Genomic DNA, 62,841 nt, shown 5'->3' with positions numbered 1-62,841 from the left:
ACACTTATTTATGGGTCTTACTAGGCAAATATTGAAAATACAACAGAGGGATTAAAAACATATCAACATAATGAATAAATGAAGGAGAAAAACACAAACAATTGCAGCAGCACAATTCATTTGCCTCACCTATCATCATGCTTCGGTACTAGAATGGCATGTAAACCAAATTCACATGGTTTTTTTGGTTATTTTGAGTAATATATTTATATAATCGACTCTGTATGACAAGGTTTCTTGCCACAGGCGAGAAGCTCGGATTTCTCATTAAAGAAATGGAAAGGACACACCAACATAATTCTGACTGTTATCTGACTGTCTTGACAACCTACTGCTGTGTGGCTATGGCAGGTCTGACTAAATCTGGGCTTGGCCCTCCAGGGTCCCACACAGCTGAACTGTTCAGAAAGCATGCAGTTGCCTACCATGGTTCTCCTGAGGAATCACAGGCCCATTTTCGGATGTGGGGGGAGGAATACTTAGAGCAAGTATCCCAAAGCAGTTGTCACATAATTCAGTTGGTGTAAGATACTGATGGTGGCTTGCAGCTCTACTTCAACCATGCCTTTTTTAAGAGTGATGAAGCATTACAAAAGCCCTTTGTTCCAACTAAGTAGACAGAAAAGAAGTCAGCAGTCCTGTCCTACTTCATCAACGCACTCAGCTTTGTTAAATCTTGGTTTAGCTCATGGATCAGCAGTCACACCTTGCAGGGCATTTGAGGTGCCTTTTCTTACTACTACATGATTAAGCAGCGTGCTTTCTAAGACAAAGACTATAGTCATCTGAGCACAGTGCTTGTATTTTAGGTAGTACGAAGAAATATCCTCCTGAGAACTGAGGAAAAAAATCTTTGTGATTTGTGTGTCCGATAGGCTGTTTCTCAGGAGGAGTAAAAAACCTCTAATAATTAGCTTGAATTGATCAATTAATTTAATACAAAATATAATAAACATAAAAAGAAAAAATGAAAAATTAATGTACAATGTTTTTGGCAGATAGGATTTTTCAGGCTTCTTGGGGAACTTACCACAGTTTCGTTGCTGATTTAGACTGTCTCAACATCTTCTGTCTTCTCATGTAATCCCAGTCTGTGTCCATGATACTGAGATCAGCAACTATCCATACCATCTGTTGCAGGACGCCTTGTTCTTCTTGTCACTGTAGTTCCTTAAGATTCTGGCTGTATGTTTTTTAGTTGTTATTGTGCTGCATAATTCATTTGAATAGATTAGATGTCTCCCTGATGGTACAGTGGTAAAACTAAGTCAATATGTGAAATGCCTCGAACACTTACACTGCCATACTATAATCTACTGGCTCTGTTTTGGTGGAAAAGATTTGTCACAAGTGTAGCCACCAACTCACTGTACATTCTCATTTATGTATTTAACATTATTTATTTATTTATTTTAGCTTAGCAGAGTGCACTTTTGTCCACACTGCAGTGTCATAAGAAGCTACTAACCAGATAAGGAGCATTTTGCAGATGCCATACGTTTTCCTCTAGCACCTCCATTAGGTGGTCATTTGTAGTTTTAAGTGAAAAATATTCATAGATTTCAATCACATTATCAGCATGAGATCCTTAGAGCAAAACTGCAGCAATAACATGCTGACCTAAACTGGACACACCATATCCTGTCACTGCAGCAACCAAAACCATCCAGTTTAAACTACAAATATTTAGAAAAAGATATGAAGCGACAGTATGGAGCTCTTACAGTCCATATATAGCACATGCTACAATTCAGTAACAGGGCTGGACTTACACACCATATTATATACAGCATGTATCTTGTGGATAATACCACCTTTTCCACTGCTACAATGATGAAAACCAGCACATGCCTGTATTTTGAAAATGACAATGGTCATTTGGAGGGTGAAAGACAAAAGAAATTTATGTAATTTTGCCTCTGTACAGTGGATTTGAAATCAGACAGGATGTGACTGTGCTGTGTGATATGAAGTGTAGACTTTCAGCTCTTTTTGCATTAACTGCTAAAAAATTGCTGCCACAACACTTCTGCCAATCAACAAGGTTTTGACAATGAAAATATGATTACTTATAAACAGTGTTGGTCAAGTTACTTGAAAAAAGTAATCAGTAACTAATTTCTGATTTCTTCCCCCAAAAAGTAATCCTGTTACTTTACTGATTACTTATTTTCAAAAGTAATTAGTTACTTAGTTACTTTTTTTTAAAAATGATTTACAACCTGAATAGGTAATAAAGCAATAGCTCTTTCAGCCCATTTCACTTTTTTCTGCATAATCCATCATACAAAATGAAAAAGTATTTTTTTTTAAACTAGCTTTATTAGTTTTAATCTTTTAACTTTACGCATGAAGCAAACATTAAATTATATTCAACATTCTCTGACTAGAAGAAATTTGTTTAACATTTAAACCTATCTTCTGCACATTCCAGCACATAAAATTTTTTTTTTTAGTGTTTACACTCACTCTTTCAAATAAATGCACGTAAAACACAGCAGAAAATCAATAAAATCAAAGACTCAGCGGTCCTGTTGCTCTATTTTCACCTGTATAGCAGGAGTGGGGCAGGCGGAGGTTTGCCCTGGTGCAGGTTTGTCGTAGCGGTCAGTGGAAGGATCTGGGAGTTTCACATTCCCGTGGCAGCGTACTGCCGGTGCTTGCTTTAGGGGTAAGGTCAGTACTTCCACGCGTTAAACGCTGCACGGTCATACTCTTTGCCGCACTCGTTATATTATCCATTGTTGATCTGCACACAGCTGTTGCCAACGTCACACTCGCTTAAATCATTGTCATGGGACACTCTCGCAAAAAAATCACGGTTTTAGTAACGCAGTAATGCAGCGTGCTTAGGGGAAAGTAACACTAATCTAATGACCTTTTTTGCTATAGAAATCCCTTACTTTACTCGTTACTTGAAAAAAGTAATCGGATTACAGTAACGCCCGTTTCTGCTTATAAATAACCAATAGACCCACAGGAAATGGGAGCCTCAGCGAAAACAAACAAGAGAATAAGGAGACCATTAAAAGCCACTCACTTAGACGCAGGTTTCCTCTAGTAGTTTATTTTAGCAAACTAACTACTAGAAACAAATAACGGAAACATAGTGCACGTTCTGATGGAGGTGAGGGAGGAAGACACAGAGACTAAGTTGCCTATTCCCAGCCTCCATGCTCTCCCTTCCCTGGGTTTATATTTAATTCAGTTCATTTCACTTTTATTTGTATGGCACCAAATCAACAGAACAAAAGGTAAGTCCAACATTAAGAAACAAAACAGAGAATCTGAAAACAATAAAATGAATTAGTGCCTGACCAGTGTCAGGTGCTTTTAGATCTTTTAGTTCAGCTAAATTCTAATCTGACCTTTCTGTTGTTACCTTGCTGTAATTACATCCACGAAGGTGCCTCCTGAGTGTAGACTTTGCCAGTGATACTCATACAGTATCATGTCAAGACTATCAATAGTGTTCTTGACATTCTAACAATGAATAGGTGACCCTGCTGAATGCCAAATAATACGGGTTTTTTATAGTAGCAATTTGCAGTTTTTGGCCATCTTATTTCATCTAGCTATCTATTTATTTTTGAATAGCATTTTCCACACACAAGTGATGCTATTGCTGATGTCACAGGCAACAAAAGCTAAATGGTAAATGGGCTGGTTCTACTCCGCGAGACAAATGCAAAGCATGAGGTCACAGATTGCTCTGAATGTTCACATAATAGGCAAACAATGAAAGGATTATTTTTTAAAGATCATGCTCACCATATGGTGCTAGTGCTGTTCATGGCTTCCTATCTTTTACAAGCAATACAGCAGTGAAGTCTCTGTTAAAGTCCCTGTGTTTGGATACTTCAGATGTAAAGCAAAGGAGACCATGTTACAGTGGGGCAAAAAAGTATTTAGGCAACCACCTATTGTGCAAGTTCTCCCACTTAAAAAGATGAGAGAGGCCTATAATTTTCATCATAGATATACCTCAGTGACGAGGGACAGAATGAGGAAAAAAACGTCCAGAAAATGACATTGTCTGATTTTTAAAGAATTTATTTGCAAATTATGGTGGAAAATAAGTATTTGGTCACCTACAAACAAGCAAGATTTCTGGCTCTTCTGTAAGAGGTTCCTCTGTCCTCCACTCATTACCTGTATTAATCACGCCTGTTTGAACTCATCAGTATAAAAGACACCTGTCCACAACCTCAACCAAGCTGGGAAGACTGAATCTGCAATAGGTAAACACCTTGGTGTGAAGAAATCAAGGTGGGAGAAATTATTAGAAAATGGAAGACATACAAGACCACTGATAATCTCCCTCAAATTCAAGATCTCACCCTGTAGGGTCAAAATGATCACAAGAACGGTGAGCAAAAACCCCAGAACAGCATGTAGGGTCCTAGTGAATGACCTGCAGAGAGCTGGGACCAAAGTAACAAAGGCTACCATTAGTAAAACACTACGCCGCCAGGGACTCAAGTCCTGCAGTGCTAGATGTGTCCTCCCGCTTAAGCCAGTACATGTCCAGACCCGTCTGAAGTTTGCTAGAGAGCATTTGGATGATCCAGAAGAATATTGGGAGAATATCATATGGTCAGATGAAACCAAAATAGAACTTTTTGATAAAAACTCTTCTTGTCGTGTTTGGAGGAGAAAGAATGCCATACCTACTGTGAAGCATGGGGGTGGAAACATTATGCTTTGGGGCTGTTTTTCTGCAAAGGGACCAGGATGACTGATCCGTGTAAAGGAAAGAATGAATGGGGCCATGTATCGTGAGACTTTGAGTGAAAACCTTCCATCAGCAAAGGCACTGAAGATTAAACGTGGCTGGGTCTTTCAGCATGACAATGGAGTGACACATCAGTGTCCAATGTAGTGGTTTATGCATTAAGGCATGAAGGCATGGACTTACTTGCTGAAGGTCAGTTTAGAAGAAAGGTGATTTAAGTGACTGAAATACTTAGCCCACCAGGCTGGTCTAAGTATTTCAGACACTGCTGATCTACTGGGATTTTCCCACATGGCCATTTCTAGGGCTTGCAGAGAATGGTCTGAAAAAAAAAAGAAAATATTCAGGGAGCGACAGTTTGCGGGAAAAAAAATGCCCTGTTGATGCCAGAGGCCAGAGGAGAATGGCCAGACTGCTTCAAGCTGATAGGAAGGGTAGAGTTCACATGGGCTCACCAAAATTGGACAATAAAACGTCATCTGATCTTATAAGACTCGACCTCTGCTGCGATATTCAGATGGTAGGGTCAGAATTTGGCATAAACAACATGAAAGCATGGATCCATCCTGCCATGTGTCAGCTGTTAAGGCTGGTGCTGGGTGTGTCATAGTGTGGGGATATCTTCATAGCACACTAAGTGAGTATTGTTTCTGACATATATGAGTGGACAGCATTTATTTTTACGTTGTGACTAGCAATCTAATCTTTTTGTTTTTTACAACCTCTGTAATGAAGTTTGTAGAAATTTATAGAACATGAAGATATGAAAATATGGAACAACAAGGTAAACTTTCATAGCCCATCTTTGGGGGGAGTTGTAGCTAATATTACCCAGCAGCCTAGTTTGTGCAGATGGATACTCTGAGCACAGCAGTTTTCTTTTCCCAAAGCTTTATGAAGTCTCCTTCATATCTTGAACTTGATGCTTTCCACTGATGTCAAAGGAAATGATTCGAAAAAGAAATAACAAAGTTGTTGGGGGGAGTTTTTTAGTGACTTTTTGACTGTAACCTTACACCACCTAAGTTAGCTAGTTGATTCACTCAGCATTCAAATGGTTTCCCGGCTCAGAGCGTAGGGGCACCTTCAAACCTGAAAACAATGAGCAGCATTTTTCTCTGTTTTCTGAATTGAAACAGTGTACACCAGTGTGCAACAGTATGCAGTTAGCTTAGAAGCAGGCTTTCACTTCTCTGGCAAGCTTTTCAGCAATGTCATCCAATCCCCAGTAATGTGTACATAAATCTTGCAATATTTAAACGGCAGCGTGCACAGTGAATCAGCTGGCATCTGGGCAACACATGGCTAACATGACACAGTGTTCAATGCACCATGAACATACACATGCACAAAATACACGTAGTATGCAATTTCAATTGGCCTCACCTGCTTGATGAAACTAGATATAATGAAATTAATTAATAATTGCCCTTTGGGGATAAATAAAGTGTATTTTTAAATAATAATAGATTGTATTTTGTATAGCAGTTTTCGAGACCTCAAAGCACTTTACAATTCCACTATTCATTCACACACTGGTGGAGGCAAGCAACAGTTGTAGCCACAGCTGCCGTGGGGCAGACTGACAGAAGCGAGGCTGCCATATCGCACCATCGGCTCTCTGGCCATCACCAGTAGGCGGTAGGTGAAGTGTTTTGCCCAAGGACACAATGACCAAGACAGACCGAGCTAGGGATCAAACCGGCAACCTTCCGGTTACAAGATGAGCTTCCCAACCCCCTGAACCACGGTCGCCCACGCGTATGAATTTGAAGTGTGAATAATACACTAACTGCTCCATAGTTATTTCATGTGTTATCACAAAGCAACTGCTGTTGACATTGTTGATTTTGGACATGATTTGGAGTGTATTCGAAGGAAAACAACTAGATGGTAGCCAAGGTGCTTTGAGAACTGATACTGCACACTTAAATATGTTTAGATTAAGGCCTCAGTTCCCCTGCAAAAATTCCTAACCTTACCTGTAAAAATGACAAACTGAGTATTTACCATACAGAAGGTGGCATTCCCAATCACCAATGTATTCCTGTTGATCTTTCCACAGTTTATCTAATCACAATAAAACACTGTGCCGCTGCAGCACCTCATCTCCTCTATCTCGCCTAGACACCGACACACAGCTTCACACACTACAAACATCTCCTCATCACCTGACTCTGTGTGAGAAGCTAAAACAGCATCCGCTCTCTGGAGAGTCCCATGTCAGCGCAACAAATTTGTATGCGCAGCAAACAGTGAAGAAGACTGTGCCAAATCAATACAAATTATGTGTTTAATAATGTTTCTGTGAGCAAAACACATTAAAATAAATAAACAGCGCTCATTATTATGTTAAAATCAGCTATTGCTTTTAAACCGTGTTATTTATTCAGTATACAATGAATGCGGGAGTGAATGTGAGTGCAAATGGTTGTCTGTCCCTGTGTGTTAGCCCTGCGACAGACTGGCGACCTGTCCAGGCTGTACCCCGCCCCTCGCCCTATGACAGCTGGGATAGGCTCCAGCGCCCCCCGCGACCCTGAAAGGGATAAGCAGAAGCGAATGGATGGATATATATATTTTGTCAAGTTTCTATTAATATCTCTGCGCTCTCCTGGACAGTGACATCACACACTGTACCTGAAGTCCTCTAAGGTCCTTCTCCCAGTTTTGGGGTTAAATTCCATAATGTTCCTTTTAGTTTTGTCTCTCATATAAAGATATTATTTTTTCACATCTGTTCCTGTTGTTCCTTCACTCTACAGCACTTCTCAGTTCTTTTCTGCTTCTTCTCTCAGGGAACTGGCATTATCACATCTATCTGACGTGCCCTTTTCTTATCCTTGTCAACAACTGTTAGCTGGTTAGCCAGCTGCTTGTCTTGAGGTCCCGCAGGATCTTAATTCTCCTGCTGAACTACTTTCAGTGGTGTCTTCCATTGGGACTTAGGGAGTTCTAACCCATATTCCACACAGATGTTCCTGTACACTATCCCAGCAACTCAGTTATGCTTGTCAGTATATGTTTGTGTCCCAGCTTGCATCTTGCATTTAAACATAGAACCCACTTGACTAAGACTCGATTCTAGTAAATCTAAGCACAGAGGCAAGAAAAAACAGTGAACAGAGAGCATAATTTTACTAGAGAAAACTAATACTAGAGAAATACGCTGAAGCTGTACATTTTCTTTCATGTTAAGCAAGGTCACAGGAAATGGTGCATGACTGTCAAGCATGGATGAAGGACTCAGTTCACTGCTTACACAGTTGCAGACACACAATCGCGCCTGTGCTCACTGGCATTCTCTCTAATTCCAAGGACAGGTGCTCTTCTTTCTTCGTACTGCCTCGCTGCAGAAAACAAAAAACATCTTCAGCAGATATGTCACGCTCATGTAGCACACACATAGGCTGTTCTTAGACATGCTCCCACTGTAGTCAGCACCATGCCAGAGGAATTTGGCCTGTTTTTGCTGTTCTGAGGGTTATTCACCGAAACAAAAGTGCACATATCCTGGCATACATTTCTTAGCTGTTATTATATCAGCAGCTTTTGTTTTTGTCTCCGGCTGTGCAGCTGGTATGATTGTTTCAAATGATAGGACTAACAATGACAAAGTCATTGCCGGATAAAATGTGTGAGTAACACTCATATGCTAAGTGCTTTCAGCGTTGTATTCATGTAAATACAAACAGTAATGAATGGTGGACAATAAGGGTCTCGGTTTTAGGTTGGAGACAGCTGCAGATAAACGGACTTATTCATAGAAACAAGCATCTACATGCACAAGAAAAAAAAAATCATAAATGAGACACAAAATTAGAAAAAGCTGTTCTGTAGTTGTCATTACTGCTGTGATCCACAATGTGGTGCTCTTTCATAAGGTAAAGCAGCTCATTACTTCTCTCAGTAGGATCCCCTTGATTTATAAAGGCACTGGCATTGTAATTTTTAAATATATACTCAGTTGTTTTCACAGCTAATGTTAGCTGAAAACAATTTTCTCAGCTAATCATACCTGAAAAAGAAACCCTGCTTATCTCCCGTGATTATGGATATTACTTGTGTACACAAACCATTCACGCCCATCATATTAACATATTAGGAGCAATATGTTTTGGGATGTGGGTCGTTATATATGTCGTTATATAAAAAGACAAATGCCTTTTGGTTTTCATTTTAGTCCTTGTAGATGACTCATTGATTGTACCACTAACTTAATGAGAGGCTGCTATAAATTAAATCATGCTGTGGCCTGTGTGATTTACAGTACCTTGTTTAGTGAGTCACTGTGGATTTTGCTATGATAATGGTTTGCAGTTTATCATAATGATTTGATAAACCATAAAGAAAAAGCAGAAGGATAATGGGAAATATTGTTCCTGTGGGAAGATTCACATCAGCTGTGTTACTTGGATGCTTTAACCTCTGCCATGATGCTTTCACAGTCCCCACCCAGCTATTTATTCTGATCATTAGTCCTCAGTATATATGTTCCCCGATCAAAAATGCAAGCTCATGACAAATTTACTCTCATGGCCTTTGTGGCAACGCTGTGACAACCCTCATCAAACAGAAATGTGTCACATCCACTGAGTTCAAAATGCATCCATCTATGCAGACAAACTGTCAGAGCTAAAAAATGTTCTGCTGATCTTATAAAGACAACAGAATGTTTAATGCGCGCAAACCTTAAGTGATAAAGCGGACTCTATATTGATCATCACTTTGTATTTGACTGTCTTGAGAAACGCTTAATTGAACACTGGGAAACATTAGCCTCCTTACTTCATGCATATGTGACTGCCAATCATCCGTCTTCCTATTATAGTGGTGCATCGTTGCCATTCTTCACACATTCTTAGTCACCATCTGTCAAAAGATGAATATTTGAGCATAATATCTTCTGCTGTTTAACATTTGCTTTACTTGTACACTGACATTCCTTCGAGGGGTTGTCCTTGTGTTTTTTTTATCTGGGCTTTGATACTATTAATGAACCACAATGAGAGGAGCTGGACTGGTGTTGTAAGCAGGTCAGATTTGTGTTCTGTAATGAGCGTTTATGCACTGATTGAACAGTTAGTCCTACTCCTACTCTGCAGCTCTGCACTCATATGTTGGCACATGTCTGTTAACGACATTTTATTCACCAGCATTTACTTAGCAACCTGACTCGTTCTGCTGGGAAAATGGGACTTTCAGATTTATGTCCACTAGCATCATCGCTATTAGCTGCTGATTTCAGCATGTCACTATTTCAGTTTTGTAGAAAATAAACATGAATGTGATGATGAGGAATAACCTAAAACAACAAGATTCTCACAAAAAGTGTCAGGTTTCCTCTTCTGTAATTTCTTATGGCATGTGTTTAAAGATAACGGTGACTTTAATTCCAAGAATTAAAAGTATGTAAGTAGTAAGTAAGTAAATAAAGGTAAGTAATTATTAAAAGTAATTAAAGACATGTAATTAACCCAAGTTCTAAACTGCCCTTTAAAAGAATGTGGGTATCACTTTAAAAATAAGTGTTTTGCCACATCTAACTTATGCTGAAAGATTTTGTTGATGACTAAAAAGCTCTGCATTACAAAACTGACATGATTGATGTGGTATTGGTGCAGAGCTGCTTATTTACACACCATCAAACATGAAACAAGAGTAGCATTCATTCTCATGCACCTGACCACTTAGCAAGTGCTGGCACCGTGTCCACTCTCCTCTAACGTTTTCTGTAGGGTAAGAATGATAGACGTTTACGTCAGCAGGATAAAATATCACCTCGCTAACTATACAGTAAATTAGCTTATCAAAGGTTAATAATGAGTTAAGTATTACCCCAGATTTTTTTTGGCAACCGGTTGAAGGCTTTTAATGGTCACGATGATGAGGATAGGGAAGCTAAATATGCCAAACTCTGACGGGCTCTCATTAAAGCTTGGGAGAAAGTCCTTGATGTTTTCAGACTCAGTCACTTCAGTCAATATTAGAAGTAAATATCCCTCCTGCTGTTTCTATTGGATGCTTCTTGTATATTAATTTGTGCGCACACACACACACACACACACACACACACACAAACACACACACACACACACATATATATAAAAACACAGCTTTAAAGCTGCAAACAGAGGATGCCTGTTTCTTCTCTCAGGCCTCACATTTAACTTCTTGTTCACTGAGGCTCAGCGTTTAACTCATGGCCTACCGCTTCCTAATCATCATTACTGAACATGACATAAATGAGTCAGTGTGACTCTTAAGGCGTTCAGGCCTCCACATATGCGGCGCTGATTGCTAGCAGCAGAAGTCTCTTCACAGCTGACCACTCACGCTCTCTGAATAACTTGGTCCCTCGTTAGGATGTGATAGTTTTCCAGCAGAAGGAAACTTAGGGGCAAGCTGCTGCATGCATTTGGAGACCTTGTTACTTAGGTCTAAAAATGCATCCTCACAGTCGTCATGGTTTGGCATTAAATCCTCACTAATAAGTCTAATTGGAGAAAACTACCCTCAAACACTTTTAACACCAACCGACAGTTATTTTTTATTGCATTACGTTGTTGACTGGAGATGTAATAAAAATGTAGACTAAGTTAAGTCACATTGACCTATTTCCAGTGATTGCTATAAATTTATAAACTACTTCAGCTCTTACAGGATGAAATTGGAAAAAAGAAATCCCCTCCTTCTTCATGTTGAAATCTGTTAACAAGATATTCCTCTTTTATGGCTGCTAAAAAAAGACTGTGTGATATTAATATCAATGCAAATAGCAGCCCGGATTCCCAAAATGTTCCACCACCTAAGTGTTGATGCAATGAAACTTAACTACTCCTCTTAAATGAAACATTAACAACAATCCCAGATTTTTTTTTAAGGCTTTGTGGTATGGCTCAGGAGGAGGCAGTTAACTTGCAATTGGATGAGAAGTAGAAAGAGCCTTCCAGGGTGTATTTTCACCGTGTTTTGTAGATTTACCCATTCAACCGATCATGCATGTGTAATGTACTGACAAGTGCTCTTCTTCACACGTAGCATAGTGTTACAAACAAATTGACAACAAAATGCTGCAGATGTGTGGAACTAGTTTTAAATGCAACTCAAGAATAATGTCTTTCATAAGTATTTTATTAACAAACTGACAATAGCGTCTCTAAGAGCATGTTTATGCAACTATAGTAGCATGAAAGCACAGATTTCATAGATGTATTCAGTGATTCCCTTATTTGCAAAAACACATTATATCATTTTCTTATTGCTGCTGTAGCTTTTATGGTAAAGTCAACTATTTAACATGCTCATGCACAAGCCCCAGAGCCCACAAAGCCTTGGCGCATGTGTTTACAAGCTTGCAGCACAGCGGTTTTGTGTTTCTGCGCAGTATTCACACAGTTTGTGGATTAAATATGCAGGGTTAGAAAGCATCAGCTCATCACTTTGCAACAAGCCCTCAGAGACAGAGCTGAGTCCTGCACTACTGTTGGTATTTTGGCCAAAATGTGAACTGTAGATCATCTAACACCTAGACTAAAGAAAAGAAGGTCAGTGACATTCATTACAAAAGTGAAAATCGCAAAACAGTGTGGGAAAGAAAATCATGATCATCACACCGGTTCAAAAGCTAATCTTTGGACTCACTGATCGCTGAAGTGTTATCCTAAAACAGCATCTGTCCAATCGGCAACCAGAGGCATAGCAGACCTGTACTTACACAAATACTGAAGCAAACGGTGCTTCTTGTAGAAACAGCTTGAAAGGTGGTCTTTTTTCAGGTTTACCAAAAATAAAAGCACCAGAACAAAAGTGTACTATGGCAACACTGGTTAGTCCTCATAGTGCAGAAAAAGCTGTTTCTTTAGTAACACTGAAAGTGAAAGAATACTGTTCACAAGGTATCCAAGCTTCCAAGCTGCTGTTATGTTCATGGATGTTGACTTTTTGCCAGGAACCTGCAGCTTTGCCCTAGTCTTTTAGCACAACATTGTGCATACAGACATCAAACCATGTCAACGCCCCAATTTTACTGGGTTAACAAATTCAGTCAGCTAAAGACCCTATTAAATTAAACAGCTAGCTGAATGTAGCAAATCAAGTCTACCATCAAGGCACTAAACATCCTGACAGTTATTGTCCTCCATTTGAAATAAAGAACCCATTTTTTCTCTGCAAAAATATCAGTTTCAACTGTGCAATCTGCCACGGTTATCACTGTTAACTTAAGGTAACTTAAGGTAAAGCTTGAAAGATGTAGCAGTATTAAGGGTGGGGTTTAAGCAAATGGCCACTGGTTTATCCCTACCCTCCTTGGGGAACCGGCCAGTCTGCCCGGCAACACCACAGACAGACACTAATGCAACTGCAAGCTAAAGGAAAGCAATGGCAACATTTTTTCCTATGAAATTAATGTGCTGCCAACAGACGGTACTACAGCCAAGTAGCTCATACAGTAACTTTGTGTCCTGCACCCCTTTAGAAGGATATTGCATTTATACAGATATTAATTTGTGTACCAGAATCCTCTAATCACACACACAGATCTCTCTCTCTCTCTCTCTCTCTCTCTCTCTCTCTCTCTATATATATATATATATATATATACACACACACACACACAATTATTTTATTGTCTCTCACTAATTATAGGCTGTGAGAAACACAGTTCTTCTGCTAGGAGACAAGAATTCATAGCAGCATTGAATAGAAATGCAGATGTCATCAATCAGCTGTCCAATCTTTTTTTAAGTGGCCATAGTGGGTGTCACACTGATCAAACTATAAAAAAAATGAAATTAATTCACCCTCCCTCCATGTCTGGTGGCTCTTATCCCAGATGTCATCCAAATTTCTTCAGCACCACCTTTCATTTGGTTTTATTTCTTATATGGGACATAAGTCATTTCTTTTAGATTAGCTGCTAGTTGGCAAAATGAGCCATAAATTTATTTTATGTTGTATTGGTGCGGAGTGCGTCGCCTTTTCCAACTGTCTAAATAATTCTCTCTCCCTTCCGTATGCTTTATTGTACGGCCGAGATCTACCACCGTTGGCTGTCTGCAGCTCCGTGTACTGCTGTTTGTCTAACAGATTTAAAGCAAAAGGGAGGTTGAGGCTCTGTTTTGAATCCACCGGCTGGCTAGGGTGGTGTCCTCGTGTGTGCGTGGGCTCTCTTGGGTAATTTGCCTGCTCCCACAGTCCAAAAACATGTTAGGGTTAACTGGTCGTTCTAAATCGGCCATAGGTGTGAACGTGAGTGCGAATCTCTGTGTTAGCACTTGCAACCTGTTCAGGTTGTACAGTGACAGCTAGGATGGGCTCCAGCCTGACCCGAACAGAAAATTCAAGTATTTGAATGGAAACTATATCCTTTTCATACAGAATCAATGTATACAATAAATCATAAGTCTCCTTTTCTAACACTTACAGCATTTGTCACACGGTTCATTCAGTAGGAGCCCTTCATGTCCACCACCACTCCACTAAATCCTGAGCCTTCTAATCTCCCGTAAACACTCCCTGACTGTGGAGCCTCATTGGCACTGCCAGCATGTGTGCTCCAGCTCCATATACCCATTAGCACTGTTAAGCCGCTGCTTCTTACCCCCAACTCTCAGTGCTCACAGCAAAGGTGAGTTTGTCTGATGATTACCTCACTTTGCATTGTGGGTGGCAATAATCCTCGACTTTGGCAAGGAATCCTGAAAACAGAAACTTATCCATCCCTATCCTCAAAAGTCTTAAGTTGCCTGTCATTACAGGAGAGATTTGCATATACTGCTAAAAATGAATTCCTCCTATGTCCCTGTATTTTTTCCCCTCCTCCCCTTCATAACCAAAGCCTTCCTTTCCCCCCTTATTTTCATCCATATTTTTTAAGATACATTTTAACACTTCTCCCTCTCCAGCCTCCTCTTCTGTCACTACTACTCTGAATTTCTGCCTCTCACGCACCACCCCGTAATTCAGTTAACCAGATCATTCCGATCGTTCCATAAATAGGAAAAGTACGGTAAACAAAAATCAAAAGGAGACGCTGCCAGTGCAATCAGAGAACATTTCTCTCCATTTCTTTTCAACTCCCCTCGCTGCCTGTGCTCTGAGCCTCTCATTCTCCCAGAGCACTGCAGCTCCTCCTTCCACCTCTCTCATCAGCTGCCCCTCCCTCTTCCTCTCTGTCTCTGCTAGGTGCAGCATGTATGTGAGCGTGTGTGAGCCAGCAGAGCTGCCTGTGTGTTTACATGTCAGCCTATCAGTGCTGCCGGATTTAGCGCATCTGGAGAGGACGGAGGCATTTTCTCAAATGCCCCTCAGACAAGGGATTCACATCTCGGCATATATCCCTCTTTCCCATTTGAATCTAGCCTGTCTTGAATCCTGCATCCCTGTCTCCATGCTTTTGGAGGCATTTTGAATTTCCTTGGCAACATGGAGCTGCCTGAATTAGAATTCTCTGCATGACAGTCCTGGTAAGTACTCTGTCTCTATGGTGGGCTTTGAGCACTGAGTCATTGGATCAGATTTATTATGGTGCAGTGGTGGGGCCAGAGGATCGCTAGGGAGCAAATTAATGTCAAGAATAAAACTGTGTATCATATGCAAATGTGGTGGGGGATATAAAGAATAAGAATTTTACTCTTAGGAGAACTCCAATTGTTATTTGTGCTTTGTCATTCAGATGGATTTCATTTTGCTGTTTTTCTGTTCAATCTGGGTTTGTACTGAGGGAACACACACACATATGGTGTGTGCTTATAACATCTCACTGTTCAATATGAAGCTCAGATATCTCCCATGGTGTGTGTATATGAATGTGTAGTGCACACTGAACACATTATACTCTGAGAGTTTGGATGGATCCATAAAAAAAACAAAACCCCAAATCCAACTCATATATCCTGGCTTCCTGGCTCTTTAGAGCCCAAATAAAGGTGTGAATCTGAGCAATAGAGTGTGTATTGTGCTCAGCCAGGTTGGTTTCTCGCTGCTTCCTAGTCTGCTCATTTGCATTCGTGTTCCTTCAAATGCCAATAAACTCATCCAGACTGACACTTACACATTCTCGGCAGCAGTTTGCTGTTGGCCATTTCCAGTGGCAAAAGAGGGATCCTATGCAGGTGCTTGATTTGCCACAGGTTACATTCAGCAGATGGATGGCGGGCAGTGTTGATGGAGAGGGTGGGCGTGGGATATGTGTGTGTGCGTATGTGTGTGTGTGTGGGGGGGTGACTTTGTTTGATTATTTATGCAGGTCAAATGAACGATCGCTCAGTTTTAATTTTTATTGCCTGTTATATTTGCATCTTCGTAATCATGGCTGCAACGCTTCAGCAGGCAGATAGCAATGGTATGGGGGGGGGGGGGGGGGGACTCTTCCTCTCTGTTCTCAACAGTGCTAACAACCTCTCCAAGCCACAGACCCCCGACAATCTCTGAGTGATGGGCTGATAGGCTCTGCTCTTCACGTCAACATTTTATGAGCTAGACAAAGCTTTTAATTGGGTCCCTGTAATCAGGTTAGAATGGCTGATTTGACTCTCTACTTTTGAGGTTGGTGTGTGTGTGTGTGTGTGTTGATATTTATGCTTGTCACTGTGTGCACGTCCCCAGCTTCAAAGTATTCAAGCCTAATTTGATGAAGCGAAATAAGCGAGGCACGTTTAGGACTGAGATGTCTGATTATAGCTGGTGAACAGCTGGGTGATTGAATCTGTCACTGCTACTGTTTGCACAGTTATTCAGCAATCCACGCCACATATTGTCAGTATCAGCTTGTTTTGTTTGCCAGAGTATGTAACTCTGTGTGGCTGCGCTGTGAAATACACAGATTGCGTATCATATACGCTTACATTCTATCTGTATAGCAACACAGTATTGTCCTGGATTCCAGTGAAATTAACAGTGATTGACAAATTTGCACATTTCAGAACTTTTTTGTAATACCTCAGTGCCTAAATTGTGAAGCCGAGATATGAAACAGCTGTAACTGTTAACTCCGTAGGCACCTGCGTGTGTCAGACTTGCTATTCAAACCGTCTGAGTAATGGCCCAGGCTTTAATGAGAGACTCAATATTTCAGCCATAAAAAAATGGCAACACGACAAACCAGTGGAAGCCAGTGACACTGAAATAATGTGTGCTTCTTTTCAAATTAGATGCTAGCTAAGCAATCCAAAGCAACAGTTAAAGCAGAAAACAATTAGCTGCTTCCTTCGCTTTGGGAGTCTAAAAAGATAAGGCACCAGAAAGACATTTCCAGACACTTTCCTTACTAAGTGAAAAAAAAAAAGCTTTTATTTACTAGGGTGGTGAAAATGGAAGGACTATGACATGACTAAGAAAACAATACGACTGCAGGCAAACCTCTTTGTAACTAAATAATAAGGATCTGATGTTGGTTGCAAGGGATAATAATGTGACACCAATCCTCAAATCAGTAACTATTTTAAGCATTGTTTACAGTGCAGCTGCCATTAACAGGTTGTATTGATCAGATCAGTCATTTCATTTAGTTGTTCATGTTAACTGTAAACTACATTCCTGTCTCTGAGTGTTAAAGGCAGCGACAGAGTACCTGACAGACGTATGCATGCATATGACATAATAGGTGAAAACACACATAGGCTCTGAGATGCTCGTAGCTCTATCACAGCCACAGGAAACTTGGATTTACTGAGCAGGGTACATTCAGTAGATATTTAAAATGATTGGTATGAGATCAAAAAATGTGGATAGAATTTTTGGATCTTCTGCTCAAACTTGCAATGTTACTCTGTGTATCAATGCATTCACAAAATTGTTATAATTGAAACATGATGCATGCACAAAGAGGACTCTAAACTTGCTTTATGGTGACATCTCAATAAAAACACAATAAAGTGCTACCAAGAAACAATGCTTCTAAAATTCTCCAGCATTATCTGATTTACTTTTAACTGGCAAAATAGCTGGCCGGATTCCTTTCAGGGGCGATGTTTTAGTGAGTGAATGAAGCACTACCACACTGGTCATGCAGAAGGGTTGATAGAGTTGATGGTGGAATCCAACACCTTGACTCCAGGGACCACGGTTTTGATTAGTTTTAGCCAACAAAGGCACTTTGGTTGCAGTGAAGTCAGAGGCAAACAAGCCAAAATAATCATTTAGACCTACAAGTTGGCATATTTTATTGGTAATATGTGTAAATGTTTTCAGGGGAACATGTTACTGATCTGCAGCACCTCCTTAAAATTATGATCTCATACAAGTAAACAGCTTCAAGGGAGAGATATCTTATGTTTGTTTGCGATCCACAACAAATACATGTGTAATGAGCATATTTTCTTCTATTCCGACTATTTCTCCTTCCCAGGCAGCTACTGATATATTAGATTGGGCAGTACTGGCTACCCTTACAACCCATAAAATTGCCTTAATAAAGACAAGAGCAGCACACATGCTACAATCTGCTCCATTCCAAACAAAATATAACCCAATAAGCACAATCAAAGAGACTCTGCTTTTTCACACTGCTTTGTTCCACGTTACCACATGTTTAATAATCTGCGATGTAGTCATGTGTATATAATCCTGAAAACAGCTATTTTTCTGACAGTAAGATCAAGAGCAGATCATCAAAGCTAAGCTGTCTGTTGTGTAGTGAATTTACAGTTTTCCCCATTTCAAATAAAATACCAGAGAAGCTGAGAAAACATATGTAGGATAAAGTTACAATTAAGCTATATTTGCAAGCACATTCGAAAGGGACCATTATGATTAAGTGAATGCCACAAATGGCCTCACACTTAGTGAATGGTTACATTTTTATTTAAAGCCTCTGTATGGTCACTGATGCCTCATTTCTTCCTGATCTTTGATACTGGGTTCAAACGAAAGCCCGTTTCACTACAGCTAAAATCAGGGCACTCCTCCACATAACAGTTCATTTGTGATGTCCCAGAAAACAGCCAGAAAACATCTAGGGTGTTACTATTAAAACATTTTCTAAAGCAAGATCCGTGGTGAATGAAGATGCTGCTGCATAATGGGCGCCATCAGCTACACTGAAAACGAAATTGCAGAAGGGATTGGGGTGAAGACTGTCAGACTACGTGTTTATACAGTGTCTGCTGGATGGAGAGGTGACAGACAAAGGCAGATCTCTCACAGGATAGTCAAATTTGCGTTCTACAAATATATTCAGAAGGTCACAGTTCTGCTGCTCTGCAGCAGCCTTCCTCATTTAAATTTGATAATAACAGCTTTATGCAAAATATGAGCCAGTCAGGGGCTAGTAGGATGGAGAACGGAGGTTGTTTCATCTTCTTGCATATTGGCAGCCTCAAGCCCAAGTATAACATGGCTTACAACGATATGAAGTCGGAATTAATGGAATTGATCACAGAGAAAATCTTTCTCGTCTGAAACCTGTTGTCTTTTTTCCTACATTGTAAACAGGACAGTGGATTACTGATCTATATTTCTGTAATCTTAGAATTGTAAGGACTAGGGCAGTGAAGAGATAAGCCTCTGGAATCTTAAGGCACTCTTAACTTCATATTTGTACTGTATCCACTTGCCCAAGTGATTTTGTGAGAAAATCTCTCAAAATCTCTCATTGTGCCTTCTATGATGGCCTATAAGAGGCTTGTCTGCTGTAAAATGCCTTTAGCATGGCACCTAGCCCTTTCTTTTCAGTTTCATCCCAAACATCGTATATTCCCAAATGGCGGGTAGGGGATAAAGGTTTGTGTAATTTTGAGCTCATGCTACTTGACTTTCAGGATGAATGGGTGTTAATGAAGAAAGAACCTCTTTTGTAGTACTACTGTTAGACTGCCGCTGAACCAAGAAACCCATCTGCATGGCAATACCATGTAATAGGTTAAGTATATTCTAGATTTCCTTCCTGGAAAGGCTCTTTTTTTTAAAATCAGCCTTCGCTGTGGATCTCGCTGATTTTGCTATTAAGCCAGAAAAAGTCAAACAAGATGTGATTAGCTCTTAACGTTATTAAATAATCAGTTGTGAGACCAAAAATGAAATTAGCAATTAAAATAATGTGATAAAAAATATAAGGAAAATGTCTTTAAGTAGCAAATTAAATCTCTCTTAAATGACATTTTCCATATTAGCACAAAATCAAATGACACTGTAAAATGAGAACGAACAGCGCTGTATGCAGCTTTCATTCTCTTTCAGTTAATTGTATTGGTTCATCAGCCTGTCTGCCTGTGTCCCTCTGGCTCTCACTGGCCTGCCCATAAAGCTGTAGGCAGCTGTTCACAGCTCTAAAGCTTCTAGCACAGAAGTTCCCAAACACTGATTTTAAGGTATCTGACCAGAGTATCATTTGGAGAGTAGAGTGCTGGGTAAAGCCAGTCAGACATATAGGTACCCAAAGACACTCATTAAAAAAGGGCAAGCCAACTCCAGAATGAAAGTACGTAATGGACCATTTAGAAGAATCCAGATGCATACAGAATGAGTAAGTAACCATGGGTCAGCCTTGGGCAATGTGGTATCACATTACTCATAGGAACACCAAAGTACTTGAAGGCTCTTGAGTTATGACTTTTTGTTTTCAAGTCTACTTTCTGAATCCAATGGCTGCTTCAGTTAGCAGCTTTATTTTTAACTGATCGTAAACTAGCAATTCTGCAAAACAGTTTTTTTTATTTTGTTTTGTTTTGTTTTTCAAAAAAAGCTAAATTCAAATCAACCCCTCTGGCAATTGCAGTGTTGGAAGTTAATATATTACATTTCCGCCTGGTCTCATGGATATGGAGAAATTAGCTGTTACGTTTTTTGGTGTCAGTGAGCAGGATTTTGTAAGCAATCCATTTCAAAAGGAAATTTCACGACAGGACCATCAACACAGCATCATGAGTCAACAAGCCAACCAAAAATACAAAGTTTTACAAAATGTGACAATTGCTGTATTTTTAGCCCTATTTTATTCTAAAACTAACCACATGGTAATTTTTGATGTCTAACACTAACCAAAACATTTCACAACATGTGAAATGTTTGATTTGAACTTGGAGTCAAGAAAACTTGCTCCTCTATCATCAGCCTTCAGCATGAAAATCCATATTTTTTCTTGCCTTGTAATCAGTACATTCTGCATGAGGGTGGACTGATGAAAAATCATTTTAAAGGACACAATATAATGTAGGAAAATCAATAGATTAAAGGAACTCACAAACTGCTGTGAGACTAGGGTGTACAATAACAGTTGATTACAATTCTGTGTATTTATGATTGCCATCCCGATCTCATGTTTTATGTCTTTAATCAGCTATTTCAAATGAAATTCTAAATCTATATCATGTGTTTCAGCCAAGTCATTTTTTTCCATAAGCGATCATGACCCAGTTATTTTTAGTTTTCCTATAAACAGCCCTGCTCCCTTCTTGTACACACTGTAGTGTAGGAGTTAATGGTAATATTTAAAAGCAAAGTCTGGCACCACTGTTGCAATATCAGTCAGATTAATGCAAACCTTGAGGTTAACAGAAACCAAGACAGTAACATTTAAGCTTTTATTCACACATACCTCAAATAAAAGTCATGCTTGAATAAAAGCATGAAAAAAAGCTTTTATTCAAGCATGACTGACACCCACATGTTTCAGAGTCTTCTTCAGGGTGTGACATGTAGGTGGAGGTTCAGAACTGAGCGCTTCAAATTTTCCCTTTTTGCACATACCTCCAAGCCTGGACTCCAACCAGTATCTCCTAAATGAAAATAAACAGAACTGAACTCTAATCATTAGTGCTTGTTACACCGTGATGTGTCAAAATGTGGTCTGTGGGGGGCTCAATTCATGTAATTTCATGGGTTCAAATCGGCATTAAGCCGAAAGTGGTTTTATATAAAAATTACCTGACTTGATTCATCATCAAGAAAATACTGGTACCAGTAGACAAAATAGTCTTTATCCGTGGGTGTTTAACATAAAGAAAGGGTCCACTGAATAGGGTTCACTAAGATCAAAAGTGATAAGGTTAGTCTCGTCCACTGACCACACAGGAGATGACAGAGCCCTTATAGATGATTACTTCCAGACCTGCAGTGTAGTGGATGAACATTTGCAACGATGCAATTTATGCAAACTTGCTACTGGCCATAACCCTTGGGGTTCCTTTGAGCATAGTGGTGGTCCTGATGAGGTGCTTCAAGGGGCATCCCTTTGCAGCAGTAAAGCATTCATGATCATAAGCACCACGCATCAAAGTGAGCACTGTTAAAAGACTGCATGAATTATTGGTTTATTGTGCTGCAATGGGAAAGGTAAATCTTTGCTTTTAGTTCTAGACTCTCATACTATGTCTGATTTGAGCCAAGTGATGACACAAACAGGATTTAGAAGTGCGTATGTATTAAATATATATTTATTGGCTTGCGACCACCACTACAAGCCACGGTCTGGATAAATTCTGTGTTGGTCAGAGTGTAGTAAAGGTACCCCACAATAGACAGAGTTGGATGGAAAGCCTAGACATCGTTATTTTCTGTTCTATTAGGCACAGTTGCTGGTAGAGAACATGCTGCTGTGATCGCTTTATGTCCCTTGCCATCTTTAAGGCCATTAATCTAAAGTGTCACCTGTCAAACTGAAAATTACTGTATTTGTCATGAATGCTTAAGTGTCAGTCCCTGCTTGAATTTGTTGGAGAAACACATTTAGGTTTTAGACTAGTATAAAGGACCCAGAATATCCAAAATTCCACGAAAGTACTCCACAAAACCAGTTGGCTGAGAAAAAGTTCCAGTTGTTACTGTCATGGATTTTGCAGTTGTTTGACTTCTTATTACTTGTTATGATGGATTATGGGGTAGGTCTGGAGTAGTGTAGGTCCCTTTGGAACTTTAAAGTATCACTGCAAGGACTTTTTGTTTTGGGTTTAGCAAGCAGTGGGTGATTTACTGTGCATTACAAAGACATAAAATTGGCTCAGGTTAATGCATACTCTAAATACACTTTACTTTTTGCATGAACCGTTGCCTGGAAAAGTTTTGTGCATTTTGATGTCATGCTCAGTGATCACTATAATTACCTAAACTCCTCCTGGGACAGTCTTTTACCAAAATTTAGCACAGGGGTGAACATCTTCATTGAAGCAACTTCTGCGGCAGAAATGCCTTTCTGCATGAAAATCTGAGACCCAGAGTACACTTCTGTCAAAAATAGAAAGCTCGAGTTTGCTGACCTAGGTGTGTTTCTGCATGTCAACAAGGGTAGCTCCCATGCACTGAACTATTTTGTCGTTCTTTAAGCATTTTTTCTTGGCATGATGGATAATCAGGCTATGCAGTTTCTTTTTAGGTTTGCAGGGAGTGTTACCTTTGACTTTCCGTGGGGGATTTGTTTTCACAGGATATCTCGTATCTGACTCCTTCTGGAGGATGCTGATTATTTGGCAACATTTACTCTAAAATACTTTTGAGATGTTTATGCTCACCCAGCAAGTATTTCTTCTAATATTATTGCTGGTCAATGAATATAATGTCAGGCTCAGTGCTATCAGCGTATGCTTCCATTTAAACATTCCCATGCTAATCATGAATCACTGAACTTTGGGCTATGTGTAAACTGATTAATTTAAATTAATTGTAATTCATTTTGATTTTGTTATACAATTAATGACAGAAGAACCTTTGGTCTCGATAATTAAAGTATGCAACAGAACACAGAAGGTATCACAAACTGAACTGCGGGTGAAGTTCACACTCCTAAAATACGTCTCTGGATAGTCTAAAAGACATGTCTGCTTTTATCTGCCACAAACACTTCACTTCCACGTAGCCCATAAGGTTATCTTATTTATTTGCTTTTTGGTGTCTAAATGTTTGCTTTCAATTTATTGTCAGTTGAACACAAACGCGCCAGTGGAGGCAATCTTTATTTCTTAATCCTATGTGTTTATTTTATTGCTTCTGAGCTGTAGCTTTTTCCTTTTATTCTTGCTGTTCTTTAAACAGAATAGCAGAATAGCAAAAGTTGTTTGGGATATGTTTGCCATTAAACAAGTTATATATAAAAAGGATGCTAATAAACAGATTGTTCACTGCAGTAATAAGCAGAATCAAAGATACAGGTCACCCAACAGTAAAACACTGTGAAGAACAAAGTCTTTATTTGGCTTAACTAAATACAGTTTTACATGAGTATGGTTTGAATAAAAGTATATCAAACTTTCACAGAAGAGGACATTAACTCTAATTTAATCACAGTTTCAAACACTTCTACAAAAACGGATCAATAAACAGCACTTCTCTGCTATGTTGAAAATATAGACACGTCATCCGTGTCCATAATGCAGGTGCATCAATAAGTGCAAAAAGCAAAATCATCTATTATATTAAGGAATATAGTCTACAAACTCAAGCTGGTGATTCAAGATGGCAGAAAAAAAAGAAAGAAACTCGAGCAGTCCAAGACTGCACACAGATCTTTCTTATAAGCGTATCCTTATGGATAAGTTAAGATAGCAGCGAGCTGGAGATAGCTAACCACCACCAAACCTGCATCCAGGTTAGTTAGAGATATTTTGTTGAGAATATACATACACAGACACACACACTCAGAGCCACTATCCAGGATGAAACGACATAAATCCATGAGTACATCAGTAAGATGGCAACAACCGATCATGTGCTTAGTATCTCAGGCAGCAGAAACCTGAGAAAGAAGAGGAGCAAAAACAGGAACCATCATGCAAGGAGAGGCCCCTACAGAGCATGTACCAGTGGCAGATAGAAGAAGTGGCTGGTGTTAAAAATCCTACCAATAATACCAAAGTTAAAATGAAAGACATCAGAAAGGCACCGATTATGCATCCCAATATCATGGCAAAATGTCTCTCTAAAATGTGAAATGTACACAAATGCAGAAGTTGCAGTAAGCTGAAGTAACAGCAGAGGGAGATATTTTATTTCAAGCTAACAGAAAATATTACAGGATAGCGTTTGAACAGACATTACTAACACATTTACATGTATATACATATTAGCCAACCAGCTTAATCGTTTCTGGCAATTAAGGACACTGGAATGTACTGTCTTTGTGGCTGTAAATATATTATCTCCCCCCATATCATATTCTGCATTCGTGTCCGTTTCACATTTTTAAGAGGCAAACTAGGAACATGGTGGACTGGCATGTCCATTACATAGTTTGCCGTGATACTGGGACAGAAGCATCATGGAAGCACAGAAAGAAGCTCTAGGCACAAGAACGATAGAGGCTGCGGTCTACCACACCAAGCTAAATCTCAGGTGTAGGCTGTGCAAAAATGATCCTGAGACTATCCAGCATAAAACAGCAGGGTTTAAGGTGCTAGCAGGCCGGGCATAGATGGAACACCATGACCAAGTGGTTGGCATAGTATACAGGAAGATCTGTGCCGAGTATGCCCTGGAAGTCCTAGGCCTCCTAGGGTGGTTGAGCATGATCGAGCTAAGAGTTTGTGGGACTTCCAAATAGAGACAAACAGGCGATAGCTAGCTGACCGGACATAGTAGTGCTGAACAAGCAGAGGAAGAAGGCTGTAGTGATAGATGCAGCTCCAGAAGATTGCAGTTCTAGGAACAGCAAAGACACTCCACAGGACCCTCAAGCTCTCGTTGAAGACCCAAGCTTATATACTTAAGGATTAGAAACATGGAAACAAACTAGCAAATCTAGCCAAATACGTTGATGCTACAACTGACAGTATTTTACCCACCTCTAAAGAAGAAAAAAGTAGAACAGCTTTAATAACCTTTCTATCTAAAGCACTGAAGCATCCTTTCAATGTAAATACTACAACAGACCTTCTAACATTATGCCACACAATAGGTACTTAACAATAACTAAAAACAGCTAAAGGGCATGTATGCACTGATGCATATAGGTCATTTTTCTGTATGCTACTTGGAGACATTCAGTGACCCATTAGCAGTGCACACATTTCTCTCAGTTTTCCCTATATCAAACCACACAGCACCACAAGAGAGGAGATGCAGCGATTCAAGGCAACAAGAGACTAATGGTGAGCCCAGACATGCTTTTGAGAGAAGACTGTGACAGGGTGAGAGGTCTGCAGAGAAAAATGCAAGCAGTCATAAAAGGGCAGAAGAGAAAAGGCTTGTCCACTCATATTCTCCTCCTACACAATGCTTTCAAAAAAAGAATGGAAATAATCAGGGTCACGACAAAGACAATGTGAAATAGTAGATCCAAGGGATAAAATTCTCTCAAAGGAGAGAGTATTTTTTAAAGCTCACGCTAACATGTAAAGACTATAAACTACAAAAAAGGATTGCAGATGAGAGCTTATTTCCCAGCTTTTGTTTCCAGAGTTCCAGCTCAAGGTCAATACGAGGTGGTGATACAGTGAGTAGATATGGACTGTAAGGCCAGATTACACAGATAGTACCCTTGCCCTTACTACACGCTGAATCATAAATTATGCATGATACTCTGGTTAAAAAGTAAGAAAAAAAACCACCGCTGCATTCAAGCTTGCTTGTTTTCGATCAGCAGCGACATCGGCATACCTCATCTTCATTCATATTCTCGACAAGATCAAAATCATATTTGGGGCCAAACAGATAATCGCGTTATGTCTTGATAATATTTCACTACAATCTGAGGTTTAGAAATTGACACAGTGGATCAAAGTTAAACATGTGCTTACATTATAAATGGGATTTGGGGGTTTAAATACAGTGCACAGTAGCTTGTCCATATTAGAACATATTTTGTCAACTTTTTGTAAGAGGCTACGTGCAGTCAATTTGTAAATGCAAATAATAAGTGTCCATTCTGTCTAGGGACTAACTTATTTTCATTTCATTTATTTATTTATTACTTACAGCTGTTGCCAATATCAGTTTTTAGTAATTAAGACCAATAACTGATGTTTTTGCTGCAAAATATTACAGTCTTGTCAAAATGTTGAATAACAGAAAGCCCAAATTAATTCATTTTGACATTATAGCAGAAACAAGACTAATAATGATTACTTCAGCTGGATATGCGCATGCTGTGCTAACCTGAAGAAGTGTCACTTCTCAGCAAATTGCCACTCCTTATGCCCTTTTGTTTCTGCTTTTCTATGTTTTCTTCAAATATTTAGTCAGTTTATCAGCGATTATAGCTGTGAATGATCATGTGTGTTTAAAGCTTGCAAAATTCACATGATGGAACATGTGATGGAAGCGGTTATGTTAATTGATTTGTTCCGTGTCTCTTCCTAAATGACTAAACTATGGCAGAAGAAACGTGAGACTTCCAGTATACTAAGGCTTATCTCTTCTTATCTAGCGGAAACATTTGATTTTCTTGATCACTTACTGTTCTGATGCTTGTATTGCTCATTAAACACCATGTTTTAAACCAGCGGTCCCCAACCTTTTTTGCACCACGGGCTTGTTTATGTCTGACAATATTTTCACGGACCAGCCTTTAAGGTGTTGCAGATAAATACAACAAAATAAAATCAGTACCGGTACCAAAATAAGGAAGATTTATTCATAACACACGGGAAGAGACCAAGGGAAACCGAGTTGACGATAAAAAATAATAATGATAAAAACTTGATAAAAAACCTGAAAACCATAAATTTCACACCCGAGCCTAAACTCTCATGGCCCGGTACCAAACGACTCATAGAACCGGGCAATCGTGGCTCAAGAGTTGGGAGTTCGCTTGTAATCGTAAGGTTGCCGGTTCGAACCCTGGCTTGGACAGTCTCGGTCATTGTGTCCTTGGGCAAGACACTTCACCCGTTGCCTACTGGTGGTGGTCAGAGGGCCGGGTGGCGCCAGTGTCCGGCAGCTTCGCCTCTGTCAGTGCGCCCCAGGGTGGCTGTGGCTACAATGTAGCCATCACCAGTGTGTGAATGGGTGGATGACTGGTTGTGTAAAGCACTTTGGGGTCCTTAGGGACTAGTAAAGCGCTATACAAATACAGGCCATTTACCATTTACAAGTCTGTGGCCCGGGGGTTGGGGACCACTGTTTTAAACTATTTGTTGCACTGTTTTTGGCTAATAATTCTAGAAAAGCATGTTTATCTAAGGGATATCTTGTGCTAGCGTAGCAGCTAGCATAAGCATAGCATATACTATTCCATTATCTGCTTGTGTAGCCCACAAAAATAACAGAATTCCAGTGTGTTGTGCTTCTTGTTCAGTTTGTTTTAGATACCACCTAGAAAAAAACCCACAAAAATATTACCGCTCTTCATTCAATACTGCAACAACTCAAGTCTAAAAGCACAGATAACATCGTGCATATCTTTGTCATATCAGTGATCAAAATAATGGTATTTGATGCCCTGAGATAAGAATGCACTGCTATACCTGGCATCTGCATCGCTATACTTGATGGCTACGTACATTTGTGAAGCCTACCTTCACTTACTCTAGTCTGTGCTCTTTGCCCTTAGCCATCTGTAGTGAAAGGCTATTATTTGGGATTCGTAACCAATCAAACAGAACCACCGCTCTGGCTGCAGAAAGAGGCGACTGCACGAAAGCCACTTTAAACGAATTCCCTTTATCAAGAATAGTTTTTTAACAGCATAATAGTGGGAGAAAAATATGAATATCAGATCTGATAATTGGATGACCTCTATTTCTGACAGCATGTTTTTTCCCTCTTTTTTTTTCCTTTCTTTTTTACAAATCCCCATACATGCTGGACTGGCGCCCATAGCGTCTGACATAAGCAGCCAGCAGAATGAACAGTTCTGGAGGAAGTGAAAATGGAGGCTGCAATTATTTTCCCATTGGAACTACTCAGACCACAATACAAGCCGCCTCAGATCCATGATTTTAATTAAATAAGAGGTGTAATTTGTATTGCTACGCTGAAAAAAGAGCTTCAATAAAAAGTTGAATGTTTTTTGTTTTTTTTAAACTGTTACTGCCTGTTAAGATAGTCGGGCAGGTCCCAAAATTCACTGCATAGAAAATCTGAAGCATTTTCATATTACATTGTTTTGTGGTAAATGGCTTAGAGAACAGGATCTGGAACGCTTATTCATCTTCCACATCTTATGACAACATGATGAATATTAAGACACAGACTATTAACCTCTCATAATGAACTATCATACTTTTGAGAAGAAAAAACCCCCCACAAAGATATTTCTCTTTAATCATTTGATAATCATGTGAAATTATATTTCCTACTTCAAATGTATTAGAGTATACTACTACTTTAGGCACTTAGATGCTTTTTCTTCCCCATTCAAATATAAGGGATTAATTATCAACCAAAACAGAGGTGAGGCCACCAATGAAATGAAATGACAAAATCACTTTGGATGAGGCTCTTTGAAGATTGTATCCCACAGATAGAGCTGTGCCTTAAATTGTGTGATTGATGTGAGAAGTATAGCTTGAAAGTTTTACCAAGTTAAAGTGCCCCTGAGTCAAAATCAAATAAGGGTTTAAAGTCCTCTGACAATCCTCCTCTCTCTATCTATCACCACTTGGCAGCAATCTCTGTTTTATATCACTTCAAGGTCAACAGCTTAGCAACAGCATGGGATGTTTGGGGGAGCTATTTAAAGATGTACCACAGCATTTTTGTCTGATTTAAAAAAAAAAAAAGTGTCTATGTGGAGAGACAACGTGTCAATGATATTTGCAGTAATTGTCTTCGGCGCACTCTGAAGACAGAAGCACAGCAGGATTTTACACTGTGTGACCAAGCCCTTTTATTGATTGGATAATTCCATTACTTGTGAGGAAAGTTACTATAATGAAATTATACGCAAGGAAAAGGGGGTAGGCGGCTTATATCTTTGTGAAGCTGTGCAGATAAAATCATACAAGTGAAACTGTGATTTCCACTGACTTTGCAAAAATGAGACAAAATATGCCCCACATAGTGTGAATGGGATTTCAACACTTCTTTTTCTGTATAGGAAAACATTTCGGTGTTACTGTGCTTTCTTTATTTTTAATGAAAAGTTGATAATTACTATAAGACAAATGTAAACTTATGCAAATACACATACCTTTTAATTTCTAAAATCCATTTCCCCCCCCTCCCATGTTTCTACAGGTAAGCAGTAGGATGGTGTTTGGAGAGGCAGGAGGGCACAGCTACTTGGTGGCGTGCTGGCAGCCCATCCTGTTCCTGATGCTGGGCACCGTCCTTTCTGGCTCCACCACTGGTTGCCCTTCCAGATGTGACTGCAACGCTCAGGAGCGTTCAGTCGTGTGCCATCGACGGAGACTAGCAAGTCTTCCTGAGGGCATCCCCACTGAAACAAAGCTGTTAGACCTCAGCAAGAACCGCCTGAAGACCCTGGGGCCCGAGGAGTTCATTAATTATCCTCAGCTGGAGGAACTGCAACTTAACGAAAACACAATTTCTTCTATTGAGCCTGGGGCTTTTGGCAACCTCATGAACCTTCGGACGCTTGGTTTGCGCAACAATGAGCTAAAGCTTATTCAGCTTGGGGTGTTCACAGGCCTGAACAACCTCACCCAGCTGGATATAAGTGAGAACAAAATTGTCATTCTGCTCGATTATATGTTCCAGGAGTTGTACAACCTGAGGGCTTTGGAAGTTGGTGACAATGACCTCGTTTTTATCTCACCCCGATCATTTCACGGACTCAGCAACCTTGAAAGTCTCAATATTGAGGGATACAATCTGGCCTCAGTGCCCACTGATGCCCTTAGCCATTTGCATAACCTGTTGTCACTTCGATTACGCTATCTCAACGTCACTGTCATAAGGGATTACTCCTTTAAGAGGCTATATCGACTAAGAGTACTGGAGATATCTCACATGCCTTCTCTGGATACCGTGACCCCAAAATGCTTGTTTGGACTCAATCTCACTTCATTATCCATCACAAATTGTAATCTTACCGTCATCCCCTACCAAGCTATCAGTCACCTGAGATATCTTCGCTTTCTCAATCTGTCTTTCAATCCCATTCGCACTGTGGAAGGGAACCAGCTGTTCAATCTACAGAAGCTCCAGGCTTTTCATTTGGCTGGTGGAAAATTAGTTGCCATTGAGCCCTACTCCTTCAAAGGCCTCAACCACCTCCGTGTGCTCAATGTATCCAGCAATGCCTTGATCACTCTGGAGGAGTCTGTTTTTCACTCAGTTGGAAACCTGGAGACACTGGCATTGTATGACAACCCACTGGCCTGCGACTGTCGTTTGCTCTGGGTCTTCCGTCGGCGATGGAGGCTAAACTTCAACAGGCAACAGCCCATGTGTGCTTCACCAGAGGTTGTGCAAGGAAAAGAGTTTAAGGATTTTCCAGACATACTCCCTCCTGACTATTTCAACTGCAAAAAATCAAAGATCGAGGATTACAAGGTTCAAGAAAGCCACGTAGACGAAGGAACTACAGTTAATTTTGCTTGCCAGGCCGAGGGTGATCCAGTTCCTGTGATAATGTGGCTGTCCCCGAAAAAGGAATACATCACTACCAAAACGATGAGGTCAAGACTTTCTGTCTCTAATGACGGTACTTTGGAGGTGCGTTACGCCCAAATCCAGGACAATGGCACTTACACGTGCATTGCAAGCAATGCGGCAGGCAACGACACCAAAGCTGCTCACCTTTTTGTGCATAGCTACTCCCCGAATTGGCCCCACCAACCAAACAAGACATTTGCCTTCATTTCCAACCAGCCTAGTGATGAAGGTGCTAATGTGACCCGGGCCACAGTTCAATTTCCATTTGATGTAAAGACACTTATTATTGCAACCACCATGGGATTTATCTCTTTCCTTGGAGTGGTCCTCTTCTGTCTTGTAATATTGTTCCTCTGGAGTAGAGGGAAAGACAATACAAAGTCAAGTATAGAGGCTGAATATGTGCCACGTAAAGAGGAAACAGAGGAGGCCAGCCCAACTGAGGCACCAGTGCAGTTCAACATGAAAATCATGTGAACCTCAAAAGGACATCATGTAAGCTTACAAACTGCAGTCGAGATGCATACTATACTTGCTTCAAATATGTACTCTCTTTATGAGCGATAGAAATTGCACAGCAGAAACGCATCTTGACTATATACCCTAGACTTTTTTCTTTTTTTTTTACTTCAGGGACTGAATCTTTCAAAACAAAAAAACGTGTTGAATTTGAAATATTCTAATTTCTGTAAATTTGTACTGGCAATACGCAATCAGTATGTTAACATGCACTCATTAATTTTGTGTGTCTAACAAAATTGAGGCAATATTTTAAGCAAAGCACATGGACTACAGTTTACAAGATAGAGGGATTACTATCTGGAAGGATTGGGCGATTAACCTGCAGGTCCTTCTATCAGCAGAAAAAGGACTTGTTGTTAGCATCTTGCTGATTTCTGCTTTCATGGATAAACAAAGCACAGTAACCCATTATTAGAGCCCAGTTTCTGCTTCTTACAGGGCAAAGTTGAAAGCTGCTTCCTTTTGTCCCATCACTAGCAGCTGACAAGTAAGACATGGATATTTTTAATTCTAGAGATCCAGAAAAAACAGAAGAAAGTGAGAATAGTTAACACTGCTAAATTTGACAGATAAAGAAGCAAGTCATTTTTACACACAGTAAGTATTAAAAAAATCTGACGGTCATATCAGGACAAAGACGTTGTAATTTTACCAGAAAGCACATTTTTGCATCCTGTTTCTCTGAAATTTAAACATCATTAAGAATCAGTTGGCAGGTTAGAGACAGAGGAAGTAAGTGTTCTTCACCACATGCTGTGTGTCAGTGAGCTGTGGCCTTTTAACTTTTTTCCAAAATCATTAATTTGTGTTTTGAAGTTTTTTCTGTGTTCTCTGCTATGTTTTTCCTTTAGAAGCCACGTCTAAACACTTCAAATGCTAGGCTGCGTCGCAATGAAATGTCACAGACAAGTCATTTTTGTGAACTGGCTCATTTTTACTGTGTCAGAAAGTTTCAATACCTGGTGTGTTTCCTTTACCAGGTGATGGTCAAATTAGAAGTGTGCATGTTAACACACTGAATAAGAAAAATAAGCCACAGTTTGTGCTCCTTTCAGCCAATAAAAGGAAGTTTGTCATTAAATGTATTGACTTGTTGCGGTATACATATTTTTTCCTGTATTTTATTCTTCCTTGTACATTACGCTATGGCACAATATGAATGCTTTTGATGGCTGGGTTTTGAACATATTAAAATCTAAAGAGCAGATTAAATAACCAGTTTTTAATTTAACTAAACTGAAAAAGAATGGTATTTGACGACTGTCTTCACATTACTCTAGTAACTATTTATCATCAAATGTTAAAAAGTTTATTGGTTTACCTATTTGGCAGCTTAAGAGTCATGAGCACTTGAAAAGCGGTGGCATTATTAATTTGTTTCCTTAAGTACCCATTTTCCAGCATTCAGCTGAACAATACTCAGTATTTTGGTACAAAATGGAGTTTTATGCCTCATAAGGATTTTACATTGTCTAATTACGTTCACAGTTGACGTCTGCTCTGAAGATAATGTGTTCATTAACTCTTAATATACTTGACTGAACAGATGGACAGATGGAAATTCTATTAAAATAAAGAACATTTTATACTATGGAGTGCTTATTTTATCCTCATGTACTATAAATGAATTCAAATGAGTTATATCCTATGCTACAAACAATCTTTACAGAGTCTCTGTAGGAGGCACACAGTAGAGCACTTTTAGATAATAGAATACAACTTAATTTTTAGGTGTTTGATGTTGGTGGGTGCCAAAAGCCCATGAAATCTTACAGTGCATTAAGAACTAGTGCCATATCATGGCCTATAGATTTCTAGTTTTCACAGACATGGTATATGTAATTGTGCACTGCTAATTAAAAGACATGCCACAGAAACATCATGTTTAAAATGGGATACCCTTTTAAACCATGGTATTCAATTTCTGTCATCCTAGCTCACTCTCTTCAAGCAGACTTTTGCCTTTTTTAACTTCATGCTAAGGTTTACTGTTAGCATGACTATGCGGCAAAGTTCCAAGTCATACGATGCACAGCTACACGAAGCGCACTGAAGAAGTTTACTTTGATCAAAAGTCGCAGTTCTAAATGTTAAGTCATATTTTTTTCTTTGTATAAGCAGTCATGAGCAATTTTTGATGATTGATAGTAATCACAACAGATGCCCAAAACAGAAATTTATATGAGTGTCAGTTTGACAGAACATTAAACTCAAAACCTGAAAACATCGAGTTTTGTCTGATCTGATCAAAACGACAACCACTTCAAAGTCCACAAGCATCTTTTGTTTGCTCGTGGAGGGGTTAGTAAAAAAAATACAGTGGTTTAAATTGATAATCATATGAAATAAAAATTCCACTCATGTGATGCATCTTCAAAAATTTAAAGAGGGTATGTGCTTTATTCATTTCTGATCATAATGATATCCAGGCAGATGTAAAAATTCAGACAGAGGTGCTAAAGGCTACTGAGTAGAGTGATACTTTCTGAAGAACTGAGAGTGGTAACAAACTGAACTCTAACTTTCATGGTTAAAAAATACAGATTACGCTTTGCCTTTGTAATGCTGATGAGGATAAAGAAGACTAAGGTTAAAATGAGGCTTTGGCAACACAACCATCAGCCCTGCTTGTTCCCTGGAGTGGCAGTGCTTTCCTTTTATGACATCTATGCATGTCACTGCAGCAGTTCCAGGGCAGTCGGGATTAAAATACTCCAGAAAGCATCTCAATAACTTCTCCTTCCATTACCACTTCTGTAAAGAGGGATTATGCTTGAAATAAAAGTGCAGCATTTCCTGAAGGCGCATATTTAAGATGATAATTCTTGTTGATAATTGTTGCCATTCGCAGAGCAGTGCATATCACTAATGGGCACGTTACAGTGCTTTAAAAGCTTGTTATGAGATAAAAAATGAACATATATTTTTATGCTGCATCTGTGCAACAGATAATAAGCATTTGACTTGCTTCACGAAACCCAGTGATACCTGTTCGCTATGAGGCAGCAATACTCATAAAAGCAGAAAGGAATTTCAGGGACGCACAAAGCATCCCAAGATACAATAGCTTTGTTGAATTCCTCTTGATCTCAGCAGAACCCCCCCCCCCCCCCCCCAAACCTCACTGTTCAACACCAGTTTAAAATAGTGTGTCTGTGATGGAGCCCATTTTCTTCATTTCTGATGAGCTGACACCAAAATTGGCCATCTACTATGATTGATGAAGATTTTATTCCACTTTCACAGTCTATTGCAGCTGCACTAGGAACATGACAGCTACTGGAAGCTGTCCAGTAGCTGGTTTGAAAGAGTGTTTAAAGGACAGAATTTTATTTATACCTCAATTTCAAGCAAGAGAAACTTGCAGGCCCGACTTTATAGAATTACAACTCCACTGTGGCTTATAAAGAGACAAGTAGTAAACAGGCAGACATTGCTGGACCAAGTAATCACTGAAACTTAAAATCGACTCAAAAATTGTGGAGAAGCAGAGAAAAATGGATTATATGGCTGAGTAAACTGTGAATGAATGATTTAAAGAAAACAGTATTAGGGATGCACCAATCCAGTTCACTACACAAAGTTTTTCCAGTACTGACTGAAATAGCTGCAGCAGGTGGATATAGTGAATGTTATTCTATGCTTATTCTATAAACTGTCAGCGGGGCGTTCGTACACTTGATAGAAGCAAAGCTAATATAGCAAGAAGAGAGCAAACAGAAAAGGGTCAACAATGTGGAGGTATATATCGTGCTTCTTATGTCAAAAAGTTCTGCTTGCTCGCTTGCAATTGTTTGTTAAATTATCGCAACGCAAGTGCAAATAGAGGACCAAGCTAGCTGAGAATGATGGGAAAACGGTCTGCTATCTCTCTCGCTCACTGCTGCTTCTCTGTTACTCTCTAAACTTTGAATTTTAGGTTTATCACATGCTGGGAAGCTTTCATTGCACCTGCAGCAACATAATAAGTTGCTCCTCCATCAGCTCAATTAACATAATCTACACTTCAGCTGTCGATCATCTGCTGTGCTCCTGGTGTGTGGGGAGGGATATAAATAGGAAAAAAAAACAGGGTGAAACAGAGAGCAGAGGAAGAGAAGAGGGAGCCTAGCAACTCTCAATGACAGCAAAACAACAAGGAAATATGTTTTAATAAAAAGTTATTAGTTTACTATTTGAAGCCAGTGTTTAAGTCAAGCCTGATGTGACCTCACACACCAAACAACAGTCATTTCCTCCTCACGGTGATGAATACAGCTAATTAATTTAATACTGGTATTGAATTGGTACTTTGTGTGGTCGTGGTATAAGAATGTGCCGTACTCCGGAAAACAGATCTAGTGAAATCTCTGAGTTTTTTATCCCTCGGATGAGGGGAAACTCAGAGTCAGTTATCTTAACAGAATGTGACCCTAACCTGGTGTCTCTCAGGTTTTCTTCAGCTAACTCTGACTCAGACTAACTAAACATCACAGCCTACATACTGTCACACACATGTTCCTTGGTCCACTGGATTAAAATGCCATCTCTGCTTTTCATTTACCTCTTGCCATGGTCAATCAAGATATTGGAGCTCCATTCGTTCACACATAACTCTGGGTGAATGTACTCAGAGCTGACTGAAGCAACTCTGATCAGCCTTTCTAAATCCAAAAAACCCAGTGTGTCTCTGTTATTCCATTCAGAGTTTAAAATCAGCATCAGCTGATCAGCTCTGGACTCTAAAAACTGCATGACTGTATGTCAGTTTATCATCAGTAATATGCAACTTATGTGTATTTATTTTTATAATCTTTAATAAGTCCTCCATATCTGAAGTAAACTCTAGATTAAAATCGAATCATTCCCAATTCAACATTACCAACCCGACGTAAAAGTTTAGCGTTATGAAACCCTGTTTCTAGAGAAGTGTTGTGCTCATCAATGAAGGCTGCAGTTATGTAAAAGAAAAAAAAAATGTCCCCATTGCTTGTAGGAGAGGAGATTAAGATTAATAACATATTCAACAAAATAACCTCAGGGGAGAAAAGTAAAGCCACTTCACACTGAATAAAAAAGGAAAAATGTACACAGTCACTGACAAAACATTTTAAATTTGACAGGTAAGAAGGGAGTTAAACCTGACGGGTGGTTATGAGCCTCCTAAAAACAAACTGCATTTAAAATAAACCTAAAATCAAGTAATGGTTATAAGGGATCTTTGATTTGTCATTCCTGTATCATTTCATAGTAATACTAATGTCCATTCAGCCTCGTGTCTAATTTCTGTATACAGTTACAATGAGCCATGACATAGCCGGGACTGTCAAGATGGTGAGGTAATGAAAAAAGAAAAAGTCTTCACCTGCCAAATGTTCTGGATAGCTCGTTTGTTTTGAAAGGAAAACCAAAGTCCAAAAATCACAGCAAGTCACGTGGGAATGAGACAGGTGGAAGAACACATGGATACACAGAACAAAGCAAAACGTTCACTGGAACTTAGTAAAAGCTGGACAAAGGATAAAGGAAAGAGAAAACTATGCACAGCTGGGGAGTGACCATAGCTGAAAATTATTCCCTGTAAGCTGCACGCGTGCGCAATTGCACACAACTGGCACGTTCTCCGCAAACAGAAAGTCTGCGCTGCGTAAAAAAAAAAATCCAACCTGAATTGAAAATAAAATAAACACATTATTCATTATGTGCTATTTTGCAATGTGAGTCAGTGGGTGACCAGCGACTGGTTGCTCCAGCCAATGATGTGAATGCATACGTATTAATGCATCTAATCGACGTCATTGACAGGCTGTGACAGCATCCTTATTCGCCGCAACCGGTGTTTTAGCTAGCAAAATAGTGTGGCCGATTAGAGTGAAAATTAAGGTGAAATGTACGTTCTTAATCAGATTTATGCTCATCTAGTGTCATTTATTTACAATTTTCATTGATCATTAAATACTGTCACTAGCTTGAGTAGTAGAAATGCAAATAATCATGTCATTCTATACTGTATTTTGCAGAAAAGTGTTACAGGACTCTCTCCCAGACCACAGTAGTGCACAGCCGGAGCTTCGCACACTGGCTCATACTCATAATACAAGTTTCAAAACTGGAGTTTATAGTTGGCTTGCTTGGTTGGTAATTCATGTTTTGACATAGTTAAAATTAAATATTTATACTTCCAATAACAACCTACACAGGTAAATGGACTGATTCTTATATAGCGCTTTTCTACTCTCCCGGAGTACTCAAAGCGCTTTATACAACACGCCACATTCACCCAGTCACACCCATTCTCACAAGCACTTTATCTATACTTAGTGCTATCTAACTACATTCACACACATTCATACTCCGATGGACGCATCGGAGAGCAACTTGGGGTTAGTATCTTGCCCAAGAATACTTTGCATGCAGACAGGAGGAGCCTGGGATCGAACCTCCAACCTTCCGATCAGTAGGTGACCTGCTCTACCTCCTGAGCTACAGCCACCCCAAATGATGAGCAGGTTTGTCATTTTTACTTTTTACTTAACTAAAAGTATTCTAACAGAAATTTAAATGCTATAATTTGATTCTTTTGATAAACCATGTAACTTGGATAGATGCGATGCAGTGCTCACATCTGATGTTGCTCACAGTGGTCCAAGCGACCGCTCAGGATGTTAATTAGAGGGAACACTGTTGGTGACCACAAGAATCACAATAAATGCAAAACTCAATATACTAGAACAACAATGGAAACATAAACCAAAATGCAGTCTCAAAAAGTAACAACTTATTACTTGGAAAGCCATTAGGAAAAATATTGAAATCAAATTCACTATTAGAATAATACAGTAATTGAATCAGAATCCAAAACTTCAAGCACAAGGTGAAAAAATCCAATCAGAAACCCTAATATATTTAACAACAACCCTACACTCAAATACACAAAACCATGAAAAAGTGTGTATGTGTTGACTAGAAGAGCATTGGCTAGTAACAAAATGTCTATTTCAAATGATTTGATATAGAGATTATTTCCAAAATAATGTGTAGCCAACAAAAAGATGCAAAACAATGTTGCTTTACAGCATGTTGATGGCAAGATATTGTTAAAATATTGCGAGCAGAATGGGACGGAGCTGACTGCATTATTGACCATATTGTACCTTTTGCTTGATAAATGTTTAGCTATCATAGGTCTAGCCAACATAATTGGACAAATAAATTACTGATCAATTAAAACTGAGCAGAGACAATTTACTCTGCACACAATAAGATGATGTCTCTTTACAACAAATCTGAAGCAAAGGTTATCTGAGGAGAATTTACATCCCTCACACAGGCTGACTTAATAGCACAAAGATATCTCATTGGTTAATATTGTATACAGGGGTTGGCTGCACAGCTGGAATCCCAAGCTGCTTTGGAACCACAGAGCATGCATCCTGATAAACAACATCAGGAATTCAACTATTTGTCTGGAAACTTTTGCAACTTCTGAGACATTTATAAATAAAGTAATAGTATGGTTTCTGCTCAGCCTACCAAAAATGTGCCAAATTCTGTACTGTGAAAAGGTCTTGAGCTAACCCTGATTTCTTTGTATTTTAACAGGAAATTGGAACATAGATGTGTCAGTTTGTTGAAATGTGCAAAGACACGTGGAATTACACAAGGCAAAAACAGTTTTTACAATCCTAACAAGTTTTGACTGGTTAATTTGAATTTTTTTCTGTTTCCTGTCTTGTATTTAAGCAATTTTTTACAGTGTTTTACTATGACCCTGATGAAGGCCACAAGCCGAAACGCGTTGGTCAATTATTAAAGTTGTTCATCTTCCCTTTGGTGTTGCTGGAGTATCTGCTTTGTGAATTATTTCATCCTCTCCATGCACCTTGGAAGCAGGTGAAGTTGTGCCAGAATTTTTTTGCTGCGACAATCCTAACAAGCACAGCCTGAACTTTCTTAGGCAAGCTTTCTTTAAGTCAACTTCAGGAATAGTTCTCCAGCCAAATAGGAGTTCTCAAAACTCTTCTTTGGATATTGGCTGCCTTTTGTTTTGTTTTCTGTCAAAATGACCTCACACGCCCTCAATAATGTTGAGGTCCGGGCTCTGAGGAGGCCAATACATGACTGAAAGTGTTCAACTGTATGTTTTTCTTCTCAGGTAATCAAATGCTTTCCAGACAAAATCAAAATGATGATATGTACTGATGGTACTTTCTGAATTGATAACTCCATCAGTTCTGACAAGATCCTAACACCACTGTCTGAAATGACACCCCAAACCAAACCGTGACCTCCACCATGTTTTACAGATGGCTGTAGTCACACACTATTATGCTGTTTTATCTTGATGATGATTTGAAGCAAAAAAAATGTGATTACTATTTTCTAAAATCTGTTGGCACTGATTTTCAGTCGAGTTTTTTGTATAATTTGGCATACCCCGGTCTTTTCTTCTTGTTTTCAATCATTAAGAATGGTCTTTTGGCAGCCAACCTTCCACTGGGATCATTTCTGATGAGGCATCCCCAAACACCAGACGGATCAACTGAAGAGCCACACGCATCATTCAGGTCTTGTGTCATTTCTGGATCGTTTCATATTTCTTAAGCAAATGACCTTCAGCTAAGGTTTGTCTGCTGTAGATTGTTGTTGGCCCTGACACTTATTTCATCCTATACTTCACTAGTATGCTAAAATGTTTTAATGACCCACCACACACCATGCTGAGATATGATATATTCAATTTCCAGTTAATACTCTTTGGAAATTACCTTGTTGGTGCAAAAAATATTATTTTTGCATGTCAAACTGTGTTAACTGTTAGGATTTTTCAAGTGTCCTAAGAAAGACTGGAGTGAAAATGATTGAAAAAGCAGCCAAAAGAATGTCCAAAGAAAGAAAAGGCCCAGAGGAACGTTGCCCAACATCATTTTTAAAGATAAAGAAGAAAGTCTGGCTCCTTGCAAGCAAAATATAAGGAAATGAGGGGTGCCTCAAGGCTGTTACACAGTACTGTACACTCATAAAAATTTGTCATTGGATAAACTTAATTTGATTGATGGCAGGTTTTCCACGTAATACATATATTTTGGTTCAACCAAATCTACATACATCATGACAATTTAATTAAATTGAGTCAGTCGAACACAATTTTTTAAATACGTTTAAACGGAAGGAAATTACATTAATAAGATGTGAAAGGTTTTGGTTGGTTCAACTCAATACAATGTCATTCCTTTGAGCTGGATTGTCTTTGCATTAAAATGTTTTTTTAAGATCAACTTACTCATAATTTTAATTACCAGAAAACAAATTTAATTATTGAAATAATAACAAAATGAATTTGTTTTGTCAACTCAATTTTATTCACTTGAATTAACAGCAGAAACAGAATATTTTGTGAATAAACATACATGACACATGGTCAAATTAACCTTAACAAAATCAAAGTGCTAACAAAAAAGTGCTGTCTTACATTTGAAACCTGAATAGGACACACCTTCGTATGTAGGCAAGACTGAAAACAAATCTGTCCCCTCAGTATAAAAGAAAATGTATGTCCTTGCGTTTTCAAACTGCAATTTGTAAAATCAGATTTCACTTAAGAATCATTGTATACATTTACAGTGACACTTGCAGGTAGCTTTTCAGCAAATTTGCAATGATAACTTACTAAACATTACAATTCCCACCATAGTATGCCAGTCACTGAACATTTTAAACAACCCAACAATACTTGAATACAAATATAATGTATATATAAAAGGTTTTCATTAAGAACATTTATGTGTTGCCAAAGGGGAGGTATTTCAATAAGAAAAAACTCTCAGCTTTACTTCTCTAAAACCAATGACATTCAAACTTTTACAAGCTTATAAAAACGTGAACACCAACTTTAAAACACTGGAAGACACCAAAGTTGTCAACATTTGTTTTGTGTCTTTGAAAATCCCGAACACAATTAAAAAAGAAAATGCTGGTTACAACCATTAAACTTTTTTTGAGCTAAATTCCCACAGTCTTTTTATCCATCTATATTAGTATAGATTAAAGGTTACATCACTGACAATAGGATGTTCATCATCATGAAAAAAAAAGAGATAAAAAGGCCAAAATCAACTTTTGTGCTGGAGTCTTGTTTGCCTAAGCAAACATCTTCATTTTCATTTGCTGCATCTTTGCACTGAGCCTTTGTCCATCCAGATTCATTCAAATCTTCTGACAAAACTCCAAAGTGTACTTATGGTCATTTGGATAGCTTAACTCAAGTGCATAAATCAGTCTAAAGAAGACGATGAATGCTATGATGACACCACCGAGGTTGTTCATAACTGTAGTACCTTCAATGACAACTCCCACATCCTCTGGCTCCTGAATGCCTTCTCTTGTGATGGTGTAAATACCCATGACAGTTGCTGCAGTGGATCTCAACTGTTCATCTTCAGTGGAAGAGGTCTGAAAAACAGAAACAATACCTTGGTTAAGAAATAGGTTGTTTCAGGGTTCTGTCACTTGGAAGGGGGCATATTATGCAAAACTCACCGCCAAACTTAACTGGTTCTCCAGTGCCCTCCCCTACTAACCCGGCGACTATCATCGGCCTCTCCTTCCAACGCTTCCCCCTGACGCAGCATTTTCTGATAATCTAGGCGGTAGCAAATAATAAATAAAGAAATCATTTCTAATAATAAATAGGTTTGAACATCACAGGAGTGTGCATTGTGCTGACTGCAGTTACTCTTATGACCACATGGTTCACTTTTGGTAGCACCCTCAGTAAACTATGCATTGCTCTTAAAGACACCTCAAAACAATAATTTATACTAGAATATGGCATTATATGATAATAAACACAGAATGCCACATTATTAGATTATAAAAAGAAAACAGTAAGAATGAAGTTAGCCTTAGGACATCATCTTTCATTGAGCACATGCCCGCTGGCTAGCTGCTACTAAGCTAGGACAAGCTCCGAATACTTAAAAGTTGGTGGCTATAATTTCTCCTCTAAAACAAGGCACTTTTGAAAAGACCAGTCTATTTTGTCAAAAAAAATAATATTCCAGCAGAGAAGAGAATGTTAGCAAAAACAACTGTTACAAGCTTCTATGGTAAATAGCAATACTCTACATTCAGCTCATAGAGAAATACACAATTGGTTTTATGAAAAATTTATATGTTACCTTACTTGAAGGTGTAGTTTTATCCAAAAAGTACAGAGAGGCCAAGAGCAGCAGCATTCCTTTAGGTGATCCTGAAAGAGCGCAAAATTTTCGAAGAGGGCGGACTGTTGTGTAACTCAATAACTTTGTGTTCTTGTAACAAAGACCGTTTTGAGAGAAAATAATTTAGGTTTACCACATGAACAATAATTGCCGTAATGCTGGAGTGCTACATTTATGTTGAACGAGATAAAAAAAAATTGTTTCAGCTTAAAGAGCGGCTTGGATTTTTTTCTTTGAGTATACAAATGTGCATGTGCAAAAATGTACTACTGCTACCCCCAGTGCCCCAACAAACTCATTCATTTTGTGTTCAGAATCAGCCTCTGCTGGTTTAGAGTAATTTTAAGTTTACACAAAGAAAATCAAATTAATTTGGTATTTTTTAATTACATTTAAAACAACTAAAAAAATTTGTATGTGTTCTTTGAAAGAAGGACCTGAATCTGTTTTTTGGGTGTATGTGTATTTAATTATGCTAGTTCACAGTCCTTTAACTGTCTACTAAGAGTGTATTTAGAATGTATTGTTCATTTTACCTTACACAAAATAACAAAGGTAGGCTGTTGTGAGCCTTCAATGTTTAAGATTTACTTAGAGTGCTTTTTGTGGTCAATGCACTTTATTATATTCTCCACTCAAATATGCTCTCACTTCATCTAAGCACCCAGTGTGCTTAAAATGGCATCTACATTACCATATAGATAATATAATTTGAGACTTTGCCATCAGCTTGTGAATGCAGTGTGACAGCTTTGGATGGAATCCCATCTCAGCCAAAGGCATTTCATTTTAATACAGAGGTGAATATATAACGCTCTTCTTTTTTGGTGAAAGAAACAAAACCCATGCCAAAGCAGCATTAACCAGGTCAAATTATTATATATTTTTTTTCAGGAAGATTGAATATTTTAAAATGCACATTTTTTAAGGTTGAGGTTTTTCCACAGCTTTGCGTTTGCTTAAAAGCCAAGAAGTCCCCAAGCAAAAAATCTGTGGCATATAAGACACCAAGGAATAAAAATTTGATCTGAGAGAAGCAGAGTGTGTGTGGGAGTTTGAGGAGGTTGGGCTGCATGTGGACTAATCTGTTATGACATAGGAATGGCCGACTCCGGCTACTTTCGTTTTACACCTCTTTCTGGTTTTAAAGCATAATATTTTGGCATAGGAGCAATATTTTTTTTAAGCAGTATGTTTTGTTTTCTGTATTTACTGACATAAACACGGCTGAAGCACTTTCCCACATAAGATAAATAAATAAATAAATAAACTGATATATGAGTGCATGCTACTTATGGCACTACAGCGCCCACTGATGTGCCTTTGTTTATCTTCCGTTCACTTTATTAAATATGCTTTCTACTCATTAACTGACTGTCCTCTTGATGCATAGAGTCATAATTTGGCATTCATTTTTGCCATTTAGTGTCAGGTTGGTAAGATGCCCATATTTCATTCATCGCTAAAGAATGGTTTAAGTGTTTTCTTTTGAACTCGGCATTTAATATGAGCAGGACATTTTTAATAAGTAATGTTGAAATATGAGACATATTGGTCATTGTTGTTTCATCTAATCATTTATAGGATGCATGCTGTAGAAAATAACATAGTATATAGTCAATGCAATGTATAAAAAAGGTAGAAGTGAACAGTGACTTGTTTTTCAATGGTCAGATAAGAAACTAACAGTTCAGGGTGACAGGAGACATGTTCTTTATTCAGTTGTGTTTTAATGCTTATTTGAAGATAAATACTGTAAAATTATAGTATTATAGTAATAACAGGAATCAATGTGTATCAGAATTCATAACAGAAAACTGTTAAAAATTATTGGATTGTTGCCATGTTAATCTTTGTGCGTGTGCGCGCGCGTGTGTGTCTGTACAGATCAAAATCTAATTAAAATTCAACTACGGTAGAAGGTGGCCTTATAACTAAGTTTGACATTTTTTCGATTTCCAAACACATTTCTAGTTAAATCAGTGGTTGCTCAATGAGACTGAAATAATCCAGTTTTGGTCTCTATGTAACAAATGTGTTTACAATTCAATTTATTTCTTCTTCACACTGTGGAAATTATGTCACTATGACAAAACCTGCCTTTCTGTTAAGCAATTAAACCATGAGAGATCTTGTGCATAACATGAATCATATATATCTATATATATATGGGAGTGAGACAAAACATTATTTTGAGCATGCAGTTTACTGAAAACAACGCTTAAACTGAAATAGGCTGTTTTACACCTGCTCAAAATGTTTGTATTTAAACTTTTGAATCCAACCTGATCACATGTATAACTTTGTCTGGCACTAATTACTCCTAACGTTCTTGCTGCTCAGCAAGTAATTCCTTTATAACGAGCTTCCAGTCCAAGATCCAAAGCCCTGTCTGTGCAAATATGTTTTTCCAAAGTGTATCTAAGGTTGCTGGGCTTCACTAGTGTGACTTAAGTCAAGTCAATAGCTGCTGAGGAATGCTTTGGTATACAGAGGAGTTCAAATCAATGACTGTAAAGTGCCCGGGTACTGTGGAGGTTTCTTTTTGTTTAGGGAGGAACATATTTGTTGAATTATCATTGGACAACATACAGGCCAGTAATGATTGTGGATTTAAGCTTTCATTATTTAATATTGAGAACCTGACATTTATCTACTTATGTGTATTTTTATCTAAACAATTAGCAATGAGGGCTGTTGATCAGTTCAACAACAGTGCAGATCTTTTTTCTTTTGCCATGTAAGTTCTTCCCAAACAGGACACTCAAAGAACATTGTAAGTTAATTGTGCAGCAAGTCGACCAAGCTGGAGTTGACAGACTGCCTCTGTCTGTGTGACCATATTCCCAAAATCACATTGATAGAATTCATTAATCATTAGCAGCCTGCAGGCATCTGACCCACACCCAATATGCCTACGTGAAGCCTGTTAAACTGAGCCAGTCAGCTAGTGCTTTCACACATCAGTGCCGAGATTACTGGGTTATACAAATATAGATGTGCCAAAAGGAATAAAATGGTGTATTAGGTTTTCAGGTTTGCTCATGTTGAACATCTTTTTTTCTCAGACTCACGGTTGCAGACCAATCCCTCACTTCCCCTTTGGCACATGGTGATGTGTGGCACAATTCGTAATATGAGTGGCCATTCTCAGAGCAGCAGAGCAAGGTCCGTTAGGGAGCAAACCATTTTTAATGGAACTAAAATGCCCTCAAGCAGGCTTTATAATTGGACAATTGGAGAATGATATAAATGATAACACTTAATAAAAGGAGAAACAGTTCTTTACATGTAAATACTATGTATATCTTTTAAGAGATGTTTGTTTGCGCACACATATATCATTCGACATTTCAGTGCCCTGTGTAAAAGGTTTAACGAAATCAAGAGTTATTACAGTGCAGGTAGATGCATACCTACTTTTTGTTGCTATGATACTGAACTGTAGACACTGAGGAGACTGTCTTGCAAAAACATCTCTGGAGTTTTCAAAGTAACTAAATAACGTGTGTGTGTGTGTGTGTATTTGTGGCATGAACAATGTGCTTAAAACTGTTACAGGATTGCAAGTTGTGGTTCCCAAACAAGATCAAAAACACTACTCTGGTACTGGGCAATTTTGGTTTTATTGCTTTAACAGCGCTGCCAGGATATGATAGGGTTATCGATCAATCCCTGTGAGTCAAAAATGGCTTCACTCAAAATCTCAGCTAGTGAAATATCTGTCTGAAAAAACTCTGTAGCGCTCTACAAAATGGTATCACATATAATCCTAAACCCAACAGTCATTCCTCATCATGAATAGTGAGCAGCATTGCAGGGTGTTAATAAATGTAAAGGATGTTTCATAATGTAAATATGTTCAAGATCACAGGGAAGCTGGAGCACATCTTTGTAGCATAAGCCTGCATGCTACCTAACCTACATTTATCTGGATTATGAGAGAAAATCAGAGCTACTAAAGAAAACAACACAAAGACTGACAGTTTAGCATTCAGTACTGCAAGGACCACGAGCTTCTGATAAGGAATGATTTAGTGAGAGCTACTTGCTTATATATGTTTACATAACTGACACTACCAGATTTTTAGCACTGAGACAAAAACACATTTTTTTTTATATATATATACTATGCTTGGGGAACATGGTATTACCTTTCTTCTATGCTTTAAAATTTTTGTAGGGCATTGCTGAGAAAGCCCATTTTGATAAACACAAATAAACATAAGAGGAATTGTTCAAGCCAAGAATGATAGTGAGCAGGCTTTGCAAACCTGAAAAATACAAGTGCCAAACAAAAGAACTGATCAATAACAGATTAGTAATCAAACCGGCAAACTGATTTTCTCACACATGTATAAGAAAAAAGTTATTCTTCTTAAGGAGTGAAAGCTTTTTCATTGGCAGAAATATGACTTTGATCATTGTCCGGTTGCTACAAATTAATAATGATATTCATTGTCGTTATGCATATTTTTGGGTGCAGTTGGAGGACTGAAGTCAGTGACACCCACCTGTAAGATAAACTTGTAGATTCCACCAACTTTATGAATAGTTCATAATCATCTGTTTGCCTCTGGCTGTCTCTCCGTCCGTGATTTTATTTCTTTTTAATTTTTTGCCATCAAACAAAGGTTTGCTTCCATCTACTATCTTTTTTTTTGTATGTCATCAACAACTCAATGCAAAAAAAAAAAAAAGTTCTGTTCAGTTTAGACAGGTTTGTCAATAAGCCCTGTACTTTTGCACTTGTAGTGTAGGTACCTTTGACCCTTAGCACTGATAAAGCTCAGCCCTAGGGGTGTAGATACATGTCACTACTGATAATTAGTGATGGGTCGTTCGCGAACGAAATGGCTCTTAGAGCCGACTCTTTGAAGTGAACGACGCGAGCCGGCTCCTTATTGGGAGCCGTGAGTTTTTTTTTTTCCTTTCTCTCACCCTTTCTCTCGCCCTTTTTCCGCTAAACTCCGCACGCGCGGCCTGTACTTTGCGCTGGGCAGAGGGGGGAGGGGCGTTACTTACACTCTCAGTAGCACAGGAATAGAGCCAGAGAGAAAGAAAGCGAGGGACAACAACGTCACATTAGAAAGGTATAGTAATCATCCACTATTTTCAGTTGCAGATGATAAAGGATTCAGAAATCATGCAGGCCCATATGACAGAGAATGTGCATCTTCTTTTTGTTTTAATATTTTAATTTATATTTAATTGTGTTTTGGTTTGCAAATTTGTTTAAAAGGAAAAAGCTGAAAAATAAATAGTTTAAATAGTTTAAATAGTTAAAAAATTAAAATGTAAATAGTTGTTTTTTGTATTATATGATTTATTTATTACATTTTATGTGGAGTGAATAAATAAAGTATATTTATGGTGGCCCTTAGAGACAAAGCACGTACAAACTCCAAAATACGTACAAACTCCGAAGCATGTACAAACTCCAAAACATGTAAAAACTCAGAAGCACGTACAAACTCCAAAACACGTAAAAACTCAGAATCACGTACAAACTCAGAGTCACGTACAAAAGACAACAGAAGTGCTCCAGGATGCTAGGGCGCAGTGTTGAGCTTTTGTTTCCTAGTGGCTACACAAGCCAGGAAGTATCAACAACCGGATTTGGTGTGTGGTAGTAACAGGTAAATGAACTTTTTTTTTTTTAAATTATTTGAATAAATATGAGTGCTTGTCTATAAATACACAAACAATACACACATGCTTTCAATTGTGTAATTTAAGTGATCTGGGTAGCTCTCTTTTGGAAGTTCAGTAAACGCTAGAAATGTGTTTTGGAGTTTGTATGTGCTTTTTGGAGTTTGTATATGCTTTAGAGTTTGTACGTGCTTTGTCTCTAGGGGCCATATATAAACATATATAAATAAAACCACTTTTTTAAACATTAGTAATTCCTTTTCTGTATAATTTTATATTATTGTTAATGATTAAATAATTAAAGCAACAAAACAACCTGAAGAGCCGGTTCGGAGCCGAAAGAGCCGGATCTCTAAAAAGAGCCGGAAATCCCATCACTACTGATAATGGCCATAGTACTTGAACATTACACAGTCATACGATGTTACACGTTACTCTTTGTATGATTTCTCTTTGTGTACATCAACATGGTCTCTCCACTTATTGTATTGTGTTTCGATTGTATTTCATTTGCCAAAAACCAGACAAAACACATAAAAAACAAATATTTTTACCTCTGTTTTAAATGATCTAAAGGTGTTAGTGGTTTTTTTGGTCACAGTAATCATAACATGTAACAAAATTTTATATTGTGACACCCTTAACAACATATTGTCACGGTACTGGGTCTATTTCAGACTTGATTATATTATTTGATTATTGTTGTTCATAGTTTTGGTTTTCTTTAGTGATTGTAGTCCTTCCTCCCTTAGTAGTTATCTTAGCCTGTGTTTAGTCTCTGTTCTCATGTTTACTCTATGCTTTTCCTGTATCCCATGTTTCATGTCTAGTCACCCGTGTCGCTATGTTCCCAATGTCTCCCCAGTTACTGTGTAAAGCTTAGGTGTCCTGAGTCTGAGTTTCGGTCTGTGTGTTTCCTGTTTTATTTTGATAGTCCTTGTCCAACATCAGTGTATCTAGTTTTGCTTTCCCTTGTCTCATTATGTCTGATTAGTCCCAGCTGTGTTCCTCCTGTTCCCCATCCTCTCGTGAACCTTCCTGTGTATCTTAGGCTATGTCCACATGTACCCGGGTATTTTTGAAAACGCAGATTTTTCTATGCGTTTGCACCTTTCATCCACACGTAAACGGCGTTTTTGGTCACTGAAAACGGAGATTTTTAAAAACTCCGGGCAGGGTGGACATTTTTGAAAACTCACTTTTTGCATTTACGTGTGGACAAGAAAAACGCAGAAAACGCAGCGTCAAAGGTGTGCGCCTTTTTTGACGTCACACTGTGCGCCACATTATTGTTTCGGTGAAATGAATTTCTACAATACTGTTACTGTTAATTGTACTCTCTGCAGTGTTTAAATGCTTATATATACACACACAGTTACTGTCCCTCCACACATACGGCTCGGTTCTGCTTCTATGCCCCAGCTTTGTTTACTTTTTCCCACCGAGGCTTCTAGACTTCTGATTGGCCAACATTTCTGCACGGTTAGGAATATATCGCCACCTGTTGCTTTGGCATGTTCCTAGCAGCGTTTTCCTTCATTTCTGCCTTTACGTGTGGACGGGATTATTTTTTAAAACGAAAACGGAAAATCTCCGTTTTCAAAAATACCCATGTACGTGTGGACGTAGCCTTAGTCCCCAGTCTTCCCCCCACTTGTTGCCGCGTCGTACCCTCTCCATGCTGTGTGTTGTCTCTGCTCCCTGTATCCTAGTAGTTTTCGGTTCCTACTTTGCTAGTTTCCTAGCGTTAATTCTTAGTTTCCAGTTTTTCATGAGTTTCAGCAATAAAGTTGCCGTTTTAAGTTACGTTTACATGTTCGAGTCCTGCATTTGGGTCCTTTCTCCTGCCTGCCACACAGCAAATCATGATACATATATGGTTACCCTACAGAACTGGGAGTTAATTATTGACCTCTAATATTGTTTCAGTCTGTCCCCAACTATTTATTCCTTTGGTTACTTATTTATTTAACAAAAAACAAAACACAAAATGAATAAATACATTTTAAAAATAGCCTCTCTGTTAAATGCAGTCTTTACTTTTTTGGTGCTGCTGGTGGTGATTGTGAGGCTTGACTCCATGCACTTCTGCAGACTCTTTAAATGCCACATCCATTCATGTTCAGCAGAGGTGTTTGTCTCTTGAGTAAAACAGAACAGGTCACAAGTGCAGTTTCTTGTAACTTTCTGTTTTTCCCTTTAGAATTCATCTTTTTGTCAGGTTGCCAATCAGTCTTTCCAGGTGTGACGTTAGACATACTCAAAGCAAGTAGTAATACAAATTGCAAAATAAACAGGAAATGCAATCTTTACTATAGAGTTCAACAGATTGCATAGCCAGGTACTTGAACCGAGGTTTGTAGTTAGATATGATGCATTAAGAATTAAAAGCCCTGAATTGTTTTTTCCCAGTGACTTCAACAACAGATGGTGGGGAATATGGAATCACCTTGACATGACAGGTTTTTTTTTTGGACTGAAAACATCTGTCAAAAGGCCCAACAGTGATCCTCTCTTAAACGAAACAACTTGAGGAACAGCCTACTAAGCTTGAAATTAAAAAAAAAAAAAAAATCTCACTTTTAAATAGGGCAAGGCTGCCTTGGAAAGTTAACAGCAACTTCTGACTACGAGTCCCTGGGTATTTTATTAAAGGTTTGGCAGGAAGCAGGAAGCTAATGGACCAAATTCATTGAATTAATGGTTTATCCCTAACCCCCAAAAATTCTAGATTGTGCCTGGCTCTTTTAGAAAGCTGGAACTGCCAGGCAAGATATGCCGTTGAGAGCAGAAAGACAGTGTGATAAATTTGCACTCATGACAAAGGAAATACTCAGCAGTATATCTATTACAGTTTCACAAGACTCTTTGCTACCAAAATTATTGAGTGACAAATTTTCATACTAAAAAATGGAAATTCACCGTTTATATATTATCAGGAGATAAGGAATGGAAAAAAAGGATCAGTGCACATATGCAAGTACAATACAAACCTGTTATTTGGCTGTGTTGAAGGGGGATTTGGCTGGTGAGAAACCCTATGATCTGTGACGGACTGGACACCTGCTTAGGACCTACCATGCCTTTTGCCATATGACAGTTGGAACAGACTAAATCGGAAAAGCGATTAAGAAAATGGATGGATGGATTGATGGATGGATAGGAAACCTGGGATCTGTAGCAGTGCAGTAGAGAGAAATGACTCATTTAGACATACGTCACAAAAAACTGTGCTGCTTGCTCTAAAGTTTACTGGTCTTTGTGGATTTCTCTAACAGTCTTCTGCAATATATAGGCAGTTGTTTCATGAGCTATCATGGCTGATTTCCAACATCCATTCAGTATAAATGTAGTATAGCAATAACAGAAGGTGATACTAAAGTGCATCATTAGTGTGCCCTGCATCACTCCAGCAGTTTGCTACTGTAAACTTTACCATAGTACTTCAAATTATCCTGTTGTTGTTCAAATTGTCAAGTAGCCTAGATAGACAGATAGATAGACAGGTCGATAGATCGGTAGATCAACAGATCGACAGATAGATAGATAGAAGTGACAAATGTTTCGCTCACCACCTTCTATAGCATACAGCCCCAACTTTACCAACATCTTCACGCATAGATCATTAAGGTAATGAGAAGGATAAAAGGGACGTGACTAAATAGACAGGTAGAACCATATATTGCTTTCTAATTATTTTCTAGTTCTCAGTGGCTTCAGCTAACAGGAACGAGATGCTTTAGCACACAAAAAACCCCTCACTTTATTACAGCTGCCTATAATATTTAATTATTCATTGATTTATGTTGCCAGAATGTCTTTGCAAAGCTTGCCTATTTGTCAAAAATGTCACCAACTCTAAATTGCTTTAATGCCCTCACAATATTTTGCCACTTGGAGGATTTCTTTCAGTGAGCTTTTAGTGCACTTGGAGGGAAATATCATTTTTTTTTTACCACAAAGTCACTTCTTTGAAAGTAACAGAAGATAACACACTAAAAATGTCTGCAGCAAATTTCTTCCAGTTCAGGTTCATGTTTCATTTCCAAAACAATGCTTCACAGCAAGAAGGTCCTGGGTTAAAATCCCACCTGGGGGCTGAGTTTGCATTTTTCAGTTCTCTCTCTTGCTTTTACAGTCCAATTTAGAAACACCAATTAGATTAAATGGAAAGTCTAATCTGACCGTAGGTGGGGATGAGAGTAATTCATAATTCTGTATTGTATATATCAGAAGAAAATGAATGTTGGATGATAGAAAATGGAGCTATATTCACACTGTCTCTACTTCTTGACAGAAAATGCCAAAGTGCTACATGAAGATAACGATTATCAGACATCTAACTATACATGTAAATTGATATTTTACATGATGTCTTGGTCAACACCTTTTTATGTTGTCTATGTTGTCCTAATGCCTTTTTACATCCCTTGGACAGCTTTGCAAATTGCCTTGTTAACAGGTACTATGCATTTAAAGCCGCCTTGCACTAAGCAATCTAAAACGAATGCAACAATAATCTTGGCTTGTCTGTTTGTGTTTTGTTTGTTTAAACCACTCACGGTAGTGAGTAGACTTATTAACAACTTCTCATTTACACATCCAGTTTCAGAGCAACACTTATTCATTTACAGCTCTACAACTAGGTGAATATAATCTTCTCTCTCTCTCTCATACACTATGTTTTTGGTCTCCACTGTTTCCCCAGGGAAATCTCGGTCTCTTTAGCTGCTAAATGCTCCACTATGTTCACCAGCTCATCACCGCCTGCATCTGTCTGCTTCTTGGTGCTGAGTAAGTGCTGTGCAGTGGGGTTTTTTAAAGCTTTGTTGCCAAAAAAACAGCTGCTTGAAAACAATACAATTAAAGGAGGGAGAGTCAAAAAATAGAGATGCAGGCTGGACACCTCAGTGGTAAGCTAAAACTTACTGTGAAGACTTGGGAGGACATCTTTTATTAATTTATGCCGTGGTGATACATTGTTAGCTTTAGTTTTACCATAAAATTTTAAGTGTTTCTCTTTTTTTTGTAAATGGTTATGAAAATAAACATTCAGTGGAAAATTATACAGTTGTACTCTGATTATGATGACACTTCTGCAGTGGAAATGTGCAATGCCTTACCATTTTCATGTCTTTATGTTAACAATTTCTTAATTAGAACACTAACTGAGTTACTGATTATTGATATGATGATGTTATTGTTTGTTAGAGTGGGGTTTTGCACAGTGTGAAATTAAGACGCGTGAGATATATGCTTCTGTTTTCTCAAAAAAACAGCAACAAAGAAACAAGAATAACAAAACATTGCTAGCAGTGAGAAACAGTATAATCACTACTACAAAGAAGCTGTCACCATGTCATTATAGTCCCTTCTTCCTACTTTGAGCTTTGCCAGTCAAAGACTTTAATAACCGTAGCATCAACTGACAACAAAATAAAAGAAATGAAGCTATATTATTTAGTAATATCACAATCCAGAGTATTAGACAGATATTGGAGGAACTGGAGGAAAGTCCTGAAAATATTTTCTGCCTTACTAGTAAAACATGAAATAAGGTCAAACAAATTTTGTAAGGTTATCCTGTTAATCGGTGCTGTGCCATCACCCTTATTTACATAAGAGTAGGTGTGCGAAAACAATGCCATTATAATCAAATGACAAAAAGAAAGAAAAGAAAAAAGAGGAAAAGAAGTTAAGATAACCAAACTAAATTAAACTTCAAGAGAAAAGAGGGGGAAAAAATTGCTGCACCCTCACAGGAAGCTGCCACATCCCTTCTCCTTCTATACAATGGGTGCTTTTCATTATGCTGACATGTCTCCTCACTTCCCACACTCATGTCTCTTCCTCATGTCTTAGCTGCTCCCTGTGAGGATGTGAGGGATCCATTAAAGAGACAAAAGGAGAAATCCCTGGATTGTCTTCAGTTTTATGTATAGATCACTGTTAAATGTTATGATTATTTAGAGCACTGATTTAATTCTTGTTAATTCTGAGTGTGTTAATTGTATTAAAAATAAAATAAAATAAAAAATATAACTGTTGCTTGTTGTGTTGCTGTGATTAATACATTTTCCCAAATATTAAACACGCAATGCATCTGCTATAATAAATAAGATGGGATTATAATGCATGCCACCATTGAACTGCATTCTCTTATACTTTCTGTGCCTTCCTATTCAAAACACTATAAACCATTAAGCCGTGTCATATATATTGAGTTGTTTATGTGTCGTACATTAGATACATGGGTGCTTCCTCACATAAGCTGCTCCAGAAACCTCCTCTCCTCTTGCAACTTGTCTGCTCGAGCACGTTCATGGGATTGGAAGAGCGTCCATGATGCCGGAGGGGGAACGATTTCTGGGTCATGCGAGGAAAGAGGATGCGAGGCAGCAAAAGTCATGAAAATCGCTCAATCACTGACCTTACGCCTCCTTGGCCTCACCTGGTTGGCCTTATCACCTGCACAGGCCTCATTTAGAAAACAGTGCATAGGATCCATACTTATAAAGTAGGGGTGCATATGCGCACCTGCGGGCAATGTTCCCTTTTAAATCCAAATGAGTATGTGTAGCTCAGCCTCTGACTTTGCCCTTTAAACACACACATTCAACTATAAACGTTCAATACAAAGCACTTCATGAATGTTGATGAACAGACGTGAGTCTGATGGTCAGTGGTTCTTTCAAATGTAATGTGCAGAAGTCTTGAGCCACCTCTCGTTTCTTTAGATTTTCACTTTTCTTTCTTTTTTCTTCTCAGCAGGAATTCTGACGATCTTTTTCTTCATCATTCATTTGTGACTATTTTAAGAACAGTGTCTTTCTTTGTTTGTTAAGCCATTTGACACTGACCTATGAATCATTCGAAGTATAAAAGAGGCACCTAACAACCCATATGGAAAAGAAATAGTAAAAACATATATGATTTACTCATGAAAGTGGCCACTTTCTCATTACTTTCATATATTTTTTTAGTAAGTATACAAAACATACAAGTTTCATTATATAATTTTTCAAGGGATCTTATATGTGTTTTCACTCTTGTATGCTTTTCATACAAGTTTCATACAAGACAGATAAAAACTTTATAAGATTTATATATATCTTTTCCATATGGGAAGGGATGAACCAGTGCTGTGTCATAACAACACAGTGACAGAAAACTTGGCAAAGAACCCATTTCAAATCGTTGCTTTAGCCACATGTTTGCCAGAAAAGCAATGCACTGGAAATCAGTGGCAACAGATCTGATGGAGTGATAAAGACAAATTAGATTTTTTTTTCTTTCAAATGATTATCAGTATGCATAGAGAAGATTGAGAGAGAGGCCTTCTATTAAACACAGTGAAGGCTCGATTGTGGTTTGGGATCAGTAATGTTGGGCATCTTGTCAAAATTGAGGGAATTATCATAGCAAAAAAGTACTTAGAGATTTGGATGCAATGACAATGCAGTGAAGGTATGTCTGGACAGATAAAATCTCAGTGGAACACCATCAGTCATGCATCTGTCTTCAGAGGCCTGCATGACTTTATGCATTAGCATTACGCATTAATATTACTGAAGCGGTGTGGGATCATTTTGACAGAAAATTGAACAAAAGGCAGCCAACGAAGAGCTTTGAATATTCTTCAAGATGTCTGGAAAACTCTTCCTGAAGACTACTTAAAGAAAATAAAGAGGCTGGAGAAGGCAGATTGTGAGTAGCAGTCTGTTCGCTCTGCTGCATTTAAACCATGATTCTTGGAGATATTAGAGGTTTATGAAAACTATTTGTGTATTACTCTTTAATATAATGCCCAAAATATTGTTCGAGATGATTATTTTATCCTTCCTAATGTGCTTTCTTTACTTTTACAATCAGGGAAAAGTAAGTCACACTGTGCTGAATCTTGATACAATTTTAATATTTCAGCTGTGAGTCTGTAACATACAGCCCAGCCCTTTCATCTGTGCTTCAGGCAGCGGAGAATGTGATGGTGGCAGCAGTGATGAAATGCTGAGCAGAACTGGATTTCAGATTTTAGTGAATAAAAGCTTCTAAATATTGTATTATATGTTTAATTATCATTAAGCCTATAATAATATATTATTATATATAATTAAATGTGAATATATATATAGAGATACATTTGATCTGTATAGTATGGTTTAAATTATCCACCTCACCATCTGTGTTGGCAGAGCTTTGTCACAGTTTTGCACCTTCTCCTGTCAAGTTTCTTTATTAAATCCCAACTTTTGCGTGGGAAGTGGCCTTTGCATCTTTTGTGTGTGCACAACAACAATAAATTAGGCTCCTGGTAAAGGAGGGACATAAATCACAAAGAATGTGAATAAATGACAAATGTATCACCTGGTTTCTTCTGATTTATTGTAGAAATATGTGCATATTTATGTCAAAATGAGAGATAAAAAAATGTGCCAAGCCATAGTCTCTGAGATGGAAGAAAATTCCACTGGTATAGCTATTGCAAAACTGTTGATGTGCAAAAGACACTTAAAATTGTCAACTATTTGAAAAAGACTGCAAAGGGTTTAGATCTCAATATCACTTATGTTCCGTGGTTTAAGAGATTAAGCAGAGCATATTTACCAGACAGTCGCAAAGGTTAGAAAGAAATAGTTAATTATTAGGTACTTTTAGAGCTGCAGACACTTCTGGACACCTTTAACAAAAGAAGCCCAGAGCAACAAAGACATACTGTACCTGCAGAATCAATGCGTAATTGTTTTTTCCAGCTTGAACTGAGCTCTCGGGATAGATTTGTTTTCAGGGGAGGAAGATCTGTTATCCCCGACACATTCCTGGAAGACATCCTTCAACGTATATATTCTTCACATCTGAGCGATGGTGAATGCACCTATTGGCAAGGAACGAATGTAACACACACAGACATTTATTGCAAAAATGTGACACTGCTTGATGTCAAGATTGCAAAGAGGCCATGGGCTAAAATAGGCACATAACTGCTCAGATCTGATAACTTTGGACTATTATTCCAATTTTTGTGAAATATCACCTCTCAAATATGAGGTACTGCACACCAAGCAAGCCAAAGGCCCGCTTTGTGAGACAAGGATTCCAGATATTATGATTTGTGCTGAAGATCCCAAAGACTTTCAACAAGATAAAAAAAAAAATGGAGCTAGAAATGACAAATTACATCCTCGCTCGCTGGGATACCTGCAAAGCATGCCGAAGTGCAATGAGATGTAAACGACTAATGATGACAGGAAATTTGTTGGGCCAGATCTTTACCTAGTGATTTTGCATCATCTTACTAATCTCACCTGGAGTCTGAAAAGTCCTGCACAAACACTACTGACATTCTCCAAGATACACATTTAACAAGCACTTCTGCAAGACTGGTAATCAACCAGGCAAAGTAATATAACCATACTGTAAAGAACACGGACACTAAACCAAGGGGATATGATGTCAGTTGAGCCTCTGGAACCACACGCAACTTGGATGAAGGCCAGTGTGATTAAACCTGCTGTCTGGAGACATTCTTAGAAATAAGTGTTGTGCTCTCAGAGGGGTCCTTAATCCAAGGCCAGTTACACAAACACAAAGTGTGGAAAGTCACGAACCACATGAAACCAGTGTCAAAAAGCTGCACTGGTGACCGGAAGCTTTATACAGCAGATTGAAATGATTAATTCAGAGACACAAACACCTTAAGAAGTCTGTATGTGCCAGGCAATGTTTGAATAAAATCAGTTCAGAAAACAAAAAGAAGAAAAATGTTGAATTGTAAATACAATTATTTCTTGTTATGTAGAAAATTCCCTGAAATGAATTCAAGGTACTGATCATGAATGTATTGTATGCCCTGATTTCTGACACCTAGGATATTGTATCTATCCTAGGTGTCTATCCTCTATATCCTCTCTCTCTCTCTCTCTCTCTCTCTATATATATATATATATATATATATATATATATATTGATAGGTTTGTAGCTTGAACCTATTCGCTGGAACGTTGAAGACAATATAATTACACAGCAAAGCAATACACGAGTAGGCAAAGTTCTTCATGTTTCTCGTGCACGGGAGAGAACCGGACAAATGCCGTTCCTTCGCTTGACCCCAGTTGCTCTCGTCCGCTCCCCCGTAACACTGCTCTTTTATTGAGGTTACATTAATATGCATAGGTTCATTAACATACGACCTATACATACACACAAAGAGTACCTTGCCTTTGTGTGTGTGTGTGTGTGTGTGTGTGGGGTCAGAGTATGACCCCATAAAGACTTCCCTAAACCTGCTGGTCTGGAAGTCCAGCAGTTCATCTAAACAAAAGGCACTTAGACTAAAACAGATATAGCTACGTTTATCCTACCATAAAACAATAAGAGAAGGTATGCCTTCACCCATGCTCCCAGGATGTGCTCTGGAATGCACACAAAGTTTGCAGACTGTTAAGGATCAAACCTCTACCAATCTGCAACTAATTATAAAACTCTAAGCATATATAAGTAGATATTTCTAAGCATAAATGACAATCAACAATACAAAACCTAACATATATACATACATATATACATATATATATATATATATATATATATATATATATATATATATATATATATATATATATATGGAATGGAAAAACTGTAGCTCAGTCAAACTGCCATCATTTATTTTTGCATTTGGTGATTAGTTAAACGGGTGAGAGGGTTGTAAAAATGGGGAGTTTTTTAAAAAAGCAGATGGTCTGATAGAGACAGAGCTGGGCGGGCCAAAATTCCAAATTTGCAAATAATCTGCGATTCCATTTACACCTTATATAAAAATAAAAAACTCAAATATGTGATTTTGAGGAAAGAAGATGAGTTGTTTTTTTTTTTAAGTTTAATCAATACCAGAAGAGGAACTTTAGTAAAAAGCTAATGCAGAGTACTCTCTTCTGAATATAATGAGCACCTCACTGCTGATTATTACTAATAATCTCATTAGGAAATCAAATATTTCATCAAGCAGGGCAATGTTAATGTTCTGAGTGCATGATAATGCACTTACATCTAATAATGTGGTTCTCTGATTTCACACCCTCTTAAGGTCTAATATTTAATGCATTAGGTGAACTTTCATTCAAGGCCACAATTAAGAAACACTAATACTACAATGAATGTGGATCTAACTGCACCCATCTCTCTTGTTTCAAGATATTTTTGAAACCTTGGAATAAAGAGATCTCTGATAGGCAGGTAGATACCCTGAAGCACAGACCTTCAAATTATTAAAAAATGTACAAGGAAAATGTTGTTTGGGCATAAAAATCATTCATTTCAACTCTCCTTGGGCAGTTTGTCTGTTTATTTGAAACTGCGAGAGCTAGTTACTTAGCCATAATGGCCTTTCCTGTGCCCTTGGAGACAGCAGTGGCCCTGTGATGCGTTTCCGCTTAGGGTGCTGCTGTGGTCCATCCAAAAATGTCACATACATGTCAGGTTCACCTTTAGGGACAAAGCCTCCAATTATCCAGAGCTCTGAAATCCTTACTGCCTTCATCTGTCTGCTTCCTTTGAGATCTGTAGATACACACCTACACATACACACACACTCACATACACACCCATGCGCACAAACACACACAGGCCACATTTCCATGACTTTGGAGGATATTATACATCCTCAAGTCCTAAAATGATCCATATAACTACTTACAGAGCATTTATTAGTGAGATAACATGGATGGATTGTCAGTGAACTGAACCAGTATTCTTCTAATGTGAAAGACATGATGTAAGTGATTTTGTTGTCATTTTTATTTGTTGAGATAGTGCCTAGTTTTACAGAGAAAGGAGACACAGCTACAAATAATGTCACTCGGATTAGATTCAATCCTGAGGAGCCAAAGTCAAGAAGACGCTATGAGCAGGTGACTGTAAATACTGCATAAATAAATGCAAAGCCAACCTTTTTCAGCTAAGCAGTCGTCATCGTAAAGTAGTCACCATTAAACTGACAGCAGAATTCAGTTCTTTAAAATTTTGAATAGTTGACAGCTCAACAAAACAGGGCGACCTTTAGATAACAGTAAATATTGTTGCAGCAGAAATATCTGCCAGACTTTTGACATCAAGAGCAACATAATGCCATGAAATCAACTGGGCATAAAATAGGCCTGATTAATGGTGAAAAAAAAAATACAACGAGTACAGTTTAAGACACAAGATCAATAATAAACGAGGAGGGGTAGATAAAACACCAACCAGAGAATGAAAGAAATGACAAACGTCAAACAGCCTCGGTGTTTATGAATAAAACTGACAACACAATTTAGTTAAAAGCTATCTAACTTGCAGGTTGGTCAAACATATCCTATTGCATATAGAATGTGTTCCTAAAAATGGGTAATGTTATGGGGTTTTTTCAGTATATTTAGAATTCAAATTGGAAAAGAAAAGGGTCACATGGTTGCAAATTATGACCGTACACCCCTTTGTAGTGCTTCAGTTTTCCCATTCATCAGTGACGATATGTCAAAACCACTGCTCAACAATAGCCCAAATGAATTTGTGCTGCTTCTCCTCAGATAAAAGAGGCATTGCTACAGGGAAAATGCTGAACAGCTACTGTGTAAGCCCTCCAGCATGTCATCAACTTGAAATCTAAGCACTGCTCTGCTCATCACAACATAGCACTAGATCATAATCAGACAGAGGGAGCAGAACTGCAGAGATGTGAGATGTTACACTTGACTGCACAACATGCAGATGAGGCATATATGAACGGAGGCAGAAGACAGGGAGAGAGAGATCATAGTGCAGATTGATAGTTCAACTCTTAACGTGACATTATTTCTCTAAACTGTGGAACCTTCTTCTGTTTATTATATGTTTTTATACAAATATTATACAATGATACATGTCTGTGAGTTTCCATCGCTCTTTAAGTTTGATTTACATTCAGTCAGACTATATTCATCTGTTTTTTAGGTGCTTTTGTTGCATTCATCGTGTTGCTGGTCTTTTCAAGGTTAACATTTGTGGATACTGTATGCATTACACTATCCCTATCTTGTGTGTACACAGCAGGTTACTTTACTGACAAATATTTTCATTATGACTAATCTGCTGGTTATGGGATCATGTTGGCTGATTATGCATTTATGGAAAAAAGTTATTTCCATCTACTCAGATCAAAGTTTTATCCCCCTACAAAATCTGAAAGTTATATATTTAATATAACATAAGAACCAGGAACGCAACACATTCTTTGTGTATTTATCATCTTTACTGTGGATTTTTACAATCGTACATTTATGCACATCAACCAAATTTTGCTGAGAAAAATCTGTATGTGAAGCACATGTACAACTACACTGTTTGATTTTGGAATCAACATGACTGTAAAATTAGTTCTGTAATTTTCAACTTAAAATATGAGTAGTGTGAGGTCAGCCCCATAAAAATAAAGTGTGTTGTGATATATTTCAAACCATAAAGTGCCTCTTTAATGCCTCTACGATTGGCAGCTTTGGTTGCTTTAGTCCGGTTCCTGTCCCCATCAGGTTAACCAGGTATACCATTTCTATATCTGATTTCACAGTACTCAGGAAAAATGAATTCGACTCAACAGAGCTGGAGCACAATCCCTAAGTCTGCTGTGAAATTTTCATATGTAGGTGCAGTCATATAACACTGTCACATCCCATTTAGCAATAGGAGAGCACACAAGGCTGAAAATAGTGACACTGAAGATGGTGTCTGCACAGAATATAACTCTCATTTTAATTAGAGCCAAGGGTGCTCTTATCCCAAAAGCACAATTTCATTTTGTTTTATTCACTTTGTGAAACCAAACGCTGTTAAAAAAAAAAGAAGAAAAAGAATGAAAGAAAAAAAGAGAAGCTTAAAGGATATTTTCTAGGGCAGATAGTTTTAAAGGTTATTTTACGTCTCTCTGGACATTTGTATGAGAGTCTCCAGGATGATGTGTTGCACAGCACCAGGACCTGACATAATTCACGCCTACTGGCTAAACAAGCTAACTGCATTCCACGATCGCTTGGCCGCACAATTTGAATGAGCTGCTAATGAGTGCAGTCAGAATGGCTAACTGAAGGATGGACAATCCTGCTTCCTATAGATACCCAGAAGGGACCAGTCTCATCCAACTACCAGCCAAAAACCTGCCTCAGCACCACGTGGAAGCTCCTGTCAGGGATCATAGCGGTTATGATGAACAGGAATATGGCTCAATACAAGAGTAGGGCCCAGGCAGGAATTTCACAAGGCAAAACACCAGCTATTGATAGACAGAGCATTCGCTTG

General features: G+C 38.4%; 1 protein-coding gene across 1 annotated transcript; it reads left to right on the top strand.

Moving 5' to 3' along the window:
- The first annotated feature begins 14,868 nt into the window (after nt 1-14,868).
- lingo1b (leucine rich repeat and Ig domain containing 1b) lies at nt 14,869-33,278 on the top strand. The gene is made up of 2 exons (XM_085154248.1): nt 14,869-15,204; nt 29,783-33,278. The coding sequence occupies exons 1-2, from the start codon at nt 15,193-15,195 to the stop codon at nt 31,640-31,642; spliced, it is 1,872 nt and encodes a 623-aa protein (XP_085010374.1). The 5' UTR covers nt 14,869-15,192; the 3' UTR covers nt 31,643-33,278.
- The last annotated feature ends 29,563 nt before the right edge of the window (nt 33,279-62,841 follow it).

This window comes from Neolamprologus multifasciatus, chromosome 1 (genome assembly GCF_963576455.1).
Source record: "Neolamprologus multifasciatus chromosome 1, fNeoMul1.2, whole genome shotgun sequence".
Lineage (NCBI taxonomy): Eukaryota > Metazoa > Chordata > Actinopteri > Cichliformes > Cichlidae > Neolamprologus > Neolamprologus multifasciatus.
This window is presented reverse-complemented; position numbering and strand designations above follow the sequence as displayed.